General features: G+C 32.3%; 3 protein-coding genes across 3 annotated transcripts; all 3 read right to left on the reverse strand.

Moving 5' to 3' along the window:
* Positions 1–27,828: 27,828 nt before the first annotated feature.
* On the reverse strand, positions 27,829–37,164 carry LOC127718784 (A-kinase anchor protein 9-like). The gene is made up of 10 exons (XM_052224833.1): positions 36,985–37,164; positions 36,333–36,530; positions 35,870–36,019; positions 35,096–35,253; positions 34,646–34,745; positions 33,369–33,551; positions 30,004–30,207; positions 28,916–29,154; positions 28,577–28,659; positions 27,829–28,184 (listed from the first exon to the last, which is right to left on the reverse strand). Exons 1-10 carry the CDS (start codon positions 37,162–37,164, stop codon positions 27,829–27,831), a joined length of 1,851 nt encoding a protein of 616 aa, XP_052080793.1.
* Positions 37,165–44,414: 7,250 nt separating this feature from the next.
* Positions 44,415–48,550, reverse strand: LOC127718924 (uncharacterized). The gene is made up of 3 exons (XM_052225023.1): positions 48,362–48,550; positions 45,037–45,259; positions 44,415–44,477 (listed from the first exon to the last, which is right to left on the reverse strand). Exons 1-3 carry the CDS (start codon positions 48,501–48,503, stop codon positions 44,453–44,455), a joined length of 390 nt encoding a protein of 129 aa, XP_052080983.1. The 5' UTR covers positions 48,504–48,550; the 3' UTR covers positions 44,415–44,452.
* Positions 48,551–48,991: 441 nt separating this feature from the next.
* Positions 48,992–60,331, reverse strand: LOC127718785 (uncharacterized). The gene is made up of 5 exons (XM_052224834.1): positions 60,161–60,331; positions 58,267–58,543; positions 56,919–57,118; positions 54,040–54,258; positions 48,992–49,180 (listed from the first exon to the last, which is right to left on the reverse strand). Exons 1-5 carry the CDS (start codon positions 60,182–60,184, stop codon positions 48,992–48,994), a joined length of 909 nt encoding a protein of 302 aa, XP_052080794.1. The 5' UTR covers positions 60,185–60,331.
* Positions 60,332–72,089: the final 11,758 nt, after the last annotated feature.

Below are 72,089 nucleotides of genomic sequence, written 5' to 3' on the forward strand. Positions count from 1 at the left end.
TATGCATCAAACGATATCCAATCGTAGTATTAATTTATCGTAAAACATGTAGAAAAATCCGTCCGTTCGGAACAAATCTTAACTTTAGTACCTTTATGCATGTACGGGCCCTGAATATAAATCAGATCGGTTCTGCAGGTTTTTGTCTTATTTTCAAAATACATATTTTAAATTGTGACTATCTTTAGTTTCCTGTCTTTCTATCTGTATATAAACTAACGATCGACAAGACATTTTTGTGAAATGAATATTTATATGTTTTAAAAGGCCAATAATTATTGAAAAGTAGCACAAACTTACATTTTTCAAATTTTACAGATGAAATTATCTCAATAAATTGTTACTTCCTCAAATCTTTGGTAGGAATTAAATATCATTCATTTAATACACCAGAAATGTATTTCATAAACAAGTGGTAGTAAAATTGACTAACTTCAAATTATGATTTACGAAGTAATAACAACTATGTATAGTATCATAGACTAGATATAACAAGAACATCTTTTTCCCCATCTAATACAATTGAATGGTAGCCAAAACCACGACAGATGGACTTCCCAAAATATAAAAATAGTTATCCTTCTACTTAAGTTGTGGTGTTAGAAAACTTGATATTATTCATGGTTCAGAAATATGCGAAGATCTTTAAATGCAGATCTGCACCGTGTTAATATTAAACTAAATCCCGTATGCAGCTGTAGCCATGCGGTTGAGGATTGTATTCATATTTTTGTCGAGTGCCCATTTCACAACGAAGCAAGAGAAATATTGTTTTTGATTTAAAAATAAAGATATGCTATACCAATTGAGCTTCTATTGGCTGATCACGGTGACTTTTATCCATTTCATCAAAGTAATAACATTTATTGTAAATAAAAGACTTTTTGGCTGGAATTTCCGATAATATTGATTTTATTAATGCCATGTGTGTAAGAAGGCATTTCTTTGTTTAAGTATATCAACATGAGGTCAAGGACTGCATGTTCAATTCATGATCATCTAATTACATTATCTGATTGGTCAGTTTTTGAGATCGGTAATTAATATCAAATTTCTACATGTGCTCGGACATGCGGTCATTCGCCTTTGTTTTGGGAGAGAGAAAAGATCGTTTTTGAATTTTATCTGAAAAACTGAAAAAGCACTGTAGAAAAGCAGTCATCGAAGAATCCACAGATTATAAGATAAAAGCGAACCTTAACTATTATTTATTATATTTTTGATAGCTTAATTTTTAATTTATTAATTTTTATAATAGATTAGTTGCTTTTGAACCATGGTCCGGCGTGCCTTAATTTTTGGTAATTCTTTTATTCGTCGTTTAGAAACATTTACTCATGAAAACTGTGATCGAGGTTGGTTAACTTTAGGTTTAGACGGAACCGATATCCAGGTGGAATTTTTTGGTTTGGGGGAGGGACTCTTCGCCCCGGTAATAAATGTGTTCAAAAGCAACATTATATGCATATAATCGAAGAATATACGCCACATTCGGTTTTTCTTCAGGTTGGAGGCAACGATTTATCGTCTGAAAATGAGCCCGTAAAATTAGCAAGAGATATCAGCGTTTTTGCCGATTACATAATTAATTGCTATCATGTTAACCACGTGGTTATTGGTCAACTTCTCCCGAGGTATTCCGAAAGACCGGAAACCTATTATAACAACAAGGTTTACATTGTAAACAAAGAACTTAGTCATTTGCTAAAACAAAGAGATAATGCGACTTTCTGGCATCATAGGGGGTTGTGGAAGAAAACCCCAGATTTATTATTAAAAGATAAAGTTCATCTTAATGATGAAGGTATGGAAATATACGCTAGAAGTGTTCGTGCTGCTGTTGGTAGCCTTTCACGTACATGTAATGTCGAGCAAACTTGCGTTGCAAACTACCGTGTATGATTGTTGTTACTTATTGTTCCTAATTGGAAGGACATACGAAGAAGAAGAAGCATACAATACAATTATTTAGTTATCTATGAATTATTTGCATATTATTACTCCATCACCTTAACGATTTTATAATTTAAAATATCTCTGAGTGGTTGTGCTTATATGCACATGGTTGTGACACTGGTGACATGAAAAATGTCTTATTCATATTTTATTATGGTTGGTTACATCATTTATATCAGAGTTATATAATATAATATGTCTCTGTTTATATTCAATTATTGATTATTTATTCATAATCATGTTTTATATACTATTATATTAGTATATTATTAGTTTATTTAATCAGAGAATAAATCACGTCTTTCCCTATAATGGTTGTATCACAATAGGGATCGATTTTGGTACAATTGAAGTACTTTATACATATTGGTTGGTTTTAAAAATTGGTTTTGGAGTATTAATTAGCATATCATAGTCAAACTTAATTTTAAACATGAGTAAACATGTATTTTGCTTGATATATCATCATATCAACTATGTTTAATTTGCCAGACAAGCATTTTGGTTTAAAAATGTTACTTATATAGTAACATTCTTTAAATTCTGTGATAATACAGGATTTCTATTTTTATTGTTTGTTTTATGTACTTATAGCAAAATGCCGAAGCAGAAAAGCAGAACTAGAAGAAAGGCTGCTCCACAAAACCTGGTAGAGGATGTTCACGATTTAGTGGAGGAACAAAGTCAGGAGTTACCACCAATATACAGGCCACCAGTGCGGAGACGCAAGGCCAGACAAGCAGCTCCTGAAAATCTGTCAGTTCGTGAAACAAATACTAAACAGTCGTCTGTTCCAACCGCAAATGACATTGCTGATGCTTTGTTCCTGAAGTTCCAAAGTTCTGGCGTTCAACTTGTCAAAGACAATACAGCAGTTCCAATTAATGACTTAACTGGTATGTTGTCGTCATCATCTATACAACCAGAAAATTCGTCAACTACTGACTCCCAGGGACCAATGTTAGCTGTCTTTCAACCACCAATTTCCTCAGATCCTAATATCAACACTCCTTCTGATGGTGAGCTGCTAAACTCAAGTAACCCAAATGAAGAAAATCCATATGCATGTGAAATGTTGAGTCATACTATACCTTTAGATTACCATGTCAGCAATAAGGTTAAATCTGATGTTTGGTGTGATAATTATGTAAATTTTGCTCTATTGTTACCTTCTAATATTGATGATACATGTAATGAATCAACATTATTTGAAAATTTAAATATTACGATTTCAAATAGGAAACCTAACAAAGAGCTTTTGTCCATTCACCAATGGACAAATGCTTTTGATATATTTATGTCTATATATCTTGAAAAGAATTTGAGGTCTGCTAAAGCATTGATAAAATATGGTTTTAATGTACGGTCATTATGCAAGTCCTTGGGTTTCCAAGCCGCTAAATTATATGACGAGAAATTTAGGAAGATAAGGAAAATTTTAGGGTTACGATGGGATGAAATAAATGATGAACTTTGGAGATCTGCAGCTATATATGACAGACAATCTGAATTTTCAGGTCAAAATAAGAAGTCATTTGCAAAAACCTCAAACTCAGGCCCAAATTCTTTTCAAAGGAGGGCCCAGCATCAGTATCAATTCCCAAATGGCTATTGCTGGGCCTTCTGTAAATCAGGGGAATGCACATCAAAGTTTTGTAAACTTAAACACCAATGTGTACACTGCAGCAAGAAACACTGTACCCTTACATGTCCAGAGCAAAAAGGAAAACAAGCAAACTTTGTTAAAACTTCCAACACCAATAAAGGTTGAAAATTTAAAACATTTTTTAGCAGATTATGAAACACAGTTGAAAGATAAATTGATTTCTTTTGGATTTTCAATTAATTCTTGTTTTTCTACATCCCTAAATAAAGAGATTTTTCCTCTAAATCATAAAAGTGCAAGGGAAAATTATCATGTTGTGCAATCAAAACTGAATAAAGAGATTGAAGCAGGTAGAGTTAAGGGTCCTTTTACAAAGCCCCCTTTCCCTCTCTTTGTATGCTCCCCTTTGGGTTTAGTTCCAAAAAAGGAACCCAATTCTTATCGATTAATACATGATTTGTCGTATCCTAAGGGTGACTCTGTAAACTCTGGTATTTTCCCAGAATTTTCGGCGGTACAATACCAAAACATTGAAACTGTTATAGATTTAGTCCAATCTTATGGATCAAATTGTCTAATGTCCAAAACAGATATTGAGCATGCATTTCGCTTAATTCCAATTGCTAAAAAAGATCATCATCTATTAGGATTTCATTGGGACAAACAATTTTATTATGATGTCTCCCTCCCCATGGGGGCTTCGTCCTCGTGTCAGCTGTTTGAGTCTTTTTCTACAGCCCTCCACTGGATTTTAAATGCTAAATTTCAAATCTATGGGGTGTCACATCTGTTAGATGATTTTTTCTTTGTCGGAAAAGCTGGCTCAAATGAATGCTATAGTGCATTACAAACTTTTCTTTGTCTTGCCGATAAATTGGGGGTACCCATCAAATCAGACAAAACACAACTCCCTACTACTTGCATTATTATCTACGGTATTGAAATTGATTCTACTCAGATGGTAGCTCGTTTACCTATGGAAAAAATTGAAAAAATTTTGCAATTATTGAGTAAATATAAATGTAAACGCAGTATCTCACTTAGAGAATTGCAATCCTTATTGGGTCTTTTAAATTTTGCATGCGGAGTTATCATACCTGGAAGAGCATTTTTACGTAGGTTTTTTGACCTGACTATAGGCCATACATCTCCTCATTATAGAATCAATCTTAATTCTGATGCAAGATTAGATCTGAAGTTATGGTACAATTTTATTGAAAATTACAATGGTAAATCTTGTTTTTTATTCAAAGAATGGGTTTCATCAGATTTTTTAAAACTTTTTTCTGATGCTGCAGGTACAAATGGTGGTTTTGCTGCAGTTTTCGGCAGCAAATGGTTTTCAGGTGAATGGCCACCGGAGTTAGTCGATTTACACATTACAGTGAAAGAACTTTTCCCGATTGTGTTAGCTATTGATATATGGGGCCCTCTATTGGCAAATCATAAAATACTGTTTTTAACAGATAATTCAGCTGTTTCTGAAATTATAAATAAAACATCATCTCGGGAAAAGAATATTATGAAATTGATTCGAAGATTAGTGCTAGCTGCATTAAAATACAATATCTATTTTAGAGCCAAACATATTCCTGGAAAAACAAACGTTATTTGTGACTTGTTGTCTCGTTTTTCATTTCAGGACGCTCATCAGATTGCTCCTTGGTTAAGTCCAACTCCTGTGGCCATTCCACCTCAATTTTTGCATCTATGACTTATAAGCTTGTTAGTGCATCATTATCTGATGCTACTATGTCATCATATAATAGAATGCTAAGTGTGTATTCAAATTTTTGTCAGAAATTTTTTCCAGGAGTTATTGTACTTCCATCTACTCATGTCATAGTTGCTCATTTTATTTCACATTTGTTTATTCAAAATTATCAACCATCTACAATTGCGTCATACATATCAGCCATCAGTTTTATACATAAAATTAAGTTCCTACAGGATCCAACAGACACATTTTTTATCAAAAAAATGTTAAAAGGTACAAAACAGTTGAGACATTCTGTTGATACACGGTTGCCAATAACATGATATTCTTGTAAAATTAGTTAAGGCTTTACCAAAAGTAATAGTTGGCATTTATAATCAAGTTTTGTTAAAGGCTATGATGTCTACAGCTTATTTTTGTTTCTTACGTAGTGGAGAAATTGCAGTTAAAACTGAGTCTGAATTCTATAGAGTAATTCAAAGGGAAGATATAAAGTTTGAAAGAGTAAATGGTCATGTGAGCAATATGACAATTACTATGAAGTTTTACAAACATTATAGTAATCTGCAAAGAAAGACATTATCAATAGCTAGACGTCCTGAAAATTATCTATGTCCTGTAAAAGCTATTGAGGAATATCTAAGGTTACATAATTTTCAACTTGGTCCTTTATTTCGATTTAAATGTGGAAAACCTGTTTCAGGTTTTTATTACAATTCTTCATTAAAAAGTTTGCTAAATTTCGTAGGTTTAGACACAAATTTGTATAAAGGTCACAGTTTCAGAATTGGAGCTGCGACATCTGCAGCTGCCAGAGGTGTTCCTTTAGCCTTGATCCAAAACATGGGTAGATGGAAGTCAAACGCTTTTCAACATTATATTCGACTTGATAATTTTCACACTTAGATTTAATATAATCACAGTCGCTTAATAAGTGTTTTGGTAGAGGTCAACATGGCTTGCTTTACCTTATTGTGATTCATTTTTTGTAAGGATTAACAAGACTGTCTTATACATGTTAGAATTATTTACTATTGTAGAGGTCAACATGGTTTGCTCTGCAAATTTAAGTTTTTTGCTTTCAGTCATTTACTATATGTAATGATATTTATTTGGTTGGTAGAGGTCAACATGGCTTGCTTTACCTTTCATTTACAAGTTTCATTATATGAGTATATATTATTTTTTGTTTTGTTTATAATCTATGTTAATATTTTTGTAGAGGTCAACATGGTTTGCTCTACACTTTTACTTGAAATGCAAAAGTTAAAAGGTGTATATTTTATTCCATTTTGGGTGTTTTTTGTTGAGATCAACATGGCTTGCTCAATTTTTCTAGTTCTGGAGTTCCTTAAGTTGAATACAGAGTCTTCGGATGGGGATCCCTCTTGGGATTTGTGGCACGTTTTCAACCCCACCTTTGCTTATTAAAGTCATTGTCATTTATGCAGTACTATTATAATTGTTAAGATGTAAGTTGCATTTTAAATTAATTTCTGAATAAATGACATTTTACTCAACTTGTGTTTTATTAACAGCAAACATAGCTCAGACTCTTTGATCTAGGTCATTTATACAAGGTTTTCTCGTTGTTATCTGTGTTTAGGAACATTAGCTGACAAAATAACATTTATTGTAAATAAAAGACTTTTTGGCTGGAATTTCCGATAATATTGATTTTATTAATGCCATGTCTGTAAGAAGGCATTTCTTTGTTTAAGTATATCAACATGAGGTCAAGGACTGCATGTTCAATGCATGATCATCTAATTACATTATCTGATTGGTCAGTGTTTGAGATCGGTAATTAGTATCAAATTTCCCCATGTGCTCGGACATGCGGTCATTCGCCTTTGTTTTGGGAGAGAGAAAAGATCGGTTTTGAATTTTATCTGAAAACCCTCCCATTCCCTCCCTTTTTAGCGTTATTATATAGGACATTTAATTTTCTTTAAACATCAATTAAGGACAATATTCATTGTAGTGTTTATATACTTTGTATATATATATATGTTGGTGAGTTAATTTTTTCAACTCACTTTTATTTGTGTCATTTTTATGATGTTTATTATGTTAGGGTGTGGCACTTTTTCAACCCCACCTTTGCTTATTAAAGTCATTGTCATTTATGCAGTACTATTATAATTGTTAAGATGTAAGTTGCATTTTAAATTAATTGCTGAATAAATGACATTTTACTCAACTTGTGTTTTATCAACAGCAAACATAGCTCAGACTCTTTGATCTAGGTCATTTATACAAGGTTTTCTCGTTGTTATCTGGGTCTAGGAACATTAGCTGACAAAAAGCAAATTTTGAACCTGTTCAATCTCGTATCAGAATTACCCAAAGATTCAGAATACTATTAAAATTCTGAATTCCTACTTACTCACACTTCACGCCAGTTCATATTACAACAATATTATATTGCATTTTGGTTTTTGTTTATAGTTTGAATTACATGCATTCCTATTTTGTTTTTTCTCATTATCTTATGTATTTTGTGTTTGTATTTGTATAATGAGAGGTGTTATAACTTGTATTCAATCCCATTTGCTACTTTTGGAAATAAAATGTGTTCAAACAAAAAAAAACAATATATAAGGTAAAGCGGAAATAAGTCATACACAAAAAAAAATCCAGTGCAAAGTAACAAACTTGCACATTTGGTACATTTACGTGTATATGTAAGAGAAGCAGTCACAGAAATCACGAATCCATGTCAATGTTAAGTTTTTAAAACAATACAACAGAGACTAGTAATAGGACTTCAATTTATCATTTTCTGTTCTTTTAATTCGTCTCCATAAACTGTCTATACAGAATATAACACGGAAGGAATCAAAATGTTGAAATAAAGACGTCCGTATAGAAATACCGCAAATGACTACTTCAATATTACGCACTAGGGACTTAATGGGATGATATAGTTGGCACAAAGGACATACAAAATAAAAGTAGACTATGTTGATATAAATTAATAAATAAAAAATTCTATAATCATATCTTTATTAATTACCATGATTACAGTGTTATTAAATGTTTTATCGACACTTGCCACGCTCTATTGATGCAGATTGTCATCTGTGTGTAATCGATTGAAATTCATGTTCATTCAACCAGAACCCGTTAATTACACACGTGTATACAGATTGTACATAAATATATTATTTCAGTATTTTATAGTGTTTTTGTTTTATGGGTCTTGTATTTTGTAAAAAAAAATCAAATTTGTGGTATTTCTACGCACCGGAAATTTAAAAAAAAAATTTTTCCAATACGTTCAATAATAAAAAAAAAGAAGAATATTTTGTTCTCACATCACACACGCACAACTTAATTTAAAAAGTTACTTGTCATTGCTTCATATTTTACTGGATAATCAGAGTTTACTGGGAGGTTGCATGTTGAGTGCAACTTAAGATACAAAACCAAATTGACATTTTGTAGAAAACCTGCATACTGCAATAATTTTACATATACCCTGCATTTTCAACAAATTTAAATTTTTCTAGGAGAAAAACAATCAAAAGGAAAACATTTTCCATGAATTAAATATCTGTTCCCATAGAGAGTAAATTTTCCATCTATAAAATAAATGTTCCAATGGGAAGAAAAATCCTTCCCATGGGAAGAAAAATTGTTCCCATGGGAAGATAAACTGTTCCCATCGGAAAAGGTGAATTCCCATGGGAACTTTTTGTTTTCTTCTTTTCCCATGGGAACTATAAAATTCCCATGGGAAAAGTACTTTTTCCGATGGGAACTTTAAATTTTCCCATGGGAACTTCTAATATTCCCATGGGAATTTTTAAATTTTCCATGGGAAGCTGTGGTGACACCAGTGACATGTTGGGACATACGGGGAAATTTAATTTTTTTGATTATCTATCACTTGGCCAAAAAATAATAGTGTTATCTTGTAAACCGACGAAGTCAGATTTACCAATTCTGGAATGACAAATTTGTCCCGCACAGTGTTTTAAGGTAAACCACATTATTTAAAAGCCCCCATTGGGTGTAAGCCAGGGCCGACCGTGCGAGGTCTTTATAGCCAGTCAAGGTCGTTTAACCAAGCCATCATTATTGCAGACTGAAATTTATCTTATATATTCACAGAATAAGCCAAAAACTCTTTTACGTGCAGGCAGCGAATCACTTAACACAATCGTAACCACGCTTCAATTTTTCGTTTTACATTTGCTTCTTTTCGACAATGAACGCACGTTTTGTACCAGTGACCAGTATTATAATTTAACACAGTTTGAATAGTTCATTGCACTGTTAATCTATAATTTTCAACTTTTAGCAAGACTAAACTGTTTACACAATGAATTCAACTAGTGTCAACATTATCTATATCAATTTTATTATTTAACACAAAATTGTTTTATATACAAACTATTTTAAATGTCGGTATAATTATATTTTTATTTACCGAAATGTAAGATGCATCGATTTTTTCTATGTAAACAATAAGCAATTACTGTTCCTTAGACACACGTGTCTCAATTTGAATAACGAGTACAAAAAAGGAAAACAGAAAAAGAGAAAAGGTAAATATACAGGAATACAGCAATTCGATTCATATATTAATGACAAATTTAAACAAAAATTTAAGTGATAATTTTTCATCACAAATTTGTTTTAATCTATTTATGTTCTATTGAATTGTTTTTAAAACATCAAAGACCAAACTTTACTTACACGTAAATTGTGAATATTTGTTGGAGGTATTTTTTTGACTAAAATCGATAACGTTTGTAACGGATTAACGATAGATAAACGGGGATGCTGTTCTGCTTGAGTGATTTACCTTACAAAAAGGCGGTCACTTTAATGATTAAAAGCATTTAACAGGTCGGGAACACTACCTTATATGGATATGCATAAATTAGCATACTTATGTCCTCGCACATGTAATTGTTTATTTACGTATGACGCTTTTTTTCACCTGGGTTTTTAACCAATCCATTAAATGAGTAACAATGCATGATGGACTACTACGTGTTTATAATCAGCGGAGAACACATGTTATTTACTGAAATACACCACTTTTTTCATGCATTGTGGGATCAACAATGTTGCTTAGTTTTTCATTTTGTATATCCATATTTATAGTCCGTGATATAAAGTATTCGTTCCATGCTCAGATTAACGAAGAGTTGTTTCTATGCGAAGAAACCAGTGTGTGGATTACTCGGAATTTAGCCTTAATATGGTTGATGATTACACGAAGATTTCAGATATTCGTCCACAAGACAACAACGGAACAACAGTGAAAAACACAATTACCCATACAATATAAACTTTCATTCAGATAGTTAAAAAAATAAGGGATCCTTGCATTTCTGGGAATACGTAGAAAAGGGGAAAACTTAGAGTGTTTTAATTATCTGTTGGGTTCACTAAAATTTCCCAGCTTTCCACAAAATTTATGTTATGATATTGTAGTGTTTATATAGTTGTATATATATATGTTGGTGAGTTAATTTTTTCAACTCACTTTTATTTTTGTCATTTTTATGATGTTTTTTATGTTAGGGTGTGGCACTTTTTCAACCCCACCTTTGCTTATTAAAGTCATTGTCATTTATGCAGTACTATTATAATTGTTAAGATGTAAGTTGCATTTTAAATTAATTGCTGAATAAATGACATTTTACTCAACTTGTGTTTTATTAACAGCAAACATAGCTCAGACTCTTTGATCTAGGTCATTTATACAAGGTTTTCTCGTTGTTATCTGTGTCTAGGAACATTAGCTGACAAAAAGAAAATTTTGAACCTGTTAAATCTCGTATCAGAATTACCCAAAGATTCAGAATACTATTAAAATTCTGAATTCCTACTTACTCACACTTCACGCCAGTTCATATTACAACAATATTATATTGCATTTTGGTTTTTGTTTATAGTTTGAATTACATGCATTCCTATTTTGTTTTTTCTCATTATCTTATGTATTTTGTGTTTGTATTTGTATAATGAGAGGTGTTATAACTTGTATTCAATCCCATTTGCTACTTTTAGAAATAAAATGTGTTTAAACAAACAAAAAAAAACAATATATAAGGTAAAGCGGAAATAAGTCATACACAAAAAAAAATCCAGTGAAAAGTAACAAACTTGCACATTTGGTATATTTACGTGTATATGTAAGAAAAGCAGTCACAGAAATCACGAATCCATGTCAATGTTAAGTTTTTAAAACAATATAACAGAGAATAGTAATGGGACTTCAATTGACAATTTTCTGTTCTTTTAATTCGTCTCCATAAACTGTCTATACAGAATATAACACGTAAGGAATCAAAATGTTGAAATAAAGACGTCCGTATAGAAATACCGCAAATGACCACTTCAATATTACGCACTAGGGACTTAATGGGATGATATAGTTGGCACAAAGGACATACAAAATAAAAGTAGACTATGTTAATATAAATAAATAAATAAAAAATTCTATAATCATATCTTTATTAATTACCATGATTACAGTGTTATTAAATGTTTTATCAACACTTGCCACGCTCTATTGATGCAGATTGTCATCTGTGTGTAATCGATTGAAATTCATGTTCATTCAACCAGAACCCGTTAATTACACACGTTTATACAGATTGTACATAAATATATTATTTCAGTATTTTATAGTGTTTTTGTTTTATGGGTCTTGTATTTTGTAAAAAAAAAATCAAATTTGTGGTATTTCTACGCACCGGAAATTTAAAAAAAATTTTTTTCCCAATACGTTCAATAATAAAAAAAAAGAAGAATATTTTGTTCTCACATCACACACGCACAACTTAATTTAAAAAGTTACTTGTCATTGCTTCATATTTTACTGGATAATCAGAGTTTACTGGGAGGTTGCATGTTGAGTGCAACTTAAGATACAAAACCAAATTGACATTTTGTAGAAAACCTGCATACTGCAATAATTTTACATATACCCTGCATTTTCAACAAATTTAAATTTTTCTAGGAGAAAAACAATCAAAAGGAAAACATTTTCCATGAATTAAATATCTGTTCCCATAGAGAGTAAATTTTCCATCTATAAAATAAATGTTCCCATGGGAAGAAAAATCCTTCCCATGGGAAGATAAACTGTTCCCATCGGAAAAGGTGAATTCCCATGGGAACTTTTTGTTTTCTTCTTTTCCCATGGGAACTGCAAAGTTCCGATGGGAACTTTAAAATTCCCATGGGAAAAGTACTTTTTCCGATGGGAATTTTAAATTTTCCCATGGGAACTTCTTATATTCCCATGGGAATTTTTTAATTTTCCATGGGAAGCTGTGGTGACACCAGTGACATGTTGGGACATACGGGGAAATTTAATTTTTTTGATTATCTATCACTTGGCCAAAAAATATTTGTGTTATCTTGTAAACCGACGAAGTCAGATTTACCAATTCTGGAATGACAAATTTGTCCCGCACAGTGTTTTAAGGTAAACCACATTATTTAAAAGCCCCCATTGGGTGTAAGCCAGGGCCGACCGTGCGAGGTCTTTATAGCCAGTCAAGGTCGTTTAACCAAGCCATCATTATTGCAGACTGAAATTTATCTTATATATTCACAGAATAAGCCAAAAACTCTTTTACGTGCAGGCAGCGAATCACTTAACACAATCGTAACCACGCTTCAATTTTTCGTTTTACATTTGCTTCTTTTCGACAATGAACGCACGTTTTGTACCAGTGACCAGTATTATAATTTAACACAGTTTGAATAGTTCATTGCGCTGTTAATCTATAATTTACAACTTTTAGCAAGACTAAACTGTTTACACAATGAATTCAACTAGTGTCAACATTATCTATATCAATTTTATTATTTAACACAAAATTGTTTTATATACAAACTATTTTAAATGTCGGTATAATTATATTTTTATTTACCGAAATGTAAGATGCATCGATTTTTTCTATGTAAACAATAAGCAATTACTGTTCCTTAGACACACGTGTCTCAATTTGAATAACGAGTACAAAAAAGGAAAACAGAAAAAGAGAAAAGGTAAATATACAGGAATACAGCAATTCGATTCATATATTAATGACAAATTTAAACAGAAATTTAAGTGATAATTTTTCATCACAAATTTGTTTAAATCTATTTATGTTCTATTGAATTGTTTTTAAAACATCAAAGACCAAACTTTACTAACACGTTAATTGTGAATATTTGTTGGAGGTATTTTTTTTGACTAAAATCGATAACGTTTGTAACGGATTAACGATAGATAAACGGGGATGCTGTTCTGCTTGAGTGATTTACCTTACAAAAAGGCGGTCACTTTAATGATTAAAAGCATTTAACAGGTCGGGAACACTACCTTATATGGATATGCATAAATTAGCATACTTATGTCCTCGCACATGTAATTGTTTATTTACGTATGACGCTTTTTTTTCACCTGGGTTTTTAACCAATCCACTAAATGAGTAACAATGCATGATGGACTACTACGTGTTTATAATCAGCGGAGAACACATGTTATTTACTGTAAAACACCACTTTTTTCATGCATTGTGGGATCAACAATTTTGCTTAGTTTTTCATTTTGTATATCCATATTTATAGTCCGTGATATAAAGTATTCGTTCCATGCTCAGATTAACGAAGAGTTGTTTCTATGCGAAGAAACCAGTGTGTGGATTACTCGGAATTTAGCCTTAATATGGTTGATGATTACACGAAGATTTCAGATATTCGTCCACAAGACAACAACGGAACAACAGTGAAAAACACAATTACCCATACAATATAAACTTTCATTCAGATAGTTAAAAAAATAAGGGATCCTTGCATTTCTGGGAATACGTAGAAAAGGGGAAAACTTAGAGTGTTTTAATTATCTGTTGGGTTCACTAAAATTTCCCAGCTTTCCACAAAATTTATGTTATGATATTGTACCTTCTTTTGAATTGAGGACGGGTATGTATTTATTAATTTGTCTTTAAGAAACAAAACACGTGTAATCATCAATCGGGGCAATTTATGCTCGACTATACGGAATGAGTTTTTCTCATTGTTGAAAGTCTTCGGGTTGCCCATAATTGCTTACATCCACTTTATTTGAACTTTAGTTGATAGTTGTCTCATTGGCAATCATACCACATCTCCTTTTTTTATGTACAAACACCTTTCAGAAAGATTAGTTTTCCATTATCTTGAAAAGAGATATATATCTACTATATAATACTGTGTGATATTTTTATATTTAGAATTTGACAGGTACAGAACATGTATGAAACCTATATAATCTATCAAATTTCATCAAAACTGCTCAAGACATTTCTTAATTCTTGTCTGGCAATGTTAACAAATTCTGTTAGTATTGATTTTTTGGCATATTTCATTTTTTTTTTAAACTTTTTTTCTATTTCAAACTGTTCCCTTTGTTCTGAAGGCAATAAAGCAATATTTTCATCAATCATTGCAAGCAGCTGTGGTTTTGTTTTGTTTTCATCTTTGCAAAGTTCGTTTTCTTCTAATGCAGATATTGGAATTTTTGAAACTTTTAATGGACTTGGATATTTGCCGATCTTAATAAAATTATTCATGATGTTATTCATGTTTTTGTACGACAAGGACGTGAAATTTGATATGTTTTGTGAACATTGTAACGTTGGGTCTAGACCTATTATATTTCTCTCATTTACTGGATACAGGTATTCTGTTTTTCTCAATTCTGCTCGAAATATGTCCCTTTCGGATACAAATTCCTGTATTTGTCTCGGTTGTCTCGTATATTCTATTCTTCCAAGTAAAGAGTTAATGTTCCCCGTCAAAATTTCAAGCGTATCATAATTCTTAGTTACGTTTCCCATTTAATACTGTTAGCCACGCCAGATATATGATTTTTAAAGTTACGATTATATTCCTCTAAAATGAAATCTAAACCCTGATGAACATCGAGGCGACCACTACGGGAAAAGGACTCGTGTTTATTCAAACAATTTCGAATTTCTGGTGGCATGAGGAATCTATCGCAAAGTGCAAAACTTGACGAAATATTTTACGAGCCGTTTCTATGAGAACATAATTGTTCTCTCTCACATCTTTTCGGAACATGAATATCGATTCTAGACATGGTAACATAAGATTAAAAATAGAAAGTAAAGTAATGTCATTATCATCATTTAGCCATTGAACAAAACCATTGAAATTCTCCTCTACGCTACTTTCCTCTGTGTTTTTAAAACTATACACCAATTCCATCAAGACTGACTCCCTAAATTTAGATAAATTGTCAAAGGCAATATGATGATCTGATCATCTTTTTGCGAAAGCAAGTGCTTTAGGGGTTTTATATCCCTGAGTTTCGAAAAACCTTTTTAATATGAAATCAAAAAAACATCTCTGTAAAGGATTTTACCATGTTCATCTCCTCATGACCAAGACCTGTAAGTGGGACGACCCAAGAATATTTCTCTGGTTCCTCCATAATAAGTTGCCAAAGTAGTGTCATAGGAGAGCCATCGCATACAACATACACAAAATGACAAAATTTTATCTAATACCACTCTCAGAGAGGATTTTGATGCAGGATTTACAAACACTGGATCTATTAGACTTATTTTTGTAGAAACATCTGTCGGCAGTGGCGCCGATTTTGTAGTGTTCAACGGATGCTCAAGTGATACAGTATTGCATTGAGTTGAATCTGTCTCGCTTACTAAAGTTACACTTCCATCATCTGAGAGGTTTTCTGTGTACTTAATAAATTTGACCTTTTCTTTCTTTTTTTCTGGTACAATCTTTGTTGATATAGATTCCTGAGGTAGTATCCCATTTCTGAGATTAATTTTACAAACATCACATTTTATCTTGTTTTTACCAAACATTTTATTGCATTGATGGCACTGAATGAACTTAGCTTTGAAATTGTCATCCATGATTTTGTTTTGTATTGTATCCGTATCCTCAGTATATTGTAAAACTGTTTCAAGTGTAGTTTTTAAAACGTTAAGCGAGTCGTTTTCAGTCGGTTGTACTTCTTCAAAAGGTCCTAAATTTTCAAATTTCGCCAATGACGTGGGTGTAGGATTTCATTTTTTTGACAATTAAAACCATTTAATTCTAATTTGATTATGTTTGTCATAACTTCTAATGTCTGTTTATTGAAATTTCTCGATAACCAAACCTTTTGTAAGCGCTGATTGTTGTCAAAGGCATATACTAAATCAGAAACTTCATTCATAGAGACACATGGGTTAGGTTTCAATGACAGCAACCAGTTTTTTAAAAAGGTGTAACCACCTGATGGTAAAGTGTGTGAAAAAATATCAACTGCAGTTTAACTTCCTGTTGAATCATACAATAAAATCAAGGGAGCAAGTGACATGGGAGATATATAACGCAAATGTTTTGCTGAAAACAACAATTCAATTGCCAAAGACTTGCGAAATTGGCGTTTTTGAGAATTTCCATTAGTATCAACATCTGAAATAGATTTGGTTACACAATCAATTACTTTCCTTACTATAGGCGTTTGTTTTTCATATATATCATTTGGAGAAAGTATTGACAAACCCTTTACATCTTTAGAAAATTCGCAACATTTTAAAGTCTCTTTTTCTTTGTGAAAAATTTGTTCAATAACATTTATTCGATCTTTCTCAGTTTCAATACTGCAAAGGTCTTCGATTTCTTTCCTTAAACTATTAATGATCATATCTTTCTTTGAAATAAGACAATGCAAGTTTTGTATTTGTCCGGACAATTCTTGAAATATTGGTGACAAGGAATCAAATTGACAACCAAAGTCTTCCCGAGCGAGAGCAGTTCTACAGGTTTGAACATCTATATCCACATGGTAAATTGTGTCTGTTTGAACAACTCGAGAGTGTCTGTTATTCACAGGAACACTTGTGGATGTGCTATCATTATTCCCCATCGTGTATTTGGTTATTTTACAAGGTGGCATATGGATATCATCTGCATGCTCCTTTTTTCTCTGAAATTGTATAAAATCAAATATTAAATTGGTTGCAATATTTCTTTAACGAGTCATTCTAAAGACATAATATTTTTGAACATGTAGGTAAGATTGTTTTCGGCAAAATATAAGACAAAAGTATCTTTTGTACTTTAAATTTTCTTTATGATTAACATTTCGTAAGGAGAACCCGATACGTTGACCTATATCTGTTATATGTTCGACAAATATTACATAACATTTAGGTTGGTAGGATAATTATGATATGAAAATCAGCTTCAGAACATTGCGACGCATTAGTCGGATATTAGCGTGTGAGCTGACACCAGTTCTAGTTTCATCATACCTGTAAGTTATGCATTATATGTTAATTTAAATTTCATTAAATTATAACTGGTTTAGGAAGTAAAGAGTTGCGGATACAAAATGTGCACTCCCAATAAAAGGAAAAGACTAAGTCTGTGGTTTGAGAAAAGAATCCAAAAAATATGTTTAACCCTAAATCAAATAAGAGTTGCACAATTGCTTTATATGATAACGAATCTCAGAAAAAAATCATTAAATCATGATAAATGGTTTAGGAGGAGTTACGGATACAATATGGGTACACCCATATAGAGCAATGACAAAGTCCATCTTTAGAAAATTTTGACCAAAAAAAGATATGAAGTGCAAATTGGCATTTATTTGGTATTGGTATGGTAAGGAATATGAACTACTTTCATTTCCCTATGATAAGTGGTTAGGGAGTCAGAGTTGTGGATACAAAAGTGAAACTGTACAGGCCGATCTAACGGACTAAAAGACGGTAAGACAATTTACCCATATTTTACTGACGAATGGACGGACAGACGGACGGGACGGACAGACGGACAGTCGGACGGACAGACAGACAGTCAGACGGATGGACGGGCAGTCGATCGGGCAGACGAACGGAGCATCCATATAAACTTCCGCTATACCATGTAAGCGGGGTAATACATTTACATATGTGATCTAGTGATCAAAGAAACCCGCTTGAAAAAAAATGTTTCATGGAACAATTAAAAAAGTTGAATGAATTATGGCTTGTAATCTATGTTTCATATTTATTTATTCTAAAACGATTTTTTTTAGAAAATATTAATTTACCATATGGGTCAAATAAGATATTGTTCTTTGGAACTCTGAATTTCATAATGCACATATTTTCGCATAATATGTATTTAAGTTGATAAAACTGAAATTCCTGGCAGTGGCGGATCCAGAAATTTTTGTAAGGGGGGGGGGGGGGGGGAACTGACTGACCTAGCCCCCTTTTTGGATCCATCTATGATTCCATAATGTAGCCGTGTTCGTTCAGAATGGACCGGCTCATTCATAATTGCAAGGTGTAAGTCTGTAATGGACTGGTTTAGCTTTTATTGATTAAGGTGCAGTTCTATCTTATAATACACTTGAATATATATTGTACATTGGTTAATAATGCTAAACAATTTATAAATCAAACCATCACGTACTGAAGACTATAAAAACGACAAATAAATTTCTCTTCTCGTTTTGTACATTAACTAGGTCGTTGGGTTTTTCGTTTGAATTGTTTTACACTAGTCATTTTTTTGTCCCTTTATTACTAACTTTTCAGCGTTGAAGGTCATTCTGTAACCTATGATAGCTTACTTTCTTGGATGGAGAGATCTCATTTGCCACTCATACCTAATTTTTTTTATTTCTTTATACAAAGCACGTTTTAGAAAGCCTAAATAGGCAATATGACACCCACTATGACCCGGAGAATTTAAAAGATATTGCACATAAGTCAAAAGACAGCTGTCGAACGATAGAAATTCTTCTCAGGTATATTTTTGGGATAAAATTTGCAACAAGCGGACTTCATCGATGGACAAAAGTATACATAATATGTTAAGCCTTTTTACCTTCCCCGCTTTTTATAACACATTTTTTAAAAACTAAATATGATGTACTTACTTTTAGATCAGGTCCTGATAAAAAGTTTACACATCCAGTGCAAATAAGTCTGCGTCTGTCGTAACATCCATATTGCCGGGCAGCCTGTAACGCCACAACGGGAACATGCTTGAAATTACGCAGTGTTTCAGTGCCATGTTCTTGTGTTTTTCGAAGCAGCAATGTTTTTGAAATGGCATTATACAGGATACGAAAAATCCAATAGCATATATATATAGATAGACGTGTAACCCATTCCTTCAAATCGTTATGACAGGTTTAAAAGAGCTCAAATGATTTTTATACTGGACAGTGGTCACTTCATTGTAAATTTCACTGTTTCACGTGAAATTAATGCACAGGTACAATGCACAACAATGGGCAAAACCTGTTCAACTACATTTACAAGGCGAAAAAGAAAGTTGAATCGTAAAGCCAGAAAACAATATTTTTTTAATCTGAGCATGTAAATTGAAGATTATGTTATATATTTTACATTAAACATATTCGCTGAACAAAAAATATTATTATGAGAGTCCCAGACACTATTTAAGTTCATAGTTTTCATACCTATTCCACGTGTTTTTAAGTGTTAGTAAACTCGTAGTAGCCCACAATGCATTGTAGTTCATTGAGGCGATTGGTCAGGTTTTCAAGGTCATGTTTACCATCTGTTTGGGAAATTACTATGCAAATATATTCTGACGTCAGGAAATCTAGAGTTCCCGACCTGTTTAACATCTGTTTGATTTCGTTTGACGGGGGCGTGGCTAATTGGTTTGACATAGCTTAACCACATCTGAAATTAACTTGAATGACCGCAAGGGAATCTATTTGACTGGTATTAAAATAATTTTATATGGATTAAAATGCATTAAAAACAATTTTTAATTTTTGTCAATCGTTATCTAATGATAATCAATCTTTTTTAAATGTCGTTAATACCTTTTTGACCGTTCAAGCCAAATTCGGGTTACTAGTGCGCGACAAGTAGTGGGTAGTCCTATGGGCACTAACTGCGCCCCTTTAATAGCAGATTTATTCCTGTAATCTCAGTTTATGACCAAACTCAGTAAAGACACGTCATTGTTACATTTGGTTGATAAATTCAACAATACCTTCCGTTATCTAGATGATATGTTTTCGTTAAATAATCCAGAGTTCTCTAAATATACTACCGAAATTTACCCAAAAGAACTTACTTTAACTAAATCTAACATAAACTGCAGTAGTTGTCCTTTTCAAGATTTGGACATTTCAATCTCTAAAGGAAAACTCCATACTAAAATTTACGACAAAAGAGACGACTTTTCATTCCCTATTGTTAATTCTCCTTTTTTCAGACGGCGATGTTCCTTTGGCTCCATCATACAGTGTTTATATATCCCAACTCGTTCGTTATGCCCGTGTGTGCAGTGATGTCATAGATTTTAACGAACGTAATCAATGCATCACTGGTAAATTATTAAGTCAGGAATTTCGTTACCATAAGTTACGTAAAACTTTTACTAAATTCTTTCACAGATACAAAGCTTTGATTAGTAAATTTGGCTGTACCTGTAGAAAACTGATTAAAAACGGTATTTCACATCCTAAATTTTACGGTAATATTGTACTTAAAGCGCGGAAATCACTATGTAATCCGTGATAACTCATCGAACCTTTAAACAAACTTACTAGTAAAGGTTATCTTACCAATGTTGTAATTAGATCTTTGAATATAGTTTACATCGGCACTTATATCGATTTTGTCATCAGCACAAAAAATACATAACTAAATTTGTATTCTTTTCAAACGGGATGTATAAAGACACATCCACGTTCATTTTGATCTATTAAGAGGTTAACTCCTAACTATCCTACTGCCTGTCGATACATTTATTTTTGGCATTGCACAAGTCATTTCTTCTTTGAAGGTCCATGACGTTAAAATACTGAATCCCTGGGATGTGTTTTAGTTGATTTTAATCTCTGATGCATGATTTTTTATTAATGTGTTTGGCTTTTAACTAGCTGTCAGTAACTGCGAGTACTCTCGATCGTACTTTCTTGTTTATTTGACCTGTTGATACTAATTGTAATGCTTTTTTAGCTCACCTGGCCCGAAGGGCCAAGTGAGCTTTTCTCATCATTTGGCGTCCGTCGTCCGTCGTCCGTCGTCGTCGTCGTCGTCGTCGTCGTCGTCGTCGTTAGCTTTTTACAAAAATCTTCTCCTCTGAAACCACTCAGCCAAATTTAACCAAACTTAGCCACAATCATCATTAGAGTATCTAGTTTAAAAAATGTGACCGATGACCCCGCCGACCAATCAAGATGGCCGCCATGGCTAAAAATAGAACATAGGGGTAAAATGTAGATTTTGGCTTATATCTCTGAAACCAAAGCATTTAGAGTAAATCTGACATGAGGTAAAACTGATTATCAGGTCAAGATCTATCTGCACGGAAATTTTCAGACAAATCTGACACCCTGTTGTTGAGTTGCTGCCCCTGAATTGGTAATTTTAAGGAAATTTTGCAGATTTTGGTTATTATCTTGAATATTATTATAGATAGAGATAAACTGTAAACAGCAAAAATGTTCAGCAAAGTAAGATCTACAAATAAGTTGTAATGACCAAAATTGTCAGTCGACCCCTTTAGGAGTTATTGCCCTTAATAGTCAATTTTTAACAATTTTTTGTAAATTTTTGTAATCTTTTACAAAAATCTTCTTCTCTGAAACTTCTGAGACAAATTTAACCGTACTTGGCCATAATCATTATTAGGGTATCTAGTTTAAAAAAATTTGTCCGATGACCCCGCCTTCCAACCATCATGGCCGACTTGGTTAAAAATAGAACATAGGGGTAAAATGCAGTTTTTGGTTTATATCTCTGAAACTAAAGCATTTAGAGCAAATCTGACAGGTGGCAAAAATGTTCATCCGATTTAGATTTATCTGCCCTGAAATTTTCAGACGAATCCGACAACCCGTTGTTGAGTTGCTGCCCCTGAGTTAGTAATTTTACAAAAATTTTGCAGTTTTTTGTTATTATCTTAGATATCATTATAATATCTAATATCTAATACTATTAATTATGATTTTAACCTTATTTTACATGATTTCCAAAGCATCAGTAAATACAGGTGAGCGACACAGGCTCTTGAGAGCCTCTAGTTGTTATTTAATGTTATTCAGGGTTATATCAGGTCTATTTACCAGCTTTGATAAGTGTTTGGTATTACTATAAATTTTCACTTCTTTGTACTATGAATATCAAAATTACTTATTTTGTAAAAATATTTCCTTTCTCCATTTGAACTGTACACGTATAGCTAACACAAGTCATGTCTTCTTTGACGGTCCATGACGTTAAAATACTGAATCCCTTGGATGTGTTTAAGTTGATTTTAATCTCTGATGCATGATTTTTTATTATTGTTTTTGGCTTTTAACTAGCTGTCAGTAACTGCGAGTACTCTCAAATCGTACTTTCTTGTTTATTTGACCTGTTGATACTAATTGTAATGCTTTTTTGTTATTTAATGTTATTCAGGGTTACATCTGGTCTATATGACAGTTTTGATAAGTGTTTGGTATTACTATAAATTTTCACTTCTTCGTACTATGTATGTATGTATGGACGTAGATCCCTCCGTTTACGGAGCACCCCTCGAGAGCTGCGAGGGTACAGTGGAATCCGTGTACACTCCCTATCGGGATTATTGGAGATGTGTCACTAACGTATTTACAATGTTTTAATATTTACAAGGACAATCCCCACCCCAACACGAGGGAGTGTTAAGACACCGGGCAGAATCTGTTATTATGGTGGAGGAAGACGAAGTACTCGGAGAGAACCACCGGGCTGCTCGGCGGGAACAGACAAACCGAAGAGATATCAACAGATTGATCTCCAGGTCAAAGTCGGGAGCAACTTTGACCAACCGAGGCCCCCAAAGTACCCATTCTAGTTTAAACTCCGGTCTGGGTACCAGAGATGTGTGTGAGAGGGTGAAAATCACCCTTCTGATGTACTGATATTTTTAGCACCCCGAGTGAGAATCGAACTCGGGACTTTCAGCACTGTAGCCATCGGTCTTAACCTCTAGACCACGAACTCACTATGAACATCAAAATTATTTATTTTGTACAAATATTTCCTTTCTCCTTTTAAACTGTATACCTAACAACAAAATTATTTTCATTTACCTGTGTATTATATTATTGTAAATGGCTGATTTTTGTTTAAGGTTATTGTTGTTTTTCTTAAATTGTTTAACATTTCACAGCGGTATAATACTGTTACTTTAATTATTCATCCCTAACTTTATTGATTTGGTTTTTGCATTGTATCATAGATCAAATGTATTCGTTCAGTGTATGTACACTTATGTTAATATGTCTTTTGTCTCTTTGACATATTCCCCATTTCCATTCTAAATTTAATTTTTTATCCTCAGAAACAAGATTCTCAGAATGCCTCCCATTATTTAAATGGGCTAATAAACCATTCAACCAATGTTTTCAAAGTTTAATAATTTCTTACCAATCATAAAATGGAGGTCAAGTTTGATATTGACAATTTTCATGTTTGTTGTTCTGAAGTTATTGTCCTTGATTGATTGTTAAATGGCCCTTGTATGTCGTTTCTGTGCAATTACTTGAAAACTGACAAACCGATTCTTTTGAAAGTTAAATACATTGTTACAATTCACAAAATAAAGGTCAAGTTAGATATTGATGATTTTCTCTTTTTTTCAGTGTAATAACTTGAGAACTGTTCAACCAATGCTTTTCAAATTTGAAAATGTTGTTACTGATCATAAAATGGAGGTCAGGTTCTGTACATTTGTCTTTCAGGAGTTATGATCGTTGGCAGGTACGGTTCCAGGATTTTAAAAAGGGCGGGGCTGGCAAGACCAATCAAGTTATTACAGAGAATACATAAAGTGCTATTTCCCAACCAACCTTAAATCCTGAATGACAAAAGTGAAAAAAGTCAATATCGAACATGACTACCAATTTGTGATCGGTAAACCACATATCAAAATTCAAAAAGCATTGGGTAAATGATTCATAAGACTAAGCTGCCTGCAAATCCACCAAACAACCTCAAATCAATAACAGAATTCTGTCGATAATCCAGATGAATAAAATTTCAAAAAAAGCAAATAGAGCTCAATATATTGTCTACAACCATTTATGTCAATACAATATTCCAAGCTCTAAATCACCCTGAGAATTCTTTAAGTTGTGGATACATTAAATAGAGACAACCTAACTAAATCTTTCACATTCCTAAATGAACAACACGAATAAGGTTCTTGAATTCTTTTCGGTGGAATACCATATTCAATTTGGTTAAACTTGCCTCTTGTCAGTTGAGGGTGGAAAGTTTATTTTCATAAAGCAGACAAGTGTATAAATTTATATAATAATTTAATATGAGTAATGTGTGCCCATAAACAATGGTAACATGTACAATGAACCATCAGAAATACAATCATCCATAAATAGTGTGACAATGAAAACTTTGGCAGATACTACCTAAATATATTATTATCTATGATTATTAATGGAAAATCTGCTGAGTTACGTATTATAATTTAATAATTGTGTTTGTTTTCTTCATGTTAACTTGTACTTCCAGAATTGATCTGGTATAACACAAAATAATATGAAGTTACAACTTCCATGATGGGGATTTTACAATATTTTACCAAAAAACAAAGATTTAAATGTATGAATGAATATTTTTCCTTGTGTAAAAAAACAAGAGGAGCATACATACAATATATCAGATGTAAATTTTGATTTGAATGAAAGCATGAGTCAACATTAGTCAATGTTCTTATAAACACTAGAATTCATTAACAAGTTAACTATTGGTAACATACAATCAACTTTAAAATTTGTAAACACTTCACAATCTATACCAAAGTGTCAACCATAGCCATGCTTATAAACATCATACATTTCAATCAATACTCAGAATTTCAACAACAAAAATAATTCATACCACTGATATATAAGCTAATTTAATATCTTATGTTATCTTTGAAGTATCCATTTAATTGCTTTTTACAATTCTACCTCAGTCTACTTTTAACAATTCAAAAATAGAATAAAACCTTACTAAGAACACTCTTTTCTTTTAAATAAAAAATCAGAAAAAGATATGATCATTGTCATAATAAAGACATTACAGATTTTGATAACCTTCCAACAAATACCCTCCAATAGTCAAGCATATAAACATGAGCACACACAACCTTATAATGAATTGTTGACAAATTTATTTTGATATAAATATTGTTGATTATAATTTTTTGACTAGTACCAGAGGTTAAATAATTTATAATGTATCTAACTGATTGAAGCACTGATGCTTAATTACATGGCAAAAACTATTGCATTAATATATATTTTGTACATTTTTGCAATATAAAAACAGGGTAATTGCTGATATCTGTTGCTTTATATTGGGTATTTACATAAGCTAACATTGAAAATGCAATGCCATGTTTCATTTATTTAAAATTTTGCTATTTGGTGTTGAACTTATACTTACAAAAAATAATCAATACATAAAAACACAAAGAGATTGTCATCTAAATTAATGGAATTCCTTGAATATAAAGGCATTATTGGTCCCTAATTTAAAACATAAAATTCCCGGTTATGAAAAGTCATTCATTTATTGTTAAATGTTTTGACAAAATCAATATACTCAAATGAGTAATTAAGGTGGTACCAAACACCTTGACTAAAAATGATTTGGCTCGTGTAATTTTCATAAAATTTTGACAAAATATTTACTTTGACCCTTTGACAAAAATATAAAAATTTAAAAAAACTTGAATCACACACTTTATCGGAAAAATTTCATTGGGTATATAGCGATTTGACAAACACTAATTTTGATCATTGAGAAGCTTAATGTTTCCTTAACAATAGATCGTTGTTCAGCTGTTTTAACAGACTTATCTCCCTGTACTGTTATGTACCACCTTAAGTTTTTTGTACCTGTATTTAACTTTTTCAACTTTCATATTCATACATAAATTGTATAAAATCACTTTTTTACTTTTACTGTGGCAAGAATACAATTCTTTGGCACCACATAATTTCATCAAAACATATAAATTATTCTGGAAAATAAAAAAAAATTAAATCACAATGTAATACTAAGCTGTTATACAATAAGAAACATTTTGTATTTCAAAATATATTCATGTGATAGCTTGTACTTCTCAAAATCTGTGAAAAGTTGCAAAATATTGCTTTCATATTCAATATGTAGCTAGTTACAAAGAAAAAAACCTGATTTCTTGTCTCTTGCTTATAATGTCTTTTAAGAACAAACCATGATATATGTTCTTGTTAGGGCAAATATTGAATCACACAAGCAGCCAAAGTATTATAAATTCAGTGATGTTTTTATTTATGTGAATATACACATTCATAATTTCAGAAGTGATTTTCGTCTTCAAATTTTTTCATACATTGTTTCTATCATTTTTGACAGTAGTTGAGAATTCGCAATAATAAAATCATGTTTTAATTTCTGAATTCATAAAGGTGCATTCGTTTAAAAAAGTGAATATAGGCGCCTGACATTTTTCAAAGTATACAAAACCCTAAGTAATAAGTTATCTTAGCAAATTTATATTGCACATTACATTCAATAAATTAAAACGTGTGTACATTTCAGCTCCAATATTTATGAACAACTATGATCAATAACACTGTTAGTGAAAAATACATTATTCAAATGGTGAACAGTCCTATCTTAAATCATCTGTACTTGATGTGAAAATGAATACTATATACCGATGTGAAAATGAACATTGTATACCAAGTCTTTATAACACATATTATTTTCAGATTAACTTATGATATCCTCATTCGACATCATCCTATTGAAATTTATTCAAGTTTATAGTGGACAAATAGTCTAACCAAAAAAATCTCAAATTTTTATCCCAAATATATAATATAACATAGAAGTTATAATCAAAATTTACATTGATAACATTTTTGATAGTTTATTACAATATTATACTAACCACTATCTATGCTGCCAAGCTTCTTTTGTAGGCTTTCTAACCTCTCTATATAACTGTCTTGTAATGACGGCTGGTCATCAACTATTCTCACTCTACGATGTGACTGTGGACTCTCTCGGTCTCTACTTACAGTTGGTGATGATTATGGTGTTGACAGGATTTTTCTACATTTATATTTTTATATCATTAAAAAAGGATTTGCAGAATATCATTCTTGTATCCTTCATGAGTATCATTTTACTCTGTTATATAAACAAGCAATGACCTTTTTTCTGATATCTACTTATGATTTTGTTCTCATCTTATTTGTTTATAGTTAAAAAATTTTCATTTGCTAACATTAAAATCCTGCATTAGAAATATTTAGAATTTTCCAATTCAGAAAAAGGTATTCCATCAGTCAAAAGAAATTCTCAATGGATCAGATTGAAGAATCGTAATGTTTGTATGAAGTGTATATTGGACCAGTATCAGTTAACGCTGAAGCTGATTCTGGCAAGGTACTGTACCAATTCTCATTTGCATTGTAGGGAAAATTACTGTCAATAATCATAGTAAACCTATTTTCTAAATAAATTTTTCAACCTTTTTTTCATTTATACAGAGATGGATATACATACCTTCTAGCACCAGAGGTTTGTAAAGACGGTGATGATCTATAATCTTTTGACAAGTAACCATTCAGAACTGGTAATGTACCATTAGTGTATGGTGATGTACGACTATTAACTGCAATTGGTGAAGATGGATGAAAGTTATGGTCGTGACCTACAATCGGTGATCCACAAATCTGCCCTAGGGAAGTTGAATGTGGTGAGGATGTAGTACGGAATCTTCGAGATGTTGAAGACAGATATGGTGACAAACGATATAGACCATTAATGCTGGTATGTGGTGAAGAGGAAGATCTGTCATGAGGAGAATAACTCCTTCTGATTGGCATGTAACCTACAATCAAACATGTATCCAATAAAGTTTAGTTTGTATAGATATGAGAAAGTACATGTTTGGCTACTTAAACCCACTCAATAGAAAAATACAATAGAAGGTGTAAAATGGCTACAAGATGGCTACCCTTTTGCAGTTATAGCAAAGTTCATATAGATATGTGAAAAGAAACCATAGATAAAAAAAATTAAACATTTGGTGCACAATGTCATTTAATCCAAAAAGAGTCTATGAAAGTTTAAGTGAAATTTAACCTCATGTTTAGGTGGGGATGAGTTTACTATATGCAAACAGATTAACTAACAAATGGATGGACAAAAAGATACACCAATCACTATATACTGCTGCCACAGTAAACAGTGGTATAGTAAAGAATAAAACCTTTCTCTTACCTTGCTGGGTATCAACTGTACCAGATACTACAGGAGAACCAACTCTTGTTTTTCTCTTCCATCTGTTCACCAAAAACTTCATTCTAAAACACAAGATTAATACAATTCTTTTATTCTAAATGTTCAGTAAAGCCATTTTTTTTATAGAAAAAAAATCAAAGAAATAAAAACATAGCATTTGCCTCAAGATCTTTGTGGTTCAACATTTGATAGTTGTTTCATTGAAGTTTACCCACATCCTCCTATTACTTATATACATATACCAATAAGCTCAAATATATCTGTAAAATCTAATAACTGTGGAAAGACAAATACATCGACATTAGTACAAACACTGACCTGCTAACAGCCACAACTACTCTGACAGCACTTCTAAAAATGGTGTACAATCGACTGTGTGATGTACGAGGCTGCATATCCTGAGGTGATGGGAAGGCCCCCATTCTGGCTATTACTGCTAAAGTAGTTTGTTCACAATCCTGGAAACCACCCAACAATATCAACAGGTACTTTTTCTGGTAAATCAGTGCCTTTCTGTAGCTCTCTGTCCGCAAACATTTACCATACAATTGCTGCATCTGAAAAAAAACAAACCACATATATTTGTAAAATGTAGATCCTTTTGTTAGAACCTTACACTTAAATTTTGTAAAGATAGAATAGAAACAATCTTTAACTGTGCTGCGAAAGTGGTATACTTATTTCTTACAATGAACAGCATGAAATATTGAATAATTGTAATACATGTAAATTCAGAAATTATTGCAAATAATGTGACTGGTTGGGTATTGCATTAACAATTACACGCATTCTGATATCTGCTTCGTATATCTGTATGAAGATTTTCCCTAGATGAAACCACAATAATAAATCTTGCCTTTTGTCCATTCTTCAAAAATCACAATAATTAATCTTGCCTGTTTGTCCATTCTTCAAAAATCACAATAACTAATGTACAAAATAAATTCTGAATCTACAGTATTTTTCTCAAGATTTACAAAGAAATATAACATGCAGCATCTATTTTTTTATTATTTGGTATTACAACTGCTGTAATATTTTCCAAGTAGTTTCTTCATTCGTCCCCATTCAGAAGACTCACCTTCCTGATTACCTATTAATAGTTCATAAATGGTTTAAATCTGGAAATCTTTTTAAACATACTTAACCCGATTAATTCAGGCCATCCCCGTGGTCAACTCTCCCATTGGCAAAGGCCTGAACTCTTTATACAATTAAATTGAATCATGAATCAATTTTTTTTATTGATGCTCTTTGGTTGACAGATCAAATCAACTGGTAGCTTAATCTTATGGAGATTGGTAAATTCGAAGCTAATTCTGAATGATTAATTGAGGATTTTTCATTTGCTAGATTATTGCATAGCTGCAGAATATAACGACTGAATTATTCAGGTTATTACTTACTTTATCTTTGTCATGATCAGATAGAACACCAGATGATGGCAATTTAGATCTTCTATCTCTTTCTATTTTTAGATCATGTTGTTGCTGTACTATCTGTCTCTCAGCATCATTGAGTGAAAGTTGTAGAGAATGTCTCTCTTTGGCCCATTCTGCTTTGTCTTTTAAATGTTTATCAGTAAAATGAGAATTGGTCTGGTCCCCATTCTGAAATATTACATATCAAATACATCATACATTTCAGTATTAACACTTTTTCCTGGGTACCAAAGGAGTAGGTCCGGTAAGGGCCGATTTTGGCCTCAAATTTCAAGTTCATCTTACGAAAGATTTTAGACACTTTTTAAACACTTAAGTGTCTATTTCAATTGATTCGATTAGTTTATGTGAAAGATTTTAACTGATTTAGTCATTAAAAAACGCGCCGATTCAAGCTTAAATATGAAAAATCTATCAAATATGCCAAAAAACGTCACTTTTCAGATGGTTTTTGTCAAAAATGAAAGTGGCCGCATCCGTGTTCATCCTCAACCTTTATATATATTATGTCTTATCATCAAATGCAACTTACATTTCAATATTATGAATGAACACGAATGCGGCCACTTTCATTTAAGACGAAAACCGTCTAAAATTTAACTAAAATGCAAAAATTTTGAAGATTTCAGTAATTTAGCATGACTTAATGATGTTAGTACCCGATATATGTGCATTGTATTGTAAAAAAACAGCCCATATTTATGTAGCAGAAGCATTCTTCTTTACAATAAATAGCTTAACGATTACATTTTCACAATTTTGTAAAACTGCTATATTTTGGGGCCAAAAAGGGGTCTTACTGAACCTACTCCTTTCATGGATTGAGAGAAACTTACAATTTCATAGATATTCGCTTTTGTAGATTTTTCACTCAGCCGATAGAAAATTTGTAATTTGTAGAAATTTAAAAGTTTGGCTCACCTGTACCCACACAAAATTAATAATAAAACCACAGTATTTCATTCCTAAATTTTATGCTTGAAAAGTTTTGATAGTAGTCTTCTATGGATGATATATTGACTATAAAAGGTTTTTATCCATTTAATTGATTTTTAAATAGGGATGTCAATGAGTACCTGAGTATCGCTCGGTAGTATTGTATATCGAATACCAAAAAGGATACTTGACTAATTGGTGATGATGATGGGAGTTTTTAACGACCTTGACTGGCTATACAGCCTTCGCACGGTCGGCCCTGGCTTGCGCCGTTTGGGGTTTTGAAATAATTTTATTTTTTACCATAAGGTAATTGATATATATTTTTAATGACAAATATAAAAAAACATATTGTCAAAAAAAAAAAAAAAAAGTAAAAATAAGCAAAATTTTGAAGAATAAAATAACTAATTAAAACTGGGTTAGCGCAAACCAGACCTTGCGAAGAACCATTTTTCAAGTCTTTGATTTGACTTGCGGCTTTAATAAATGATTGGGAAAATAAAAATTAAAAAAAAAGTCCAAAAGGTTAAACACAAAAATGATTTAAATATTTTTGGAAGCCGCTCATTTGGAAAAAGAAAAATCCAATAATTGGTTTCTGTTCTGTTGCCTTTCTAAAGAAAACATATTTTTATTATGAGCGCATCTTGGGGAATTAAATATTAATCAAAGTTTATCAAAATTAAAATCCGTTTCGAATGTTTGCGTTTATTGTCATTTGAAATTCCCTCAAACAGAGGTAGGCTATGAACAAGAGCACCTTTCCATCCCTTACACTTTTAGCTAATCGTATCTTAGTCATTCCACCACCCCTGTTCCGTCAGAGCAAATAATTTCATCAGCATGACTGTTAGTTACATAACAAAGTGGAGCAAGTCGAGAAATCGACTTGTCCCAGAAAAAAGTTGAAAAGATGATATTTCTAAAAAAAATTTCGTAAGGGTTCCGCGGAACCCAGTGTCTCACCTACTTTTGCTGTTAGTCGCAGGCTCATCAAAAATAGGGAAAATTATTGAAAAATTTCCATTAGATACTATCTTTTGATTGTAAGAAGCTTCTGTCCAAGTTTGGTAAAAATCGAGGAGGGTTTATGAATCTAATAAATGTTTTAAAAACTTTTACTGCAGACTGTATGTAATGATAACAGGAAAAAAAACTAAGTCCATTTATAAGTAATATACGGAAAAACAGGAAATAAATTTTTACAAAATTTTCTTTCTAAATACTATCTTATGATCATAAACAAGCTTCTGTCCATGTTTGGTAGAAATCCAGGATATTTTAAGAAAGTTATTAAAATTTTAAAAACTTTAACCACAGAGTGAATGTAATGTTAACTGGCAGATAAACTATGTCCATTTATAAGTAAAATACAGAAAAACAGGATTTTGTTTTACAAAATGTACTACTGGATACTATCTTATGATCATAAATAAGCTTCTGTCCAAGTTTGGTAGAAATCCAGGATAGTTTAAGAAAGTTATTAAAATTTCAAAAACTTTAACCACAGAGTGAACATTTGTGGACGCCGCCGACGACGACAACGACGATGGAATGTAGGATCGCTATGTTTCGCTTTTGCGACAAAAGTCGCAGGCTTGACAAAAAGAACTAATTCGTTGCACCCTGTGTCGACCCTCAGAGAATGGTTTAAGGCATGAGTAAGTTCTTATCATCACCCCTTTGTTCATCTTTAAATGTGTTTTTTTATGATTTATATAAACTGTTGTTTAAGTTAACATTTTTCTATAGATGTTTCTTCATTAATTGATAAGATTATTGCCAGTTTACATAATTAGTGCATGTAGTGAAAGAGCTATTAATTATGGTATAAAATTCCTGGAACTATTATATAGTCCTAGGTAATAATGTTTAAAAGACAACGACCCACAATACGTAAAATGGGTATGATTTTGTAGATGTTTTTCCGAGCGAGTACTCAAGTATTGCTCGGTTAATTTAACAAGTACTCGATTAGTTAAACTTCAGCAAGTTGACATCCCTAATTTAAATGATTTCCATTGATGCAAAAATGGAAAATGTTCATATTTTGCTAAAGGAAAACTCATAGTCATCATGATCAATGTAATACGAAGTACACACGGAAGATTTTCTTGATGTTCTAAAAACAGACAACCAGTCACTGGTTTATGATGATTTACAGATTAGAAGCAAGTAACATAGTAATCACTATTATCTATCTCAGCTTACAGAAAAATTAAATCATGGGGTAATACACGACTCTCCTTTATGAATGAGTTACACAAGTTGACGTCATGGAACAAACTGTGACGTTAAAAAAAAGCATTGGGACATCAGATATTTACAGGGAAAGTGCAAAAATTCAAAAGATATCTATATGATGTTACAACAATGCAATAATATCTAACCTGTACAGCATTTTCTCTCTGTCTGTATCTCCATATATCCTCCTCTAGGCGACCCAGAGTCTTGCGTAGCTCTATTTTGTCCTCAGTTAGTGTGGAGACAAAGTTTGTAAGCTCATTATTATGATGTAATATACGGCCATTTACAGCATTCAGATCTGGTCTGGACATAAGGTTTCTGTCAGCCTGAATATAACATAAAATACAATTACTTTTCACATTTTTATTGAAATTTCTGAGCCTTTATTCATCATTATTTCTTTTATTCTGTTATCTGGACATATATCATTTAATGAATAAAACAGTTAAGGGGTATACACAAATGAGACAGCAACCCAAATGCATAACAAAACCTACAAAACATATCTTCAGGTCAATAAAGAAATCAACAGCAAGACAAATTCTCATCCAATATGTAAAGCTATTTATCTCACCTATACATTTCTAGGAATATGATTGGTTGAAAGCCACCGTGTGGAGACCGTGTATATTCCATATTAAGTTAGTAGGGTTCCATATTAGGTTAGTAGGCGGGGCTTATTTCAATACACGGTTAGTAGTGGTGTTATGTCCCTTTATAAAAAACAACACGGTGTTGAGGAAAAATCTTAAAGGTTTCAACAGACGAAGAAATTGATGATGAACAATTGAAATAAATTCATTAAACACATTTAAGGATTACAAGTTGTTATTGTTGGCATTTGTTCTTGTATAGACCAATGAAGTAGGTTTTTAATACTAACGGTATTGAAGACTGGCCTGAGTGATAGGCAACTAGTCTAAATACCACATGTAAAGATAGTCGGCAAGATAAATTCGTTACATAGTGTGCTAGTGACCTAATACGATATATATGGGGTCAGTAAATTCCATATATATTGTTTTAGGTCACTAGCACACTATGTAACTATTAGTATCACTCCAAGTCAAGACAGTTATGAGTACATTTAACAAACTGATAAAGTATACATGAACATATGATATAAATGGTCTAGAGCATACTCTCATTCTACCATTCTTAAATTTGTTGGAAGTCAGTCAAAGAAAATTTAAGAAAGAGCCCAACATTTTAAAAAAACACATTCTTTTCACTGTCAGGAAGTCTCATTACTCTGCAAAAAGATCTCACTCATTTATTTCCTTTAATTTACTAGTGTTTGAAGCATTTCTATAACCAGAGGGAAAATGCTATACCAAAATATGACCTGTTTTCAATTGACATATTGACATTTTCGATTTTTCGATTAAATATGTGTTAATCGCATGTCTGAGTTACATACCCCAGATTCAGATGTGAGTGGTATCTGTACATGTCGTAGCTCATTCAGTAAATCTTTGACTGAGTTCTGTATAGCACTAGCCTCCTCATTATCATCTGACCTACAAAATAATAAATATTTTTATTTTATACTTCCTAAACCTTGTTTGTTATATAACTATTTAAAATAAACCAACACATTGTTAAACTTAACCTTGAATAATCTGCATTTTTCTGTGTCTATTTTCTAAATTGCACAAAGTTATAAGTCACCAATGTGCAAACACAACATCCTTGAATTCTTGAAGAATTAAGACGTAATAAAATAAAGATTTTTAGTTACATTTTTACCACAAGCCATAATGTGTGCTAACACTATGGAATAAAATATTTTTCAATCTTATGAAACGTAAATAAGATACAAATTAATTATTTTGGTGCCAAAAATTAGTCTTATAGCACAAACACTTGCTTTACAAGTTGTCCTATCTTATCTTGAAACTGTAACATTTGGTATTGTAGACTCTGACAGAGACTCTCAAGCTGTGCCTTGTAGACTTTCCAATTCTCTCTCTGCTCTGTAGATTCTACATCACTCTCAGGAGATCCTTCTGTTCTCAGAGACATGTCCTATAGATAGAGATATAGGAACTCAATCTTAATAAGAATAGATGATAATATGGTTTAAAAGATATTACTTCCAAAGTAAGGGCAATCAATTTATAAGATGTCTTTCAAGTTACTTTAAGAACTGGAAACATGAGCAGGTGCACTTCATACATCGTTTAACTAGTTCTTTTAATTTCACGAAAAGGAATTTACCTGAAAGCCCTGTAGAGGCAGTAATTAGTCATATAGATGTGCCTTTAAAGCAGGATTGATTGTATTCATTGCAAGTTGGTAATATACCTCTAGTCCTAATACTCTAGTAAATTAAGTTGATTCTTTTGTTGGTGACACAGATAAGATACCAGCAGTTTTACCAGACTTAGTTATATGTAAAGACAATAGCTTTCCAATTTTATTATTCAAAGCTAATTCTTCTTTTAGTATAGATGATTATAGGACTAGAGATCAAAATTAAACTAAAAGGAAAACAATGTGGTCTGATATCATTTCCAAAAAAAAAACTATTGTGGAATGTTTATCTAAAAATTTATAAAATCTAAAAGAGTATTTTCCCTGAACAAATTATATTATATTTCATTTCTTCTGACTGTATATGATAAATTTCTGGTAAACATACCCTTTCAAAAGACTGATTATGTAATATGCGTAGTTTTTCCTGTTCGTAATCCCTCCTGATATCCATCTCTTTTTCTTTGCTGATGGTCACTTGTTCTTCTAAGTTTAGAATTTTCTGCTTCAATCTCTGCATTTCGAGATCAGCTTCATGCTGAAATGTAAAGATAAAGTATAATTCATAATTAAGAAAGTCCTATCCCACAAGGATTGCAATGATAACTAATTAATACATTAATTTTTTGGCAATTACACTAATTATTATAAAATGTCTATCTCTTAAATTTTCCAATAAAGGAGTAAAGTATGAAAGGTCCAATTAGGCCCAAAAAGATTAAGTCCATTTTTCAAGATGAAATCTGTTTCGTGTAAAAAAAAAATCAGAAAGTATAATAGAACAATTTTGTTTGGTTTTTCATTTAACATGTTCACCAAAAATAATCAACAAAAATTGAGATTTTTCATACCAGTTTCATTTTAAAATCATCTCTTTCTCTTTCTAACTGCCTTGCTGATCGTTTATCTGCTATTTTTTCAGTATCTCTCTCTCTTTCTCTTTCCTTCATTATCTTCATGTCACTACGTGTTTGGTCCCTCTCAACTTTGACCCTATTTAACTGGTCTCTTTCATGTTCATAGTGACGAGTGATGTCCAGTTTCTGAAGCTAAAAATAGAAATAATTTTTGAAAGTCAAGATATCAAAGCCAAATACATATGTATGAATATTAACTGTCATGATAAATAGGTTTAAACTTCCCAAGCTTAAGACACAAGAATAAGTTTCCTTTGCTTCCTCTGTTTGTAGCATGCTAGTACTTTCTTTACATATTCTAAGATACTGTATAGATACTGTTTTTATAGCCGGTTATCTTTGGTACATTTCTCTAAAACTCAGATTTTTTTCATAACAATCAATTCTAAAGAAGGAAAGATGGTAACTTAAAAGGAAAATGGATTAACTAAATTTTACCTGAGATTTTATTTGAATAGAAGAACTCCTTCCTAGTGAGATCTTTAAAATGATCTTCTTATGTCTAAAACATTTGTGAACTTCCTGTTTTAATAACTCTTGTATGAAAATTCTGCAAGATTCTAAGTAAAGACCTTTAAATAATTACCTGTGCCTGATCTAATTCATTTCTAAGCTGCCTACATGCTTGTCTTTCATTATCAAGTTCTTCTCTTAATGAAGAATTCTCCCCGTCTATAGATTTAAACAAATCATTATTTCTTTTCTTCTCTCTATCAAATGATCTTTGTAAGTCTAATACTTTGACTTTTTCTGTTTCCAATTCCATTTGCAACTCATCCAATATGCTCTTTGCTCTGTCTGAGCTTTCCTGGAAAGAATCTCGCTCATTCTCAAGATTGTGTTTCAATTTATGATACATGTACTTCTCTCTTTCCAGTTTTCTGTAATTGAACAAATATTTCTACAATATTATAGTTATCAGTAAAAACAATTTTTTCATAATAATAAAATAATCAGTAAAAACAATATTTTCACAATGATAAAATTATCAGTACAAACAATATTTCTACAATATCATAATCATCAGTAAAAACAAAATGAACTTTCTGGATGATAGTAACAAATGGCTAACTGGAATGAAAAAAATGTAAATAATTTACTTGTACATATACACAGTGGTAGCTAAGTTTTTTACCATGAATTTTATTGTAGGTTTTCTTTCTGTATATGCAACATACTTTCCAGGAGTGGAAAACTCATGCCAAGTTTCATCACTAAACTTCAAAGGGCTTAATTATGCTATTTATATAACTCTTCACTTTTTGTATCAATTCTAATAATTATTTTTTAAAATCTACAAATACTTCCTGTTTAGATCAAGTGATTTCGATTTTCTATGTGTATAGTAAGAGACACTTTACCTCTCTAGATCAACACATCTAGCTTTCTCCGTGTCTATAATAGTAGCAAGTTGCTGTAATTTGTTCTCGTAGTCTGTGACCATGTTATGGAGGTTTTTCTGTTCCTTATCTAGTTCCTGTTTCAGTGTACTGATTGTTGTCTGATCTAACTCGTATGTATTCTCAGCAAGAATACGTCGATGTCTTTCCATCATTACTTCTTTCTTCAAGGTCTAAAATTTTAAAAGCAAGAAATAAGCTGTCACAGCATATGTTTTCTGTATTTTGACGATAACCATCATTGAACCTAAGAGGGCAGCTAGGACAAATGCAATTGATGTAGTCTAACGTGTGGCGATTTCAGGCTTGTTTGACCTGCAGTGTTCTGTGCCAATTTTTAATCTATCAAGGATCATATGTCATGAACGGTCAATGTGAAAATATTCAACATCAAACTTGACCTCCATTTTGTCAACACTAAAAAAGTAAAAAAAATTAAAAATCATTGCGCAACTGATTCATAAGTTGTGCACAGAAATTGATGGCAGCTGCTTCATGGATCAACAATCCACCAATTAAGAATACAAAGCACAAAATAAAATATAGAGTGAAAATAACTATTTTTTTAATATTACTTTTGAGTTAACTCTATAATCCTCCAATTGTACTTGTAGATTATTGAACTTGAACCTCTCTGCATCTAATAATTCACTCAAATAATGACTCTTTCCTTTCTCCTCATCTAAAGCACTACTGTAAAATATAAAAATAACTGTTAAGATATTAAATAATAACTTTTAATTAGCAAAACACTTACACAAGTTTTACTTTAATATGTCTTCAATAAGTATGACTTCTTCAGTTATATCGATTGAAATAAAAAATAATTATGCACTTTTTTTAATTTCTTGGTTTTGTGGTTTTTTTTAAATTCAGCATTCAAACTTTTTGGAAATGAACATTTCTTAGAACACTTATATTCGTGGATCAATCTTACTCCCTTATAATGATGACAACACATTACTGCTTTATAAAAATCTGATTCGTCAATCAAGTACATCTTCATATTTTTGTTTTGTTAATCATATATTTCATTGCCAGGGTCACTTTACTTAATAAATTGTTCTCAAACATAAAATAAAATAAGTTGTCTTTAAAAGTAGATGTCTATGATGCTTTGTTGTTTTTTTAGCATTATATTTCATCGACAAAAGTGCAATAAAAAACAAACCAGATGATAACAATATAACACACAAAAAGAAATATATAGTTTACTACATGTGTGTATATATACAAATTTTATATAAATATAGTATAGTTAAAATGGCTAGTGCATTTAAAGCTTAGGATAGTTATTTATAATTCTGAGTTTACATTAGCTATATTCTTGTAAAAAGGTACTGCAAGAATCATTTGATAAAATCCATCAAAGAGTTTGTAAAACCAAAAAGAAAATTTTGCACGCACTGAAAATTCATTAATTGAACATGGTTTTATTTTAATGCTGAGAAAAGGAGAAATATTCCATTGATTAGTCAATAAAGCCAATATAAGAAATAAGTTTCAAGAAAAAAAATGTTAATAGATTAAATGTCACATATATATTTAGTTTTTTTAAATCCAAAATGTCTTCATAATAAAATTGAGAATGGAAATGGGGAATGTGTCAAAGAGACAACAACCCGACCATAGAGCAGACAACAACCGAAGGCCACCAATGAGTCTTCAATGCAGCGAGAAACTCCCGCATCCGGAGGCGTCCTTAAGCTGGCCTCTAAACAAATATGTATACTAGTTCAGTGATAATGGACGTCATACTAAACTCCAAATTATACACAAGAAACTAAAATTAAAAATGATACAAGACTAACAAAGGCCAGAGGCTCCTGACTTGGGACAGGCGCAAAAATGCGGCGGGGTTAAACATGTTTTTTGAGATCTCAACCCTCCCCCTATACCTCTAGCCAATGTAGAAAAAACAAACGTACAACAGTACGCACAGTAAAACTCAGTTTTAGAGAAGTCCAGGTCCGATGTCAGAATAGGAAACAAAAGAAAATAAACAAAATGACAATAATACATAAATGAACAAAGGACTACTAGCAGTTACTGACATGCCAGCTCCAGACCTCAATTAAACTGATTGAAAGATTATGTCTTCATCATATGAAAATCAAGTAAGTATTGTGACAAGTAACCCCCAGGGCATATATTTTTTTTACATTTTTATTATGCTGTAAATATGTTATTTCCTTGTTATAGATCAAATATTGTTTAAAATTGTTGATAATTTTATTTATTCTATATGAGTGCTAAGTTCCTATGACTATAGGACTATATTGTTGTTTATTGGTCAATGAAGATATATTTTCTTGAATTATTCTAAGTCAGGAATGTTTTCATTTTTGCAGAAATTGTAAACATCAAGATTTTGGTTAAAATGACTTTTCCATATTTGAATGTTTATCTAGTCATTGCAAATGCTTGAGTAATTGTGTTTATTTATTAACTTGTACCGACAAATGAGTAGAAAATGAGGAATATTGTGGTTTTTAGATTTTTGAGACTTGTTGTTATTTTGAGAAAGTTCCCGTACTTTTTCATCTGTAACTTTTTCGGGGTCGACCTCAGTTTAGACATACTTTCTGTCAGTTTTGGACAATGACAGCCAAACTTACTTATATACACTCTTTTCTGAAGTCGAATTGAGTTCTAGAATTTACTTTTCCCCACTAAAGGTTTTGCATATTGCTTAAACTTGTCGATCTTCGTTTCTGTTACAGACAGCATGTATCGCTATCCGCCATTACTTCAGATGAAAGGCTAGCGATTTCATTGGTTGATTAAAAGAATAAAGTATTTTACCTTAATTTTTGTAGAAATTGTTACAGAAATGTTTTATTTTACGATAAATGTTAGAAAATGTAAAAGTCAATATTTTAATAATTTTGTATTCTCTGTCACTTCAACTTGATAAAGAATGGAGCTATTTGATTGGCTATTGGTTACTAGTGCACAGTGCAATATGGGGCACTTCAAGGGTATCGTGCATGCCCCTGTGCGGTGCTCATGCACTGTCGTGCAGCGCGGCTAGTATAAAACCTTTCCAAAACGCTGCATTGACGTCACTTTCACGCCATTTCTTTCAGTTAACTAAATTTTCTTATTGGAAAACGTAATTTTACAGAGATTTTAATGCAAATTTTAAGAAGTTGATTTTCTTTTCAATAGTAATTTTAAAAGGCTAGTTTACGAATTTATGGTTCGAAATTTCATTGTTTTGGAATTGGAAAGTTTTGATTAAGTACATTTTTACCGGAAAGAGTCCAAAGTCAATCAAATCATTTCTGCATTTAAGTTATATACTATATTATAGGTTTTTAAAGGTATATCTGAGAGTTCTTTGTTATACTTTTATTGTTCTCTATTTTATAAGACATACGCTACTAGTAAAGTCTCTAGTACACTTGTCTTGCTTTACATAATTTAAATAAATAATAAATAAGGCAAAAGGGACACAAGACATACGCTACTAGTAAAGTCTCTAGTACACCTGTTTTGTGATAAATTATTGGATAAATAAGTCAAGTAGGATATAGGACACAAGACATATGCTACTAATAAAGTCTTTAGTACAATTGTTTTTGTTTAAATAACTAAATAAATAAGGATATAAGGATAAAGGGCATATGCTGCTAGTAAAGTCTCTAGTATATTTGTCTTGATTTAAGTAATTGAGATAAGGATAAGGGTTTCAGGACTACACTGCTAGTAAAGTCTCTAGCAATTGTCTTGAAGTAAATAAGAAAACCAAATTACTGATAAACACTGTATTGAGTAAACTTTGAGATAAATTAAATGGCAGACACTGCTGGTAAAGTCTCTAGCACAATTGTCATTATACCTTAAATTTGAATAAACTGAGATTAACGTATTATCTCTGTATAAAACTATTTGTACACTCATTTACAAGTAAATCTTAGAAACCTTTAGATCTTAGGCATACGCTCTAGCACAGAATCAGCTAGCACACTTGCCTATCTAAATTTTGTACACTTGATAACGCTCTAGCACAGGGTCAGCTAGCACACTTTCTTGTGTATTAAACAGATAAATATTTAAAACAAGTAAAACATAAATAAAACCTTTAGATCTTAGGCATACGCTCTAGCAAAGGGTCAGCTAGTACACTTGCCTATCTAAATGTTGTACACTTGATAACGCTCTAGCACTGGGTCAGCTAGCACACTTTCTTGTGTACTAAAGTTATAACATTTACAATAGAGAATTTAATTCATTAAAAACCTTTAGATCTTAGGCATACGCTCTAGCACAGGGTCAGCTAGCACACTTGCCTATTTAAATTTCGTTCACTTGATAACGCTCTAGCACAGTCAGCTAGCACACTTTCTTGTGTATTAAACTGTTAAATATTCTTATTGTTTATCTAACGTTACGCAATTTAAACTCAGAAGTTAAGTACTCAGTTAAACAGTTAAGTGTTATACATATACCTCAGATATACCTTGTTTAATATTAGACATACGCTACTAGTAAAGTCTCTAGTACACTTGTCTATTTGTTATATGTAATATTTGCTACTGGTCTCATTGTTATATACCAGTGTCAGTGTATCTGAAGAAAACCCTAGTCAAATAATAAAAGAACACTATCTTTATTCATATTTTTATTGGTAAACAGTAGTTCTAAATAGTCAATTATATATATTGAAAGTGACCATAACACCATGCCAATAATAAAGGATTGAACTTGAATTCGTATTTCCCTTTTCTTATATGCTTTAGATTTTAACAAATCTAGCGAGACATAGAGATTACTTTTCCGGCCAATATTTCTGGTATATTGTGTCACTTCAGTTGGTTCTGATTTGAGATTTAGTCTTAGGTCAAGGTATTGAGTACGTTTATTGTTTGGGAGTTTGCTGACTACCTTATCTACCATATAGCTCTTGCGCGCTACAGTATCACCACATTTAGTAAGATATAGGGGAGATTGTCAATTTTAAGAATAATCAGGACAAATCAGTGGTCAAAGATATACCAAGACAATTGTATCTGATTCATATCCAGACTATTCCAAAATTTATCAGGAGGGGGGATGGGAGGCACTCAAAATAATATTATCATTAAGGGTGCAGTCTTATAAAGAAGAAAGATACAGCAGTGTTATATATTTTACAGTTACACAAGTCAGTATTAATTATTAATAAAACAACACAGTTTCTATGCAGTGTTAATTTACTACAGTGACTATTGTTATTTTCACATCCCAGCATTTTCAAATTTTACTCCATGTAACTTTGCAGTTTTTATTCATATCCATTGAAGATTAAATATCATTCATTTGAGAACCAAGCTGATAGATGTGAAAATTGACAAATGAATAGGTATATTTACCCAAAGGAACTTACTTTAAATAAATCAAATTTAAACGGTAACAACTGTCCTTTCCTATATTTACATATTTCGGTTTTACACGGGAAACTCCACTCTAAAATTTACGACAAAAGGGACGATTTTGTCGTTCCCTATTGTTAATTTTCCCCTCTTGGATGGTGATGTTCCTTTGGCACCATCTTACGGTGTTTATATTTCACAACTCGTTCGCTATGCCCGTGTCTGTTGTGACGTTTTTGATTTAAACGAACGTAATCTATGTTTTACTGGTAAATTATTAAGCCAGGGATTTCGTTACCACAAATTACTTAAAACCTTTACTAAATTCTTCCACAGATATAAAGATTTGGTTTTGAGTTTGGTTGTACCTGTAGAAAACTTATTTCAAACGGGATTGCACATTCTCATTTTTACGGCAATATTGTTTACCGTGCCCGGAAATTTAGAAACGATCCTGGTAAACTTATCGATCCTTTAAATAAACTTATTCTAAAAGGTTACCAATTCAACACTGTAATTAGATCATTAAATATTGTTTTTATTGGTACTTATATTGATTTTGTTATCAGTAAATTAAAAGCAAACTAAAAATTATTGTTATATACATTATACACATTCATGGATCTACAATCTGTCGATACCTGTACCTTGGCATTGCACAAGGTCATGTTTTTTTCTGACTGTTTATGACGTTTACACTAAATCCATTGGATGTTGGATGTGTACGGATTGATAATCTAGTCTTAGATGCATGATTTTGTTTATTAGTTGTTAGTGGCTTTGAACTAGCTGTCAGTAACTGCGAGTACTCTCAGATCTGTATTTTGTATTTTTATCCATCTGATGCGTTAAGTCTCTTTCAACTGATTTTTATAGTTCGTTCTTATGTTGTACTGTTACACCACTGTCCCAGGTTAGGGGGAGGGTTGGGATCCCGCTAACATGTTTAACCCCGCCACATTCTGTATGTATGTGTCTGTCCTAAGTCAGGAGCCTGTAATTCAGTGGTTGTCAATTGTTTATGTGTTACATATTTGTTATTCGTTCATTTTTTGTACATAAATTAGGCCGTAAGTATTCTCGTTTGAAGTGTTTTATATGGTCATTTGGAGCCTTTTATAGCTGACTGTGCGGTATGGGCTTTGCTCATTGTTGAAGGCCGTACGGTGACCTATAGTTGTTAATTTCTGTGTCATTTGGTAACTTGTGGAGAGTTGTCTCATTGACAATCATACCACATCTTCTTTTTTATACCACATAAAGATACTAGACTTACACAAAGCATACACACAGTAACTTACACCAAAGAATCCCACATTTCCCTATAGAAAGTAAAATTACCATTGATACAATTATCATATACAAATGTTTATCTCAGTGCTTGGAAAAGAATGAAAAAAAATGAGTCATATAAATTTTATAATAAAAAAACATTCTACCTAACAATCTTTTAAATACATGCATCACCTTTCCTTTGCTAGGAAATGTAATCCTTTATATATTCCAAAACAATAAAACCAAAGCTCACAAACTAAAACCACTAAATGCATCAAACTGCAACAAATCTTTTCTTAAAACAGTTTGTACTTATTTCTTCTGAATACCAAAAAAAAAAAAGATGTAAAGAAATAGAATTTGCATTTACTTGAATATGAACTTTTAACTTGTATCATTTTGAATTTTTTCTTTAAAATGATGAAAGTACAAAAATACAAGTTTGATATGAACAATTTACATGATTTAAAGTATAAAAAGAAGTCTAAGACAAATAGTTCACCTAAAATTTGACAAAAAGTGCAGACATTGCAGTTTGATGTGAAGAAGTAACATTTAGATATTCAAATAATAAAAGCACACTGTGTAACATCTCAGTGTACTTACGATACGGAAACAAATCTACTTTGTTCTCTCTCAAGTGCGTCTTTCAGTTTGGAGATCTGATACTGTAGATTGGAAGTTTCTTTCTGAAGATCAAGATTATGATTCTTCTCTCTGGACAACAGGGTAGATAACTCACTTTTTCTTTCACATTCCATATCGTAACGAGATCTGACATCATCTTTGAGTATTTTTTCTTGCTGTAACTTAAATTCTAACATTTGTGCTGAAATTTAAAAAAATGAAGAATGTGTAACCATGATTAAAAAAAATTCTACTATTTTGCTTGTTATGAGTCAACTTCAAACTCAGATTTGACTTGAAAAAAAAATTCAAATTATAAATGATAAATCGATTTGTCTTTTTATTTATGTATAGCTGTCTTGGATGTTTTGTACCCACATAGGTTTAGAAAATTTAAATATATCAATTTATCAAAAAAAAAACTTAAATGTTACAAACTGCAGTGTTAAAAATGTGCTTAAAGTCAAATAAAACTTCAAATTAAAAACAAAAATGACGCATATGTATTTTATAACTAAATGGCTAGTTTTCATTATTAAACTTATGTACATATACTTTTTTTCTGAAGAAAATTCTTTAATTTGTCCAAATTTTGAAGAAATTTACTTTTTTCTGAATTGTTCGCTTCCAGCCAACAATTCGCCGACATGTTTTCCGTATGCAGTTACCTCAGCGTGACCTTTCTCGTAAAAATCCCCTGATCTCAATTACGCAAGTGCGAAAGGGAACACCAAATTGGCAGAGAGAGTCAACAAACGTAAACATCGCTCCGTCATCGAAAAAATATATATCTTATTGTACATGTTATACACGTGCTTACTTGAATATCCATGCTTCTTTGTTGATTGTTTACAAAGGTGACAATCGGTAAACTTCGGCTTAAAAACAGGACCATCAATTAGCCACCATATTTTCAAAAAAAAACTGATCGAGTGAAATATTGTTTTGACGATTATTCGAAATGGATGCGTAAAAATGATAAAATCGAGCACAGAAGACTAAGTTTATGATATATGCATGCATTGGTTTAAGAATTGGATTAACTTTATTTTTTAACAGTCACTCGTTTCATATGACTTTAAACAAAAACTAGAGGCTCCAAGTAGCCTGTGTGGCTCACCTGATATTTTTGTTCACAATTGATGCATGAAATAATGCAACCATTATACTTTTGCTTTAGTTTCAGAGATATAAGCCAAAAACTGCGTTTCACCCCTATGTTCTATTTTTAGCCATGTTGGTTGGCAGGCGGGGTCATCGGACACATTTTTAAAACTAGATACCCTTATGATGATTGTGGCCAAGTTTGGTTAAATTTGTCTCAGTAGTTTCAGAGGAGTAGATTTTTGTAAAAGATTACAAAAATTTACGAAAAATTGTAAAAAATTAAATTTCAAGGGCAATAACTCCTTAAGGGGTCATTTGACAATTGTGGTCATGTCGATTTATTTGTAGATCTTACTTTGCTAAACATTATTGCTGTTTATATTTTATCTCTATCTATAATAATATTCAAGATAACCAAAAACTGCAAAATTTGCCTAAAATTACCAATTCAGGGGCAGCAAACCATCAAAAGGTTGTCTGATTCGTCTGAAAATTTCAGGGCAGATAGATCTTAACTTGATGAACAATTGTACATATCAGATTTGCTTTAAATGCTTTAGTTTCAAAGATATAGGCCAAAAACTGTATTTTACCCCTATGTTCTATTTTTAGCCATGTCAGCCATGTTGGTTGGCAAGCGGAGTCATCGGACACATTTTTTTAAACTAGATACCCTAATGATGATTGTAGCCAAGTTTGGTTGAATTTGTCTATGTAGTTTCAGAGGAGAAGATTTTTGTGAAAGATTACAAAAATTTATGAAAAATTGTTAAAAATTGACTATAAAGGGCAATAACTCCTTTAGGGGTCAATTGACAATTTTGGTCATTTGACTAATTTGTAGATCTTACTTTGCTAAACATTATTGCTGTTTACAGTTTATCTCTATCTAGAATAATATTCAAGATAATAACCAAAAACTGCAAAATTTCCTTAAAACTACTATTTATGGGGCAGCAACCCAACAACGGGTCGTCTGATTCGTCTGAAAATGACAGGACAGATAGATCTAAACCTGGTGAACATTTTTACCTCGTAACAGATTTTCTATAAATGATTTAGTTTCAGAGATATAAGCCAAAAACTGCATTTTATCCCTATGTTCTATTTTTAGCCATGGCGGCCATGTTGGTTGGCAAGCGGGGTCGAAGGCACATTTTTTTAAATTAGATACCCCAATGATGATTGTGGCCAAGTTTGGTTAAATTTGGTCCAGTAGTTTCAGAGGAGAAGATTTTTGTAAAAGTTAACGGACGACGACGGACGACAATTGATGAAAAAAGCTCACTTGGCCCATTGGGCAAGGTGAGCTAAAAAGAGACAAGAATACCAAAAGGATTATTCATAACCGAATAAACTGTTTTGGTCACTAGTGGAGAGTTGTCTCATTAGCAATCATACCAAAGTTTCTCATTTTTATATTGACAATGCAATTGCAAAAAACGGTAGACTAAGAAATGACAAACAATTCCATGAAACACTACATAGAAAACTAAAGATTAAGCAACATGGACCCCACCAAAACTGGTTCATGTAATATGAATGTTATAGTATTACTAGATTTAGATTTTAAACTTATTTTACTCATTAAGATATGAAAAGGACTGAGCAACAGACATAGCCTATAAAAGATCTCTCCATGTACAAGGTATAAATCAAATATTAACAACTCTATTTAAAATAATATAATATACTGGAAAATGCATGCTACTTATGAGCACACATAAACAAATACATATTTACAGTGTCAATCATATTTAAGTATGTAGTCAATTAATCATCATTTTAGTACCTTCAGACATGTCCTTTATAAGTCATTAGAAATATATATCGTAGTACTGTTAAAAGATCTTCAAATAATTGTTAAATATGAAAACCAATATTGCTCAGGAACAAAGTTTGATTCAGATGAGTGACCTAATTACCAAAATTCCTTACTCTTTTTGTTTCAAAACCTAACCTTTCCAGTGACAGTATGCTTTTACAATTAACAATGAGTTGATAACTGGAAAAAAATGACTGGTGTACATGAATTTTGTTATAGTAACGCCTTACCTTCGTATGAATGAAGTACATGATACACATCTTCTTTGTTAAATATAAATAGCATCTTCAACTTTTGTATTCTACACTTAAATTAAGATTTAAAGTCGTATGAAATATAACTCTTCAAGCTATTAAGGAAGAAATGAATTACCTTGTATTTTAGCTTGTCTTTCTTTCCTTGTGGTTTGTTCTTCTAAACCACTGAGCTGCTCTGACATTTTCTCTCGTTCTTCCTGATGTTTCATCATAGAGATGTTGGTATGAGCTCTTAGATCTCTGATTTCCGCTAACATTGACTGACGATCGGCGTTGAAAATCTGGCCTAGTGAGGACTTCTGGTGTTTTTCCTGTTCAAATTAGTTATCTTTGTTTTACTTTAACAAAGCTGATTGTAAATATGTGTTTGGAAAGAAGAAGACAAGCATTATAAGATACTGGCTAAGACTCTATAAAACTTTTCCATTTTCTTTTTATCCTTTTGTCTGCATATTTTCTATCACTAATTATGCAATTTTTTTAATGTGGATCAAACCATACACTTGAATTTTTTTTCCTTCCAGGTAAGCTTACATCACTTAGGGGTAGCAGCAAAGACTTTTCTCACAGTAAAAAGCATGTGCAAGTATGATGAAGTGTCTTCCTATAGACTGTTTTCTTACTAACTAGGCATTACAAATTGATTCGACGTGTTGGTCTTATTCTTTAATATTATATTGACACGTTCTTGTCCTAATATAGATGTACTATTTGCCACTGGATATTAAACACGTACCCATCAACTTTAACATATACTTATCTTAATTACCTGGTTTCTGATTTTCTGTTCCAAATTCTGTATCTCAGAAAGATCTGCGGTTGGGTGAGACAACACATGTGACCTTAATTCAGCCAATAAGGTGTCCCATTCTTTGGCAAATACATAACTTATGGCTTGTAGAAGTTCACCTCTCCAATCAGATACACCAGGACCCTAAAATCAAGATTCAACATCATAAACATTTATTTGAAGGTAAAAAAAAAATCCACTTTACCAGGAAACAATAAAATTGAAGACCACAAATATTCTTTTTTAAATAACTAGCTAACTGATAGTGAGCTATTATATGTTGTTACTATTTTTTTCTGAAAAAGTTCTCCTTATTCTAATTGTAACTATATGATTAGACATGCAGTAAATATAGAATGAGTAATAAGTAATTTTCATAAATTTACCTTCTAAGCTTTTTTACATAATAGCAAAATATTTTAGGGTAGACTACATATCTTTATATAAATAAAATCTCGTTAAGCAGATTGAAAGCAATTTGACATATTCAACAAACATTATTACAACACAAATTCCAACAAGGAAATCTTAACAAAATTATCTGGTTTTAAAGCAACAGTGTACACCAGACATTTACATATTGATGCAGTACAAAACATTGGTGAAAGACATGTTTCAAGGTATGGTGACTCTAGTACAAAGATAATCTAATGACATAAAACACATTAAATGACTCACAAAGTAATGATAATCTCTATCAAAAGGATCTTGGTAATATCTATGCTATTTAAGGAAAAATAACAGAGTATAAATTATTTTTTTGCATAATAACTAAGTTCCAAAGTCCTGATAAATGTGAAACAAGAATGTGTCCAAAGTACACGGATGCCCCACTCACACTATCATTTTCTATGTTCAGTGGACCGTGAAATTAAGGGTCAAAACTCTAATTAGGCAATAAAATTAGTAAGATCATATCATAGGAATCATGTGTACTAGGTTTCAAGTTGATTAGACTTCAACTTCATCAATAAACAGCTGCGCCATGAGTGCAAGATACGCCCGAAACATTTTCAAAGAATAAAGTTAAATAACTTCTCAATTTCATCAGAAATTTATGAAAAACTAATGGGTGGTTATCTTATTAGGTATAATTCAGTCACCAAAGCACTTTAAAGATATCGTCCGAAAACTGGTTGATCACCCCCTTTTTGTGATTAAAATTCCACAACTCGAAAAGGAAAAATCTAAAATGTATAAAAATCGAAAGGGAGCTAACAACAATAGATAAAAACAATTGGCCAAAGTTTCACGAAAACTTCTGAAAGCATTTTTAAGTTATTGTCTGAAAACGGGAAAATCCCCCTTTTTAATGAATAAAACCCCATAACTAGGAAATGAATAATATGAAATTTATAAAAGTCTAAAGGGAACTCATGTCAATAGATATAAACAATTCATTAAAGATTCTTGCAAATTGGGGAAAGTGTTTTTGAGTTGCTGTCCGAAACTAGAGGCTCCAAGAAGCCTGTGTCGCTCACCTGATATTTTTGTTTACAATTGATGCATGAAATAATGCAACCATTATACTGTTGCTTTAGTTTCAGAGATATAAGCCAAAAACTACATTTTACCCCTATGTTCTATTTTTAGCCATGTCGGCCATGTTGGTAGGCAGGCGGGGTCATCGGACACATTTTTGAAACTAAATACCCTAATGATGATTATGCCAAAGTTTCGTTAAATTTGTCTCAGTAGTTTCAGAGGAGAAGAATTTTCAAAAAGATTACAAAAATTTACCAAAAATTGTTAAAAATTGACTTTAAAGGGCAATAAATCCTTAAGGGGTCAATTGATTTATTTGTAGATCTTATTTTAGTGAACATTATTGCTGTTTACAGTTTACTTCTATCTAGAATAATATTCAATTTAATTTCCAAAAAACTGCAAAATTTCCTTAAAATTACTATTTATGGGGCAGCAACCCAACAACGGATTATCTGATTCGTCTGAAAATGACAGGGCAGATAGATCTTAACCTAATCAACATTTTTACTCCATGTCAGATTTACTCTAAATGCTTTTGTTTCAGAGATATAATGTTGACGACGACGGATGGACAGACAGGCGGACGGACAACGGTATACCATAATACGTCCCGTAAACGGGCGTATAAAAACTACCTTGACCAAAAACTTTAATCTGAAGCAGGATATAAGTGGGGCATTAAAATTCTTCAAACAATTCCATAATATTAGGTGTTAACTTCAACATAGGTGCAATTTTCCTGAGAAGTTTCAGGGATATGGATTGAAATCTGCAGGCAGAGTTGATTACAAAAAATTGAAAACAACACGTTTAATAATTTCATGCGTCCGAAGCGCTTTTCTGGATTTACCTTCATCAGGAACGCTCAAAGCCAAACATTTGAAATCCGAGGGATGTATAAGTACCGAAACAGTTGAAGAGCTATATGACAAAAATACATAAAACAAAGAGCCAAATTCATCTAAGGTCAACTTTGCCTGAGGGAGTTGAAACCTTAGTTTCTTTATAATTTCAAAATTTATAAACGGACAATTTTAGAAAGATTTGTTATAAATCATGTCAGTACCGAAGTACTGACTACTGAGCTGATGATACCCTCGGGTACTGACAGTCTACCAGCAGAGGTATCGACCCAGTGATGTAAAAAATTGAAAACAACACGTTAAATAATTTCATGCGTCCGAAGCGCTTTTCTGGATTTACCTTCACCAGGAGCGCTCAAAGCCAAACATTTGAAATCCGAGGGATGTATAAGTACCGAAACAGTTGAAGAGCTATATGACAAAAATACATAAAACAAAGAGCCAAATTCATCTAAGGTCAACTATGCCTGAGGGAGTTGAAACCTTAGTTTCTTTATAATTTCAAAATTTATAAACGGACAATTTTAGAAAGATTTGTTATAAATCATGTCAGTCCCGAAGTACTGACTACTGAGCTGATGATACCCTCGGGGACTGATAGTCCACCAGCAGAGGTATCGACCCAGTGATGTAAAAAATTAAAACAACACGTTTAATAATTTCATGCGTCCGAAGCGCTTTTCTGGATTTACCTTCATCAGGAACGCTCAAAGCCAAACATTTGAAATCCGAGGGATGTATAAGTACCGAAACAGTTGAAGAGCTATATGACAAAAATACATAAAACAAAGAGTCAAATTCATCTAAGGTCAACTTTGCCTGAGGGAGTTGAAACCTTAGTTTCTTTATAACTTCAAAATTTATAAACGGACAATTTTAAAAAGATTGGTTATAAATCATGTCAGTACCGAAGTACTGACAACTGAGCTGATGATACCCTCGGGGACTGATAGTCCACCAGCAGAGGTATCGACCCAGTGATGTAAAAAATTAAAAACAACACGTTTAATAATTTCATGCGTCCGAAGCGCTTTTCTGGATTTACCTTCATCAGGAACGCTCAAAGCCAAACATTTGAAATCCGAGGGATGTATAAGTACCGAAACAGTTGAAGAGCTATATGACAAAAATACATAAAACAAAGAGCCAAATTCATCTAAGGTCAACTTTGCCTGAGGGAGTTGAAACCTTAGTTTCTTTATAATTTCAAAATTTATAAACGGACAATTTTAAAAAGATTGGTTATAAATCATGTCAGTACCGAAGTACTGACTACTGAGCTGATGATACCCTCGGGGACTGATAGTCCACCAGCAGAGGTATCGACCCAGTGATGTAAAAAATTAAAAACAACACGTTTAATAATTTCATGCGTCCGAAGCGCTTTTCTGGATTTACCTTCATCAGGAACGCTCAAAGCCAAACATTTGAAATCCGAGGGATGTATAAGTACCGAAACAGTTGAAGAGCTATATGACAAAAATACATAAAACAAAGAGCCAAATTCATCTAAGGTCAACTTTGCCTGAGGGAGTTGAAACCTTAGTTTCTTTATAATTTCAAAATTTATAAACGGACAATTTTAGAAAGATTTGTTATAAATCATGTCAGTACCGAAGTACTGACTCCTGAGCTGATGATACCCTCGGGGACTGATAGTCCACCAGCAGAGGTATCGACCCAGTGATGTAAAAAATTGAAAACAACACGTTTAATAATTTCATGCGTCCGAAGCGCTTTTCTGGATTTACCTTCATCAGGAACGCTCAAAGCCAAACATTTGAAATCCGAGAGATGTATAAGTACCGAAACAGTTGAAGAGCTATATGACAAAAATACATAAAACAAAGAGCCAAATTCATCTAAGGTCAACTTTGCCTGAGGGAGTTGAAACCTTAGTTTCTTTATAATTTAAAAATTTATAAACGGACAATTTTAGAAAGATTTGTTATAAATCATGTCAGTACCGAAGTACTGACTCCTGAGCTGATGATACCCTCGGGGACTGATAGTCCACCAGCAGAGGTATCGACCCAGTGATGTAAAAAATTAAAAACAACACGTTTAATAATTTCATGCGTCCGAAGCGCTTTTCTAGATTTACCTTCATCAGGAACGCTCAAAGCCAAACATTTGAAATCCGAGAGATTTATAAGTACCAAAACAGTTGAAGAGCTATATGACAAAATACATAAAACAAAGAGCCAAATTCATCTAAGGTCAACTATGCCTGAGGGAGTTGAAACCTTAGTTTCTTTATAATTTCAAAATTTATAAACGGACAATTTTAGAAAGATTTGTTATAAATCATGTCAGTACCGAAGTACTGACTACTGAGCTGATGATACCCTCGGGGACTGATAGTCCACCAGCAGAGGTATCGACCCAGTGATGTAAAAAATTGAAAAAACTTAGGTACCCTCTTGTTCTCGCCTGTCCTCACTCATCCCACTATAAGCTGGTTTTGGACTTTGAAGAAAAATTGTATATGAGATGGTATTTTATTTTGTGGTTTTGACAAATTCAAGAAATTTTGAATTTTGTTGAATATTAAAACCTTCACCACTGAAATCAATGAAATTAAGTACTCCATGACTAATAATGAATCCACAGCATGTGATACAAATATTGTGAGAATGCAATTAATTTTACCTTCTCAAGTCCTCGGCGTTTATGTGTTTGTGCCAAAAGATCTTTGAGTAATTGTATAGCCGACAGTAAGCTTTGTTTCTCGCTCTCCCATGATGTTTTCAATAATTCTACATCAACTTCTTTATCAATCCGAGTTGGTGACATGTGACAATTCAGGAACTGTAACTCTGACATACTTAACATCTGTACACCTTCTCTGTGGAGGCGATTCATTAACATCTGAAATGTGATAACATGTACTTTTTCATTAATTTCATCTTCTCATATTCTGACAATCTTTTATTAAGTACACAAGCTAGAACTTTAAGTAGGTCAGTAAAGGACAGGATGGTATATTACAAGCATGTTAAAGCACAACACATAAAACAATGTAAACAGTAAGAGGTAAACGAACTCCCATATCTATCTAATAATATGATATTATTACGTGAGTATTTCTGTATTGGCCTTGTTATTGGTCCGAGGCTTGCTGTAGGCAGCTGTCCGAGGACCAATAACAACGCCAATACAGAAATACTTACATAATGATATCTTTATTAATTAAATACAGTGTTACCATATTTTTTTTATTTCATTTCACAAGAGATAAACATTTTTTACCTAGAAGTGAAACTATCCAAATCTGAGTTCCCATTTATAAGCTGCAATATCAAATGATCTGGTGCTGTTTCCAGGTGTCTTCTACATTTTTTCATCTGATGAATTTTTTTACCCTTTCCAGTCACTATAAAGTGTTACAATTCATATTTAGACGCAACACATAAATAGAAATTGGAAAGGTACTGCCATTGCATGTGTAATGCAGAAACAAATTGATTATTTAAAAACAATTAATGTAGGAGTTGAATATGATTGAAAATGATACAACTATCCATAAGCCAACTGACCGAAGAACGAAGATTTGAATAATTACAGGTCAACCTTCCACAATGCATATGCCTGGTTCGGGTTGCAAAATAAATGACAGTTTACAAAACATGAGAAGCGAAAGTTAACAGTAAATCGATTTGTACCTGAGGTCGACAAGAAATGAACTTTGTGATAATCTACTCGTTGCCCAAACCTGAAAAAATTCAATTGTCTGATAACAAAATGCTTTTAAAATGAACGTGATCGTCTTTAGCCTGAAATATATGCAACACTGAACGTTTCGGAAAGTTTATGGTGAGTAAATGAAAATTTACCTGCGTATTCCAAACGACTGTTTACTCTAAGTTTGTGTTTATCATGACTTTCGATCTAAAAACTAGAGACGTTCCGAAATCCTGTATTGGCCGAAACAGAACTCGGTCAATACAGAAACTAGAGGCTCTCAAGAGCCTGTGTCGCTCACCTGTATCTACTGTGGTTTTGGAAATCATGTAAAAAAAGGTTTAAATATAATAAATAGTATTAGATACCCTAATAATGATTGAGGCCAAGTTTGTTTTATTTGGCCCAGTAGTTAAATTAAAAGCAGTTCATCCAACTAGTAACTAGACTTACAATAGTTCCTGAAGACCCCTTATCATTATTTATATTAGTTTTCAATTGTGACCATTTGAAATTGTTTTTTTTTTTACAATTTTCCCTTAGACTTGTATAGTAAATTCCTATGCTCCATTTTTAGCCATGTCGGACATGATGGCAGGGTCATCGGATATATTTTTCAATCAAGATACCCTATTGAAAATTGTGGCTAAGTTTAATTCTATTTGGCCCAGTAGATTAAGTGTAGAAGATTTTTGTAAAAGATTGCAAAAATTTACGAAAAAATTGTTAAAAATTGACTATAAAGGGTAATAACTCCTTAAGGGGTCAATTGAAAAATTTTGTCATGTTGACTTATTTGTAGATCGTACTTTGCTGAACATTATTGCTGTTTACAGTTTATTTCTATCTATAATAATATTTAAGATAATAACCAAAAACTGCAAGATTTCCTTAAAATTACCAATTCAGGGGCAGCAATCCAACAACTGGTTGTCTGATTCGTCTAAAAATTTCAGGGCAGATAGATCATAACCTGATGAACAGTTTTACTTGTGTCAGATTTGCTCTAAATGCTTTAGTTTCAGAGATATAAGCCAAAAACTGCATTTTACCCCATGTTCTATTTTTAGCCATGGCGGCCATGTTGGTTGGCAGGTCGGATCATGGCACACATTTTTTAAACTAGATACCCTAATGATGATTGTGGCCAAGTTTGGTTGAATTTGGCTTTGTAGTTTCAGAGGAGAACATTTTTTTTTAAAGTTAACGGACGTCGACGACGACGACGGACGAAGCACGACGATGGACGCCAAGTGATGAGAAAAGCTCACTTGGCCTTTCGGCCAGGTGAGCTTAAAAATCAATATTGGCCGAGTTATTCTGTATTGGCCGCATTGACACTTTTATATTGCATAGGCAGTTTTCATCATATTAAGTTCAATAATAGAGTAGTTAATTAATAATATTCAATATTGGATCTCTAAATATATCTCAGCTCTTGCTGTGTTAGTCAAATAATTATTCCAAAAAATCTGAAAGAAGTTGCAGATTAAAATTTTATGTTAAAGTTTAAGTGGTTAAGAGTTACAGATATATATATATAGGTACACTAAGGATTCTACTGAACATTTCAAATTGATTGATGGCACCTTTATGTCAGCCAACAAACTACGAGCGTATAATTGATTGATTGATTGTCGGTTGCTTAACGTCCAGTGGCAACATGCGTATAAAGCTGTTGAATAGTTTCTTTGAAATCCTTTTCATAATTATTGTGGAAAAGTGGAGGAGTGAATACAAAGTATGACTAATAAATTAAAGGACACACCAAACCCTATTATCTCCCACTTCAGTAACCAAGAGTAAGATAAAGCCAAAGCAAATAAAATTGGTTCTAATTAAATCACCTGTAACTTAGTTGACACATTTTCATCAGTTGTCATTTCAGTGCTGGATACACCAGTACTGACATCAGTGTTGTCTGTACCACTGGCGCCCTCTGGTTGTCTCTGTAATGATTGCAGCAAACGATTGTCAAGCTTTTCTGACAGGGACATTTCAGACTGCAGACGACGGCCAGCTTCCATTGTCATTGTGTCACTCAGCACTGAAATACAGATAACCACCACTTGAATATGAACATAAATAAATAAAAAAATGAGTTAACAGTTGCAAAAAAATGATTTAACTTTCCCTATTTCACTGCATATTTACTTGGATCCCTACACATACCAAATGGCAGCGCTTAAAATGGTGTTGAATTTTACAAGATGTGTCTTGTAACAAATTATCATTCCTTTACAACCTTAAGATTATGTACGACCACTGATAAATTATCTGTCCTCAAAGATATACATTACCTTAGTTTTAAATCTTAAATCCTTACACAGAATATGTTCATGCTTACACGGAATGAGGTAAAGGTGAACTCATTTAAAGACAGACCTTGCGAAGTATATGTACCTTTATTTCTGTAAAGTAACATCTATGTCTAATTCAAATACTTTGAAAGTAATATTTTTTTTAATCTAGAACTATTGTTTAAAATATTCCCAACCATTTTTTCTCACAAGGAAGCTATTAAACCAAGAGTTCCAAATGGTGAAGTTGAAGTCATCCCTTCGTAAATTTTAGGGACGCCATCACGGGTTGGTTGACCGTTATGGAATAACCGTTTCACAGATGGTATCGGATTTGTTCCTTATGTCGTAACTACAATACCCTTCCCTTTTCACGAATGTGACTTACCGAATTAGACTATTTACCGGATTTGTAATAAAATAAGCAACACGACGGGTGCCACATGTGGAGCAGGATCTGCTTACCCTTCCGGAGCACCTGAGATCACCCCCAGTTTTTGGTGGGGTTCGTGTTGCTTAGTCTTTAGTTTTCTATGTTGTGTCATCTGTACTATTATTTGTTTGTTTGTCTTTTTATTTTTGGCCATGGCGTTGTCAATAGATATAAGAAGATGTGGTATGAGTGCCAATGAGACAACTCTCCATCCAAGTTTTCAGTTTGTTTTCGATCTATGAGTTTGACTGTCCCTCTGGTATCATTCGTCCCTCTTTCAAGGTAACCACAATTTCAGTTGAAACAAGTGTATGTTCTGAGTACAGTTCACTGATTATCAACTCTGAAAAGTGTTCACTACATATTTCTTACCTTCCCTGAGATATTCATATATGTCAATAGGTTTTGCTTAGAAAATAAATGATTGAGTCAAATGACCTATATGCTGATTTAGTCTCTGACCTGGTTCCTGTAGTCTGGCTATTTCTATTTCCTGTTGATGTTTAGCCATCAGTCTGTCTATCTCCTGCTCAAGTTTTCTCTCCATCTCCCTCTTTACTTCTCCTGTTTTCTTCTCCAACTCTGTTTTGTAAAGTTGTTTGAGATATTCAATCTCGTCTTCATGCTTGAGACGTAACTGTGCCAGATTTGTCTCTGAGTCCTGACGAGTTCTGTCCTGCATGGTTTGGATATGTTTATGGTGTTGCTGAGATAGATCATCTCTTGACTCCATAACTTTCTACATTGATAAAAATATATGTGAAGGTAAACTATCATCCCAAACTGGCCTAAGCCCACATCATTACCATGTTAATCAAACAAAAGAAACCAAAGACTGCAGTAGACTAAAAATGTCTTTTAAGTCAAAATTGACATTAAATTGTCAATGCAAAGACACATACAATTTTATGAATAAAATATAAACAAGCATTCTGTGAGTATTACATGGCAATACATCGTCCCCTACCGGTTAAAAATTCATTGTACGGAAACAAAATGCTAACTTGATCTATAAATTGGCACGGTGTTAACTATATAACAAATATCAAGTGAATTTTCTAATTTTATCTGGAACTTGTCATGATAAAACAATACACCAAATATTAAACCAATATCTTCAAGGACAAAGAAAGAAAAAATTGGAAAACTGATTTGCCGGACTAGTGGAAGGACAGAGACAGACGGACGGAGTGCAACCTAAAGTCCCCTTTGACTTCTTCGGTAGCGGACTAATTACACAGTTCCTGACTAGGCTTAAGGACAACTAGTGTGTTTTACGCTTTACGTAAAATGAATTAGACGGTGACCAAGAGCACAGTCTAAAACTGTTGTATTATACGTTTTGTGTTTAGAAAATAAATAGCGCTTACGGGTAAGACTTCATCAGCAAATCAAAATGCAAGAAAAGTAGTAAACAGAACCTGATTCATGTGCCAATAAATATGATATAGCTTAACAACATGGACACATTACTAGTATTTTTCATCTCAACATGTTCAGAACAAATCTAATTACTTTTAGTAACTCTTTCAAGTATTTCAAAACTTGAACAAATTAAAGTTTAAAGGAGCACTAGCTGTCAAATTCATGTTCACCGATTTGACTCAAATTCTGATATTTTATTTATAACAATGTAAAACATTTATCAAAATTATAAAAGTCTAAAATAAATACTTTACAGGGCATGGGCTCAAGAATATGTAGCTTCTTTTCGTGTGTATTTTAGTCTTGACGCCATCTAATTCACTATCGAGTTGACCTACGAACACCACCGATGATCTTATAAGCGATATAAACAAAAATATAGATATAAATAGATAGGGAAATCGTGCATTTGAAATTTTCTAGGTCTGTTTAATTTCATATCATAGATTAAAAATATATGTTAATATCATTTTACCTGTATAAGAATGATGTTTTGTGGATAGAATCAGCCAATCAAATGATTTACCTTCGTTTCACTTTCAATGTTGACATTCTTTTCCTTTAAATAACTCAACACGCACGATTCATGCGTTATCCATCTCTAGCTAAGGGATTAAATTGAAGTTCACATGAATACGGATTCAATGAGGTCGAATTATTCACTTGCAAGTGAATAATTCATCATCAATGTTTCTAAGCTTAATTTGACAAAATTGAACCATACTGGCCGCTAAAAGTGAATCATTATTTCACTTATTCACGTCCATTAATGATTGAACAAAAAAAAATATAATTTAGATTTTTTTATATATCTCGTACCTAGTGCCCTTTTAACAAGTCAAAATTGGTGAACAGAATTTGACACACTAACAGAGGAACATTTAAATAAACATTTCAGTGGCAGACGAAAACATAATTTTTGTTAACTTACCCTGACATAATCTTTTGCAGACATGGATACAGTAGTACGAAACAAGTCAAGTTCAGAAAGTGCTGTCTTAAGATCTTTCCTGAGTTCTTTGATTTCCTACATCAGTTCGAGTCTGTCCATACCCTCTTATTCATCATCAGATTCTAGATGTTCTGATCTGTATGGATAACAATCTCTCTATAAATAAAGTTTTACTTAACTTAATAATAGAAAAAAATCCAGTCAATATAAGCACTGAAATCACAGTTTTGAAATTTGCCACATTTCCCCCCTAAATCCTCTCAAAAAACAAATTTCTCTTTTCAATGTCAGTTTTAATTTCTATTAATTTCATTATTTTTATCATTACTTAAGCTACACACATATTTATTTTGCACTGTTATGGAGATATATAAAGTTAGTTTTGCACCTTCCCTGTTATATATAATGTGCTTAATGGGCCGTGTTGAAGGCTGTACTTTGACCTATAATGGTTTACTTTACAAATTGTGACTTGGATAGAGTCTTTGTCTCATTGGCACTCATATCACATTTTCTTATAGTTAGTTATAAAGTGAAAATACATCATTATTAAGATTTACAGGGTACAAGAAAGTTATTGCCTTGTGGTACGTTAATTTGATGAATAATGAAACCCTTAATATATTCACTGCTTTACAGATCTCTTTTCCACTGCAATAATTCTCACTATGTTGGCAATGAAATAACAAACCAAAACTTAGTTTAAGTTTAGTAAATGGTCTTCTGTAAATTCAGTAATTAATGCATGCATTTATATGCGAATCCTGAACTGTACAAATATCTGAAATCTAACTACTGTAATCAGGCTTATATAGTTCGAACTGGTACATTGTCTGCACTCCCTTCTCTCCACGAAATTTCAGGTAAAAAAACTTCTTGTAACTGTTAGAAAATGTCTAATGAATCTCCGGTAGTTTCAATTCGTGTGTGGTTGATTGCGGTATTTTCATGGAAAAAAACATTTTCCATCACCAAACAGAAGTTGAAACTGCTTGTAAATGATTCTAGAATACTTCACGATTGTTAAATAAAGTCAAAATCACACAAAAAACAATTTAGAAACTTGTGTATGTTTAAACCGGAAGTTTTAATAGCACGTGTACAAGAAAATTAAAACGGTGAGAGTCGAAACCAGTACTTAATTGATATCACTATAATAGGACTTTGAAAGTAAAATTGTTCCATCATTGTGATAAAAAAATGTTTAATATGTCTATTACATTAATGTTTGTACGGTACTAAGCATATTTGTCAATATGAAATATCAAATTATGGTTTGTAGTTAATACATCGTAAGCTGGTTTACGGTTGACTTTAATACTTTTTTTCGTTCTGTTTCATAATCAAGCAAATTCCAGTTTGTTTTAAACAATGCAGTGAAAAGAAACGAGAAATTTGTAATGAAGCATTTAATTTTTAGATTTATCAGTTTTCATTTGAAATTGAATAAAATTAACTTATCAATATTAATAAGGTAAAATTATTAGTTTTGAAAATGATAAGAGCGCCCTCTACAGTATAAATAACAAACATGGAGGAACGTATACAAACAACCTCACGAAATCAATTTTTTTTCAAGTTCTTGCTTATTGTACTCTATAGTCCGCACCCCTGTCATGCATTCTGCCTTTTTTTTAATCAAAACTCCTGTCCTGCCTTTTTCAAATTTCATTAGTTTGCCTTGGATATTCCAGTACTACACAACTCAATTGCTTCTATTTATGTATACATCTATATGTATATCTAATTAATTAAAAAAAAAATCTGTTTGTATAATGCAAAGGGGAAAATTGTTACGTGTGTGTGTGATCTTTTTTTTCCCCTTTGGCCAAAGATAGTGTGTCATAAACTAAATTGCAATACCGTCGATAAATCATTCTTGCAACACATGAATTTGTGTATTTACAAAACTTATTTTCTGGTAGCGTATTTTATTGTTGAAAAATGAATACTGCCCGTTTTTTAATGTTATTGTCGTTTATTTGTGTCTCGTTGACATACAACCGGTTCACTTTTTCTTTATATTTTAAAACATACGAGATGACATCAATACCAATTCATGACTCAAAATGAGAAAGGAAAGGAAAAGCTCTTTCATGATTCTACTCAATGTCGAAGTCACAATTTAGTCTTTTAAGAAATGTAAATAAATAAATAAATAAAAATATTAGAAAAAGGTTACATTGTGTAAATTATAACAATTTTTTCAACTTCAACTGAAATATTACATGCAATATTTTTACTGCGATCTTAAAAAGAAAGGTAATATATACACTGCCGTCAATTATTGTGTGGGTCTGACATGTGTAAGTTGGGCCGTTTAAAATGAAAATAAATAATTTATTCTAAAAAAGAAGAGATTAAAAAAGTAATGTAAAAATATACATGTATGTGTATGAAAACCCCCCTCCTCCCCAAAAACAAAACAACAACACACAAACACACATTCAGAAAGGTAGAATAGTCGGTGAATAATCATTCTGCTACCAATGGTTTTTCACAAGTATAGTAGTTAGCAAAAAAGTTCCAGTTTCCAAAATACACCAAACTATACATTTTACCTACACGTAATTCGTAAAGTAATGCAAATTTCATAAGGCTTGGTCCAAATAGCTTTTTATTGTCCAATATCTTGCAAGTACGAAAAAGACCGTACAAAAGTATATTTTGTCTATATTTTATAATCATTGCACAACTATTGAAAGTTGATCATGCATTCGTTCTAAAATAAAATTTTACACAAGATAAATTTTAAAAGATACTAAGCGAAAAATTAAACAACCGCAACGGGTTAGTCGCTTTTAGTCCGAAAAGAGATAATAGCTAACATATATATTGTAACTTTTATAGCTAATTAAAAATAATTTCATGTTTAAAGAACGTGCGATATTATAAAAATTGTTTATCAAAATCTAACAAAAACGAAAGTAAAGAACGTTCAAGTAGTCAATATTAATCAAAAAATAGTTTTTCGAATTATTAGATTTAGGAGTTGAGAACCTTTGGTGACCCCACAATTTGAATGTCTATAATAAGTACGACGTGATAAGTGGGCGTTACAGACCATCGTTCACATTTAACCCAGTCAATGGGAAATTTTAGCCCGCCAAAAAAATGCTCAGGACTACGCTGTTATGAAAACAATTCTATACTTCCTGGTGCTATAATAAAATGTTTCGCCGAGCGCAGCCTGATACGACCGCAGAGGTCAAACCCTGAACAGTTGGTGCAAGTTTGGACACACTATTCGAGCTTGATACTGAATGAATTTGGATTGTGATCAAATTTTTACATAATATAGGTTTTTGACACAAAATAAATGTGGCGAAATATCTTAAAAATTTTAAATGGGTTTAAATATTTTTAATTGAAGATTTCTTGCTTTTGCGTAATACTGTGATATTGTACAATATTTTATAATAACAAAATGTATGCAAGGACGGCTGTCCTACTGCACCTTACCGAGAATCGTTTTCTGCATTGCGAACGACCCGCATTTCCTGTTTGATGGGATACAGTGCTAATTTATTGTTCCGGTAGAGAAAGCTTTTAGCATCGAGTTAAAAATACTTGATGGCCTGATTTACTTTCAAAAATTCCACAAAACAATGTGACTCATCTATACATCATCAACACGGACAATTTCTCACTGCTATCTTATCCCCGCCTATAAACCCACGTGAATGTGGGCGGATCTTTTTTCAAGAATTATATCATGTGCAAACCTGAGAATTCTTCAGCCACCAAATGTGAGCTCAACAAAGGCACGTAGCTAAGAGAATCACTAGAAGTGAACTCAAAAAAAGCACGTAGCTAAGAGAATCACTTGAAGTGAACTCAAAAAAGGCACGTAACTAAGAGAATCACTAGAGTGAACTCAAAATGGCACGTCGTTTTAATAGAAATGCTAAAAAGCAAAAAATCCGATTCTACAATAAAAAAGAACGGAATGAATATAATATGCAGAAAAGAACTGCACATGCGAAAAAACATGTAGTTAATCTATCAAAACGCAAATTATCAAATCAGGAATATATCCTGTTGGCGAAAGGCTTGCAATTTATACCAACGCCATCAAGCAAAAATGCAAAAATGTCTATACTTAAAGACTACAATGAATTTGCTAGAAAACTACGATGTCGATATATGTTCAGTCAAGAGAAAACTGAACTTCATCCATTTCGTAGCAATACAGGATATAAACCTTCATCTACATGCCATACGTTGGAAAATTATATCGATTTAACTAAACTTGAATTATCTTTTCTACCAATAGAAAAAAATGTAAAAAAACAATCTTACTGAGGGTGAAAGAATAGCACTACGCAATTTGGAAAATGATGAAACAATAGTAATAAAAAAGGCAGATAAAAATTCAAATTGTGTTATATTAGACAGAATAGACTACATAACAGAAGTCACAAGACAACTAAATTCTCAACATTACTGCCAATAAGTTTCATTTAACATGGCAGACTTGAAAACCGAGGTCATTGAGTATGTTAAATCACTATACGAACAAGACATAATCGACAACATATCATTTAAATTTTTAACAAATGGTAAAAAATTAAGAGATGCACGTTTAGGAAGAATTTATATTCTTCCAAAAATTCACCGTCTTGAAACAGAGACGTTTTAACAAATACAATATGATGGATTAAATGAATTAAATATAATTCCACCTGGCAGACCAATTATATCACAGTGTGGTTCCGTAACTGAACTCATTGGTCATTACGTAGATTACTTTCTTATACCAATAGTTCAAAATCAGTCTACATATATAAAAGATACTACATCGTTCATTAATATCATTGCGAAATTAAAACCTATGGCAAATAGCCTTTTGGTTTCGTATGATATAACACAGATGTTTACTAATCTTCCTCAAGAAGCTTAATTAAGTGCTGTTGAACGAGCTTATTACAGTTTTGACAAATCAAACTTCAAAGTCAATGCTCCGCCAGTCAATGTATTGATACATTTATTAAGACTCATTTTAGAAAACAATGTATTTGAATTTGATGGAAAAATTTATAAACAAATAATAGGTACGGCAATTGGTGCAGTTCCTTCACCGGAAATCTGTGACATACCTCTTATGTTCGAAATAATGAATCAAATTATTTCTGCATTTCAACAGAAAGACAAAATATTCTATCATGGCAGATATAGAGACGATGGATCTATAATATATGATGGAACATCAGATGAAATAAAAGATTTGTTTCGTCTAGCAAATAATTATAACCCTTTATTAAAGTTCACCTATGAAATCTCAAACGATAAAATGTCGTTCTTAGATGTTGATGTAATTAAAGGTCAAAGATTTACAACACATGGCATTCTTGACCTGGAAATACATTTTAAAGAAACTTATTCTTATATCTATCTGCACAGAAATAGCTGTCACTCACAGCATGTACATGTTGTATTCCGAGGATTTATTAAAGGTTAAGCAATACGGCAAATTAGAAACACAAGTGACCATAACAAATTAATAAACAATCTAACTAATTTCAAAGTGAGATTATTAGATAGGGGTTATGATAACGTCGAAATAGATGATAGTATTACTGATGCTTTATCAATTGACCGTACTGAATTATTACAACAAACCAAATCAAAAGAAAAACAAAATATTCCGTTAGTTTTAATAACTAAATATAACCCATATATACGTAAGATAAAGAGACGTATCATGAAACACTGGCATTTATTACAGTTTGACGAAGATTGTGCACAATTATTCAATACAGCACCAATAATTGCATATAGCATACATAAAAGTGTTGGAGATATGCTTAGTAGATCAAAGTTAAAAACTTTAACATAGCATTGACAGTTGGACCCCTGATGTTGGCAGATCTGTCATAATAACTAGATCTATTGAAGAAGAATTAAAATATAAATATGTCAATATATACATGAATAATTTTCATATTTGATTATATTAAAATAATGCATCTTAAAATGATCATCCCAAGCTTAACTGCCGAAACACTAAAGTAGTGTCGGGTCCTATCATGCAATATGGGATGCGTGGTTGCATAGGTGTTTTATAATAACAAAGTGCCCTGATGAGGATTTACGGCCTTGGTCAAAAATGACTAAATGATATCCGAAACACCAGGTGCAGCTTAATCATTTTTAAATCATTGAAAATCGCAGACTTCTACTTAATTACCACACAGCATTACAGATGAATAACCATTGCCTATATGCAAATGAGTAAAACCAGATAATCTTCTCACAGACACACACCTTTCTAACAGTAATTATTTTACATAAAAAAAGGTCAAATCAGGCTACGATAGAAATAACCACAAAATAAATGTATAGTATACGCAGCATAACTTCTTTAGAAAAGTCTGTACAGATATCGATATATAATTCACCTATTGACAAAGGTGTTAATATGTGTTGCTGGGATTGGTAATGGACACGGCTATTTATAAATATTTTTAATTGAAGATTTCTTGCTATTGTATAATACTGGGATATTGTACAATACTGTGATATTGCGCAATACTATGATATTGTGCAATATTATGCTACTGCGCAATACTGTGTTATTGTGCAATGCTGTTCAATTGAAGATTTCTTGCTATTGCGCAATACTGTGCTATTGCGCAATACTGTGCAATTGAAGATTTCAAGCTATTGCCCAATACTGTGCTATTGCCCCATACTATGCTATTGCGCAATACTGTGCAATTGAAGATTTCTTGCTATTGTGCAATATTTTGCTGTAGAGCAATACTGTGCAATTGAGGATTTCTTGCTATTGCGCAATACTATGCAATTGAAGATTTCTTGCTGTTGCACAATACTTAGTTAATCTGTTATATATAATAATTTACACATCCTGTTTGATGTGTATCGCCTGCCATACCAATAATTTTTGCTTTTATATATAAATCAGAAAAAAAAACAATGTAAAAATGGAGAATTTTAAAGAAAAAAAAATTATGAGAAAAAAAATCCCCCTCAATAATTTTGTTTGAACCCCCCTTCAGTAAATACCCCCAAACTCTATTCCAGCCTTCCCTTTGTGGTATGGTACCTTGCAATACAATTTCAGAGAGATCCATACACTTAAACACAAGTTATTGTCTGGAAACTAGAAAAATGCTTCTTTTTGGCCCCTTTTTGGCCCCTAATTCCTGAGCGTTTAGGGTAATTACCCCAAAGCTCAATCCGGTACATGTACCTCGAATGACCGAATGACACTGTCATTGTATCCGAATGACACCTGGAATGACCGATTGACACTTCAAATTTTAATTTTAGCACATATTGGTGACTGTTTAACATGGATTAATAAATAATGTTATATTATAAGTGTATGTTATAACTTAAAAATGATTTATTAAACCAGGTAAGTTCATAAAATGTCATTATAATTTCGTGGATAAATCCAACATGGCGACAAAGGAAATCATAATTGAAAATACTAAAAGATAGATTGCACACATTCTAAAGAAAAATACATTATTATTTTAAAATGACAAGTTACATGTATCTTCACAAACGCCGTATATTTTCTAAAAAAAAAAAGATACAAATTTCAATTGTTTACAATTAAAAAAGTACAGTTTCCTTTCACTAGTTAACATTTCAAATTAAACAGGTTGGGAACAAACCCTCTATATGGTGTTTATACCTGTATAGAGCAGTGTTGGCAAAGTATTACCCGACCGGGAAAACCCAGGTGCGAAAACCCGGGTTTTCCCGGGCTGGGCAATACTCCCAGAAACGGGTAATACTCGGCAATACTGGGCAATATGATTTTTTAAGCTTATTTCAACACAAACTAGTAAAGACTTGTTGTAGTTTCAGTGTAAAATAGCTAAATATATACATTCTAAACAGATAACTATTGATAGTCATTTCTAGAAGATTGAAAATTCAATTTCATTCTCTTCTCCCCTAATTCTATGTAGACAGAATACAAGGTTTGCACATTTTATGATAATTGTTAATTTCCAAGCATTGTTTCAATAATCCAAACTTTGAAAAAATGCATTTTATTGCCGTGCTTAAGTGAATTGTTAATTTAAATTGCTATGCAATCCTATTGCTAAATAAACACTCTACAGGGTGATGTCATTAACACTTATAGAAATGAAAAGGCTGATTATTGTTATATAAACATATCTGTGTTCTAATCTGAATAAATACTTATTAATTAGTGATGTACATATAAATTATGTAAAAGTAATTTTTCTTACATGTAATTGTTAATTGTTAATATAAGTTATAAATATTTGAAAAAAAATGAATTCTCATAAACCACTCTGGATATTTTACTAAACGATGCACCAATGTCTCCTCTACAACACCTATATAGTCGTTGCCCGTCACAATCTCTTCAAATTGGTCCAAAATTAACTAAAATTGGCCTACCCCCCTCCCCCAACCCCTTTTCTTTCATTTAGTCAATTTCACAATTTCGGTTTTTCAATCGTAACTTCAGATTTTCGAACATAAACCACTCTGGATATTTTGTTAAACAATGCACCAATGTCTCCTCTACAACACCTATATATCGTTGCCCGTCACAATCTCTTTAAATTGGTCCAAAATTAACTTCAATTGGCCTACCCCCTACTCTCATTTAGTCAATTTCACAATTTCAGTTTTTTAACCGTAACTTCAGATTTTCCAACATAAACCACTCTGGGGATTTTCCTAAACGATGCGCCAATGTCTCCTCTACAACACCTATATATCGTTGCCCGTCACAATCTCTTTAAATTGGTCCAAAATTAACTTCAATTGGCCTACCCCCTACTCTCATTTAGTCAATTTCACAATTTCAGTTTTTTAACCGTAACTTCAGATTTTCCAACATAAACCACTCTGGGGATTTTCCTAAACGATGCGCCAATGTCTCCTCTACAACACCAATATAGTCGTTGTCCGTCATAATCTCTATACATTGGTCCAAAATTTACTTTTAATGCCCTTCCCCAAAATCTCATTTTTTCAATTTCAGTTTTTTAACCATAACTTCAGATTTTCGAAAATAAACTGATCTGGATTTTTTTCTACACGATGCACCAATGTCTCCTCTACAACACCTATATAGTTGTTGCCCGTCACAATCTCTATAAATTGGTTCAACATTAACTTTTAGTGCCCTACCCCCTAATCTCATTTTGTAGTCTTATGGGAGAAGACTTCATACGTTTGATTAACTTGTGTCTCATCCCTTATGCATATTTAAGCAAATAAAATATGTTTAAACTAATCTCATTTTGTCAATTTCAGTTTTTTTACCGTAACTTCAGATTTTCGAACATTAACCACTCTGGAGATTATCCTGAATTATGCGGCAATGTCTCATCTAAAACACCTATAGAGTCGTTGCCTGTAACAATCTATTCAAATTGGTTAAAAATTAACTTAAAATGTCATATACGCTAATTTCATTTGTTAATTTCAGTTTTTTCTACCACAATTTAAGATTTTCGAATATAAACCACTCTGGAGATTTTCCTAAACGATGCGGCACTATCTCTTCTTTATAAACACCTAGTATATAGTCGTAACCTGTCACAATCTTTGTTAATAGGACCAAACAACGTAAAGTGCAATCCCATTCCCTAAAAATGCACTGTATCAATGTGTTACCTTATGGTCATTGTAATCCAGCTGTCTATTGAATGTCTTATGTGGATTTATTTTGTTAGGAAAGAAAAGCTTTGTATTCTTTATATATGAAGTATGGTTTAGTTTTTTCGTTTTTGTTTAAAATTGTATGTATTCTCATAATTGTTCGCTAGATCGAAAAAAACGTGATTGCCTTATGTGATATTGTGGTTTTTAGTTATACTTCTTAATTGTTCGCTAGCTAATTGTTCGCTATAATTGTTCGCTAGCTTGAGTCAGGTGCTTTATCTTAACAGTTTGATCAATCTAGACAGAAGGGTGATTGAATAGATTTTAAGGAGTATTATTGAGAAAGGCTTTTTCCATTAATATTTGTCTAATGTGTCTTCATGTTCATTTGTCTCAAGAGTTGCTAGAATAATACTTTTTCAAATATATACACTTGTATTATAAGACTCTCAAACAAGTAAACTTATTTATAAATCAAGATTTGTTTATAAATATCTTAAATGTATTGCATTTGTGTTTGATCACTGAATCCTCTTTCAAATTCAGGCCAGTATTTTTGTATTACCCAGTATTGCCCAGTATTACCCAGTTAAACCCAGTTAAACCCGGGTTTTTCCAGTATTTCCCACTGGGCTGGACAATAATCATAAAACCCGGGTTTTTGCCAACCCAGGTATAGAGGGGGTATCAGGTCCGTTCGCGCCCAATACACGTTCGCTACTAACACATTCGCCCCCTAGGTCCGTTCGCACCCTACACGTTCGCACCCATTTTTTATTCAAATTCCAGTTGAATTATTAGATAATTTTTTATATGTATATACCAAAAAAAAAATATTTTCCTGAATAAGAATTGGGGAATTATATGAATGTTTTTTTTTTTTTGTTTTTTTTTTTATCAATTTGATGATTAATTATTAAAAAGGTTAATTATGTATAATTACTGCTAATTAGTATTTATACACAACTAAATTTGGTATTATTGTTGTGTGTTTGAAAATCTTGATTGTTTTAACTTCCTTTGTTGTAAATACTGTATGTATTTAGCTTGGTATGAGTAAAACATTGGAGATTTTAAATGAAAAACACGAAACTCGGATAATTGTTTTTAACAGATTTGCCCCTTTGAGCTCACTTTATTTTGAAACAATGAACAATAAATTATAGCAATACACTAACCAATACGTGATTAAGATTTATTCAACACCAAAAAAAACGTTGTCAGAATCTCACTTTATTACGAAACAATAAGAACATTATTGTTTAGCAATAGACTTAACAAAACTCGATTACAAATCACTAAACACAAAACTGTAGGGTGCGAACGTGTAGGTTGTGAAAGTGAAAGGGGGCGAAAGTGAATGGGCCCGAACGTGTTTTTGGGCGAACGGACCCGGATTCTCTATAGAGGGATATATTTGTTTAGACTGGATTCAAAGCAAGGATGATTGCATATCGGCATTTTTTCTAGTTATATTGGCTATAATCTATACCAATATATGTATCAATTATTGCACTTTACTAAAAATTATATAATTTGGTTCACAAATTTGAATTTTGTGAACGGATTTACACTTACCTGATAGGTTTACATAATTGGATATTCTTTCCGGTATTTGATCGTATCTTCTTTATCTGAGAATCTCTCTGAACGACCCGGGGCCAGAGACATAACATCTCCATGTAAATTTTCTTCTGCATCATTATCTGTAGGAAAATTTACATCAGCAGTTTGTGTTTCTTGTAAAGGTCTGCGCACTCCCGAAGAGCCGCTATCCTGTTGATTACAAGTAGAAACATTTTGTACCTGCTCACCCGAAGTGCCAGGGTTTTGTCTAGTTTCCATAAAATTACTTATTTTATCTAACCTTGAATCAAATTGGGCAAACCTGTTTTCCCATTTCTGTTCTAAGGCGTCTAGCTGGTCGTCTTTTTTCTAAGTAGACCTGCTTTTGCTCTACTTAGTATATGTAAGAGAATGATAATCCCTTTCTTCATGATTAAGTACGGGCGTTAGCGAGCACTTATGATGAAAGGGATTATCATTCTCTTACAAACTTAGAATATTGTAAAGTGCTCAAGGCTCAAATGATCTCATTATTATTCAAGAATTTGTTTCATAGTCAGTGCAATGTTTATAATTAACGGATGACTTCCCTTTTAGGCATTTCATTTATGTATTGGTCTTAGTGATGTAAGGACCAACTTTTAATTTGGGAAATTTTAATGTGTTTTCGACATTAGATGACACAACGTTACAATGATATGGTAGAACTTGT

The sequence above is a fragment of the Mytilus californianus genome, unplaced genomic scaffold (genome assembly GCF_021869535.1).
Source record: "Mytilus californianus isolate M0D057914Y unplaced genomic scaffold, xbMytCali1.0.p SCAF_10, whole genome shotgun sequence".
Lineage (NCBI taxonomy): Eukaryota > Metazoa > Mollusca > Bivalvia > Mytilida > Mytilidae > Mytilus > Mytilus californianus.

Coding starts and splice junctions, on each gene's coding strand:
- LOC127718784 (XM_052224833.1), bottom strand. CDS start 37,164: ATGGAATTGGAAACAGAAAAAGTCAAAGTATTAGACTTACAAAGATCA. Junction 36,020..36,332: donor ATGATTTTAAAATGAAACTG/GTATGAAAAATC, acceptor TTTACATTTCAG/CATGAAGCTGATCTCGAAAT. Junction 30,208..33,368: donor AGAGAGAAAATGCTGTACAG/GTTAGATATTAT, acceptor GTAATATTTCAG/AATGGGGACCAGACCAATTC.
- LOC127718924 (XM_052225023.1), bottom strand. CDS start 48,503: ATGTTAGCGGAAATCAGAGATCTAAGAGCTCATACCAACATCTCTATG. Junction 45,260..48,361: donor AAGACAAGCTAAAATACAAG/GTAATTCATTTC, acceptor TTTAAATTTCAG/CACAAATGTTAGAATTTAAG. Junction 44,478..45,036: donor AGTAGATTTGTTTCCGTATC/GTAAGTACACTG, acceptor TACTTTCTATAG/GGAAATGTGGGATTCTTTGG.
- LOC127718785 (XM_052224834.1), bottom strand. CDS start 60,184: ATGTCTGCAAAAGATTATGTCAGG. Junction 57,119..58,266: donor AGCCAGACTACAGGAACCAG/GTCAGAGACTAA, acceptor TCTGTATTTCAG/TGCTGAGTGACACAATGACA. Junction 49,181..54,039: donor AACGCCGAGGACTTGAGAAG/GTAAAATTAATT, acceptor TCTTGATTTTAG/GGTCCTGGTGTATCTGATTG.